Here is a 72,089-nt window from a genome sequence, read left to right as displayed (position 1 = left end):
AACTGTTGATGATATACGCAATCTAATTGCTTTAATTTTACAAATTTTATTTTCAACAAGATGTCAAATTAAAAAATTTTAAATTGGTTTTTATTTTTTTTTGCCTTATAATCAGTATGGGTGCTATAAAAAATATGATTTTTAACAGATTCAACATTGGAATAATGTAATGAATTGAAGGTTTATGATTAGATATTTTGGGTATACAAACAATAACATATTAGATATGAAATAGCAATTATGATATATGATGACCTATTACACTAAATTAGAGCGTTTCATTTGGAAAATGTTTTAAAAATAGAAGCTCACAATATCAAAATAGAATAAAATTTTTAAGAAAATTAAAAACGAATGTAATTGAGATTTACAATAATGTTAGTAAAGTCAAGCAAACTCTTTATGTTTCCTTCGCTTTCGATGAGACAATGAAGCAAGAGTTTTTGTAATGAAGCGATGATAGTTTTAGTAATTCTATAAGAAACTCGTGATGTCTTCTACCACAATTAAAACTGAATTAAAACGTGATATTTATTAAATATTTTATACTTTTAGAATTGCTGAAATTAACAAATTATTCTTAATTTTTGAGGCCATGAATCGGAAATTGTATTTGAAAATTACAATAATACAACATTTAATTTACATACTATTATAATATTCCTAAACAATAATTTCTGCTCATTATACTTACAATTATTTTTATTCAAACATAAAATTATTCTACTCTACTTTTCTGTTTTGTTAAAAAAATTTCTTTTTATAAAATTTTATTTTATTTAATTTTAATATGTTGATATTAAACAGAATAAGAATATTAAGAATGTAGTAATTTCTAAAAAAAAATAAAAATCAGATTAATACAGGTAATTTAATTGAAAAAAATATATACTAATAAAAATTAAGTATTTTCATTTTAAAATGAACTTACAATTGTTAAAAAATTTTGCAATTAACTAAAAATTTACTCATACTTTTAAACATGGCGTGCAATTCTATAGAGCTGAGCTAAATTCAGTTAAAAAATTTTTCATAATTTATTTATCAAATTTGTATAACTGTAAATAATAACACTCTTAACACTTAACTTAGACATATACAATTGATGTATAAAAATTCCAAAAATTAACCAGCCTACATTAAGAGTAGTTTAGAGGTGTAGATTCGAATGAAAAATTAACGTGAAATCCTCAAAGTTTAACTTTTACTTCTACATAACAAAAAAAATAATGTTTTCTTTACAAAATACACTCAACTATTCGGGATTAATTTGGAATGCTATAAATTTTTTCTAAGAGAATGCATCCATTTGTGTATCCTAAAGAAATAAATTAATTCAAATTAACAATATTAGAATCAAATAAATATTAATTTCCGAAAAATATTTTTAAAAATTATTTAATAATTTCCTATAACATACTTGGAACTGTTAAAAATTTTCTTTAATAATCTTTTTATAAGTCTATCCAAATATCTTATTAATTACAAGCATTTCTATAATCAACAAAATTCAATTTACAATAAACGACAGGATAAGTACTTTGTGCCTACCAATATGTAAAAAAAAAAATTATTTACTTTCTAAAAAATTAATACAAAAATAAATACAACCATGCATTCAGTTTTACTAAAGTAAACTGTTATACTAAAATTTTATTTCCTTAACTATTTTATTTACTTTATTCTTGTTTTATTCTTGTTTCTGTTCATTGACCGCTTTAATAAATGTTCATTGACCTCATTGAAAATAATTTTCTATATTGTAAACAAAATAATAAAAAGAATTTTTTTTTTTTTAACAATGGCCATAATTTTTGTTCACCGATTGGTTTTACTTTAGCGACTATATGTAACATATTCGAAAAGTACAAGTAAATATGTATGCACTTACGTGTATGTACATAGTAGTAACAACTTTAACAATATTGAACTTACTATGAACTTTTAAAAGTTATATTCTAGGTATAGTAACTTTATTTTTATATACACGTGTTTAAGACTTCTTATACCTTAACAAAAAATATTACACTTTAATAAGTTTTGTTTAGAAGTTTTCTTTTTGTTGTAAAACATAGAGCAAGTTCTATATAATTAAATAAATTTAATATATTATAAGGAATTAAAATAAAAACAAAATTATTTTATTTATCAATTGAGTTTTATTAAAAAAAAATCCATTCCTTATAAGTTTATTTGTCCGATAAAAAAATTGTAATTTAATATTTTTTCTGTACAATTCTTAAGTTTTAATGCTATTTAATTGATTAAAGCTAAATTTTATAAAAAAAATATCAGAGCCTCCTCTTCCTTTTTCCGTAAATCAAACTTACAGATGTTTTATACTCACTAGTCCTTAGAATCGCATATCTACAAAACTCTTTGTAAAATACAAGGTTTCTTGGCTAATGAAATAATTTTTTCTTGAACCGCTTCCGGTTACTATCATTTAAAATTTCCATAATTTTCAAGAGCCCCAGTTTTCGGTACCATTTCTTATAAATTCGCAAATACTATTTATACAATTCGATTTTATATTAAACGATTTCAAAATGCAAAGGAGTTTTTAAAAATTCATTAATTTTGCATATTTTTAGGTGCACATTTCCTTTTAACAACGTTATTTTCTTAAATATTTAATTACTTCTTGGAATAATATTCAAATAAATGAAAGGGGCAAAAAAAAACAAGTTCATTGTTAATTATTTATTAATTGATTTTTATTAACATATTTATTATATGATTGTGATTCACCATAACATAAATATTATCAAACATATACCCGATATTACAACTCGCTATGGCAAAAAACACATACTATTTTTGGAGTATTACTGTCTGTCTGACATGTTAATATTGTAAATACCTATACATTGAACACGCCATCCAAAAATATTTTATAATATTTTTTTTACTCATTTTATGTGTATACAAAAAAAAATGATTTGAATTGAGTTCATAAGTATTTAAAATTAATTTGAGTTTAAACGAAATAATTCATATTTTTTTTTTGTTTCCTCTTCTTCCAATGTGATTTATTCACAATATTCACATGTACCCCAAGTGTTAAAATTTAATAACTTTTATAAAACTTTACGATTTTCTTTTGAATCGTTTTTTTTTTTGTTAACGTTTTCCTTTTTGTATACCAGTTAGTATAGGAATTTATATAACATTAACAAATTCATAACATTCAATATGAAAATACACTCACTTAAATTTGTATAAAAATAAAAGGTGAAAAGTTTTTGAAAAATAAAAAAGAAAAAAATAATTTTTACAAACACCTTATGCATGGCCTCCAAGAAATCCTTATCGATTATTGATTAGTGTTAAAAAGAAAACAAAAAATACACTGACTTTGATTTTTTTTTTTTGATTTTCTCTTTTTTCTTTTTCATTTTGATATTTTTAAATTTGGTAAATTCGTTTTCACTTTAGCTTTTATTTTTGCACCTTTATTTCCTCCATAATGTAAAAAATCTTCCAATTTGAAATTTTTTTTATTTGATCATCTGCATAAAAATCTATACCGTTTTAAAATCGAAAATTTTTAATGGAAAAAAAAATGAACGTGAAAAAGCGTTTAAAACGAAAATGACAACAGAGAGTTGGACAGAGAAACAAAATTTACTTATAAAGAGAAAATGGACAACAAGAAAAAAATTTGACCTTTTAAAAAAATTAAAAAAGAAAAGCAAAACGAGATAGAAGGAAAAAAAAACTTTTTTATTTATGTACAAGTTTCGTGTGTCTTTTAAATTATTTTCTGTTTTTGTTTCTTTTTTACATTTCAATTAAAAATTTAAACCGCACATGAAAATGGACAACACCTCTATAATTTGCTTTCGTCATTTCATTCTATCATATAGGTTTGCCATATTGTATTTTCTTTATTATTGTAGCTGTGTATGTAATACCAAGAAGTCTATGCAATTTCTTTTTCAACCATACTAAGTGTCTCGTAATAATCAATTAGTTTTTGAATTCAGAATGACTTAAAATTGAATTTTTTTTTTCAATATGGTCCACATGTATTGAATAAATTTTTTATTAAATTAACTGTTGAACTTAAAATTAATGAACTTGGGGCTATTATTGAATTTTTTGAAAATTTAAAATTTCTAAGTTCTAAAGGAAATCGAGCCATATAATAACTTTACTAGAAAACTAAAACATAAGAGAAAATTTAAGATTTTAAAGCTTTCAGCAACCAAAAATTGTAAAACAAATCACGAGAGCAATTTTCAAGAAGATGTACTGAATCTAAAACCAATTATAGCCGAGCTGATTTAATTAAGAATAAAAAATTTTTTTAATATAAAAATAGATCATTTATTATAATAATATTAATAAATATCGTAATATTAAAGAAATATCGTAAATGTTCTAATAATTTGAAAACCATTTTTTCTTCAAAATATTGTAATAAATACAATAATAACTTTGGTTACCTTGTTCAATATAATGCCTACAGACAATATTTCATATAACATATCTGTATATATATATATATATATATATATATATATATATACATATATATGATGTGTTCTATATAATTGTGTATAACATTAAATATTTTGAATAGCTTTAAAAATAATACAATAGTTAGAATTAGTTATTATTATTCTTTTTTATGTCCTTACGTAAAACTCACATTGACTATACACAAAAATTTCATGTATTTAAATATCCATATATATCTGCTAATGTGTTGTATATGTACGTATACATGCATATCGGAATAAAAGTTTAGCAAAAACGGACAGAAAAAAAAAATAATTTTGAATTCGTTCCAACTTAATATTATGACGTACATATACATAATATGTGGGGAACAATTGTTATACATATATGTAATGATGTATGTATTTGACATACTTATCAATGCCTATGCCGAAGTGTATGAAAATACTCATAGTGTAATCAACTAAAATATGAAAGTTTGTGCGTTAACAACAAAAGTATCTAATAAAACGTTTATCCTTTTCGTTTATATTATATACATATCCTTATATATATGATATAGCCCTTATATAATATGCGATATCCGCATAAACTATAAGGCTGGTGCAATCTATATTAACAAAATGAATTGAAACGTGAACTTTATGAATAATCTATTAATAATTAATAAGAGGGTGGTTGTAGTGTATGATTGAATATTCGCCCTCTTTTATGAGGTAGAAACCACTAAATCGAGTAATTTTTTTTTTGTTATTTATGTAATTATTTTTTATTTTTTTTTTTTAATTCTAATTTTTGTGTGAAATATGTTGCATTTGTTTATCATAGTGTTTACACTCTTACATTAATGGCAACATATTAAAGTCGATTTTCCTTTTTCCTATACATAAATTTTTAACAAAAAAACATTTTTTCATATTCATATATAATATTTTTAAAACTTTTAAGTGTGAAGCTATATTGCGATAAATATCGCATATTCTACTACATATAATTATATAACAATTTTATGTTTAATCTAGTCTGTCACGAATGCTTAAAGTTCAATGTCTACTATAATTGATTTTAGTTGTATTGAAAATGTATTGAAAATATATTAAAAACGATATTGAGCAAATTTCAAATAACAAGTTGACCGTGTCAACTCTGTAAATTACGTACGGATGAATGGTTTTAAGTGGTATGTGTTGATTGTCAAACTGTTGCATAAGTATTTCTAGTTTAAACTATAGTTATTTTAAACTATTTACTTGTGCAAAACTTCAATACCACAGATTTTATAATTTTCGGAATCTAACCAGATAAATCTTGAAGTTGTATGGCACCTATCATGAGCACTCCACGCTATCTTAGTGGGCGTTATACCATATATGTCTTTGCAAAACTTCAGTACCGTAGCTTCAACAATTTTCAAGTTACGGCCAAGTAACTTTTGAAGTTATATGACAGCTACCACAAATGGTCAAGAAATTTCAACGAATCTTATCACACATAATACGGCCAATAATAAAATTTATTATGTAAAATTTCGATGTTATAGCTTTAATAACTTTTGATATATAGCCAAATAACTTTTGAAGTTGTAGGCAAGCTACCCAAACCTCTGCCTTTTTAACATCCATTTTAAATACGGTTCTGGATTTGCTATCATAAATTATTTGTGAACATTTGGTGCGTTTAGCTCAATCAGCTTTGAGTTATCGTTGGGACGGTCAGATAGACGGACAGACATGATTAAATCAACTCAAAATTCGAAATTGATCAAAAACATATACCGCAAACCATTATTTCTTATAGCATTAATAAAAAATAAAAAATTATTCAATTATGAATAAGCGTCTTAAATTCAATATTTTTACTTATAAAATTCAATTTTATGCGTCATAATAAAATATTTTCAGATCCTTATAATCTTTTTTGCAAAATAATTATACATAATTTTTCTAAATGAGATTTAAATCTTATTATGTCTAAACCAATATATTTTATTTTTATTCATTGCATTTCTAAAATTAGAGCTTACGTTAATCATAAAAAATATCAAAAAAAAAAATACAGCGTATTTTAATACTTTTTAGGTATATTGCAGGGGCTAACGAACGTTTATTGGCTTAATTTATGAATGAAAGAATTAAATCTTGATTTATCATCAAAATTTTAATTGAAAATAAAAATAATAAAAATTGCATAATTATAATAATAAAATATTGTTATGTAATAATACCTTAATTAAAAGAAAAATATTAAAATATCAATAAAAATCTATGTTCATGTGTCTGTGCTTCTAATCTCATTTACAATCAATTAAATTTGGCTGCTATAATATTATCATTACGGATCATTAAACAAATACGAAAATATAATTATAGAAGACATTGCTGTTATAAGACTTATATAATTTATAAAAATATAAATGAATGCTGTTAAATACTTAAAATACTTGTATATGGCACAACTTTTTACTTTTCTCCAAAATTTAAAGAATATTTTTAAAGAAATTTTACTTTTAATATACTAGCATAAGCCAAGCATTTCAGATTATAACATCTGGAAGGATTTAGGATTTATTTTATTATACTGGAAAATGTTTACGTACAATACCTTTTTAGTCTTATTGTTAGATCAAATACGTGGATTTTTTGGATACATCAATATATGTTCTTGAAAATATTTTAGTACAAGAATTTCAAAAATTAACAAAATTGCATATTTCAGGGGGCAAATTTGTGAAAAAGAGATAACTGTATTCGAGTTATTAAACCATGCGTAAAATTGAAATTTTTCCTTCACCAAATTTCATAAAACAGCTACAATAAATGTTTTAAATTGGACATATGGAAAAATCATTTTTGAAATTCCAATTGAAAAACGTATCACATTTAAAATAGGTTCCTTTTTGCAATACATTGCATATCAGTTTTAAATTTAATATTGTATGCCACACTAACTCTGGAAAATTGTATAATGTAAGGAGTAGAGGAATAGCAAATATTGGACGTTTTTACAATAAAATTTTAATCAAATTAAACAAAACTGATGAGTTTAAAGGTGTACGACTTGACTAATGAGTAAAAGGAGTCAGACATTTAAATTACAATTTTGTAATGATCGTATACATAAACGAGTACTTATTTAACAATTTCCAATCTTACAAGCGCATATTAAAATACTATATTATGACAAAATATTTAAGGACACTATATGTGACGTCATGCTTGTTATATTTTATTAGAAAAGTTTAATGTATAATAATTCATTCTCACATATAAATAGGTCATGGCATTCAAAAAACCAGAGTTTAATGTAAATGTCAATAACTTTTAAAATGTTTCTATATCATTTACTTTTTTTTTATTTCAACTTATTTAAAATTTAACAAAATTTATGTGATTCTACTATATTTACCTACTACATCTATACAAACATCTTAAGTATATTTTATTCTTAGAAATTAAAGTGTCAATCCCAAAGCGCAAATTTAACATTTTTTATACAATTTTTTCGTTTTCTTGCAAATTTTTTATGTAAAATATCTGTTTTTTTTTTTTTTTTTATTTTTACATTGTATCTTGAAAGGAATCGTCTATTCAAATAAAACACAAATGAACGAGCATAAAATAAAGTGCTAGATGGGATTAGATGATGGCAGAAAATACTGAACTAAAATAAATTTTTTTTTTTTGTTCGTCTTTTTTGTTGAATTAAAAAAGTTTCTGTTAAAGGTGAAAAATGTGAATTTTAAGGTGAAAAAATTCTATATAATATTATAATAGTTTCTTAAAGGTAAAAGACACTTTAAAAATTCTTTTTTTCGGAATTTTTCCCAAGTGGAGGATACCGATATATATATATTTATATATATATACATCACCAGAAAAAGTTAGAAAGTTTTTTAAAAAAAAATCGAAAAAAACCGGTTTTCCGATATAAAAAATTTCTTATCACTTTGATTTACATGTGGGAAATATTAGAGAAAATCAAAAAATACAAAAAAAAAAAACTTAAACAAAGTTAAAGACAAGTGGTACAAGAAAAATATTACAAAATGATTGAAAAAAAAAATTTCATGAAATTTTCCGAAATACGAATCTGTTGATTTTTTTTTGTCTCCTACTTTACTCGTGGGACGAGTATAAGGCTGTTTCATGATATCGTAAATAACCAAGTCCCAGTTTCTTACATCATTGGACTTTTAACTATGTGGGTGGCGAGCTTGCGTGGTATTTATTGTTTTATTTTTGCTGGTATTTTAATATTGGATATCATTGAAAAATGGTAATTATAGTAAACATTAATTTCTGACTGGGTCATCTGACTGGACTTTAAATCGAAGACCATTCAATTAAATCACCGATACATTAACCACTGTACCATTGCTCAGATTGATTTGAATTGTTGAATTGCTATTACCTAAAAATTCTATACCTAGTTATATATCCTTTCTTCTACATTCATTTTATATAAACCACTATATATTATTATATAACTGGTGCAATTTGAACAACTACTTATGAACAAAAATTAATTAGAATTATTATTAAGAATTATTTCAGAATTTAAAGGAGCATAACATTAACGCAATAAGAATGAAATAAGTTAAACAACCCGAATAAGAAGGATTTTTTGAAAATATTTACGTATAAGGAATTTTTTCGGAAACAATTAAACGCCAAATAATTCTATTTATTATGCTTACATACATATCACATATCAGGGATTTAAAAAATCAGGAATTTCACAAATTTTTAAAAATTCGTTTTGCAAAATTATCTGGTTTATAGCTTCTTTTATCTCTGAAAAAATGTCAATATTGCACAAAACAACTAATGGAGTTTTTCTGAATTTCTTTACAGTAAAATAAGAAATATTTTCCGATTGTTACCTTTACAATTTTTTGACAAAATCAAATGTCTAAAATTCTTATTATTCCAAATTTAAAAAAAAAAATTAATTTTATTTTCATATTGTCAATTTTAAGGTTTAATTGATATTATTTTTTCAAATCTTTTCATTAAATTAATAGGTTGTATAAGATTGCCACATTCTCTTGATATTATTAACAACAAATCCATTTATTTTAAATAAAAAAGGAAGCCCTTATAAAAGATGTTTATCATAATTTCCTTCATTCAATTTTCACTTGTTCAAATATTATCTTTACTAGGTATACAAAGCGTTCATTAAAATTTTTACGATTGCTAGAATTGATAAATAAGTAATGTAACCTATATCTCAATTTTTAAAAGAAATTTTTTTTGATTTTGTCAATATTGGAAAACAATGCAACATTATAAGCGTGTTTAATAATATCTTTACAATCTTATTATCGTAAAAATAGATTTATTTCTATGACTACATTAAAAGATTCCACAATACATTATTTTATTGCCCTTTAATTTCATCTATACCCTTTCAGAAATTTTCTTTATTTTTTTTTTAATATTAAGAAAAAGATGAATAACGTTGTCAATCTCATTCAATATTTGATATCTATACTTATAATATAATGAAGATTTTACGAATATGAATTTCTATTAAAAATTGAACTTTAGTTTTATGATTTCGACAATATTATTAAGTATTATTTAATTAAATAAAGAAAAATATTTTATGGAAATCGGAGTGGATTTCAATATTTGTATGTGTAGGAGCATTGAAAATTTTTTTTTTTTATAAATATTATCGATTATGTATACATATATAAATGTTCGTACGAGTATCAAGGGAATTGCAAAACTTTTTTTTTTCGGAAAATATCCCATATAATTCTGATATACAAATAAATGTGCCTACATGTAAATGAATTATGTGAAATCATTATAGAATTAGAAAAATATCGTTGTAATAGATATTTTGTCGGTCTTGCTAATTCCGATTTCTTTTCCATTTAATTTCTAAATCTTATAAAATTTGAAATATATTGAATTTGATCTTATTGAATTAAAATTTACTTGGGTTTTTAAGAACTAAATATTTAAAAACTTATTACAATTTCATTAAAAATTAAATTAAATCTATGATTAATATTAAAAATAAATGTCCTGCCTTAAAAGATCTTTATTTTATTGTAACTAGAATGTTTTTATTTCAGTTTTACCCATGATATCTTTCTATGTTATCCTTTTGAAAGAAATATTTTCATATTTTGCCCTTTTTTTTGTTTCTCTAACTTTTTTAAGGGTCATTTTTTAAATTTTTTCTTGTAGTAAATTATTAACATAACCTTATTATTATTGTTTTTTGGGAATTTATTTTAAAAATTAAAAGGAAAATACCTGAATAATATCAAACACTATCAGATGAATAATTTTGAATAGAATAAAAATTTCTCTTGTCTGTTATTGAAAAAAATAATTTATTTTGAATTTCATTGTGAATTTTATATTTTTCTTCAAAAAACAATAAAAACCTAAAATAGAATTTTATAAGTCAGGTTTTTGGGTTATTTAAATGATATTTATCTTACTAAAAGCTTAATTAAATTATTTTAATTTGGAAGGTTTTTTATAAAATATGAAGATTTCTTAGAAAATTATTGTGTTATAAATTTAAAATTTTATACTGCAGAATTTACAGTACACAATTAATACTTGAATACAATTGAAAAATTAATATATTTAATCCTGGATTTGACTGCTAAATGCGTCTATATAGTATTTAAGAAAAAAAAAATAAATATTGAAATAGTTTTAGAGATATTATAAATTTATTTTAGTTCTATATGAAATTGTTTCCTTCCATCATATTATTATTTCGTTAACACTAGCATGATTGTTTGTTGAATTTTTCTTAAAATATAGTCATTTAGAAATAAAGGTTCATTGTTCAAAGAAATCCTAGCACAATCACTTAATTATATAAAATTAATGATACTCGTATATACATACAAATATTTCAAATACATATCATACCATATATATTTTATTTTCAGAGAGAAATTTAAGTCTAATTTTAAAAATAAATTTAGAATACAAAATTTTAGAGAAAAACATTTAAGTTTTGGCAAATAATACACGTAATATTCGAGATTTGACAATAAAACTTCATCTTACTACATAATGATTAAAACCGCATTACCCAATATATATAAAGAGAAGGCAAATAACAAAACAGAGAACAAAATTATACTTTCTAAGCTTTTGAATTTCTCATAAATCTTAAAATCACTTCTTTTACAAATAAAAAACATGAATGTATATTCCAGGCACATCATCCTGTTTCAAATATACACAAAATTTTTTTGTATACGGGAAAATATATGAAAAATTTTTTCTCTAAATGAAAATTCTTCTCTTTTTTCATTTTCAGCATGCTCTTTTTTCCCCTATTTTATTTTTAAGGTTCATTTAAGCCAACTGATATGTACATACTTACATATTTGGAGGAAAAAAAAAGGCACAACATTAATATTTTTTTTTGTGTTCCCATATTTTCCACTTTTTTCTTTTTTCGTAAATGGATCGTAAGTACTAGGATTTTATTTTAACCAAAAATAGGATTTTCAATTTTTTTTTTATGTTTTTGCTTTTCTAACAAAAATCTATATACAGTATTTTTACGTTTCATTGCCTTTTTTGTTGTTGTTTATATGTGATAAAAAGAAAATGTCTGCCAAGGAACAGACTTTTATGTTATTTATAAAACAAAGATCTACTTATTTGTGTAATACATGCATGGTACAAAAAATATATAATTATATGTATATAATATTATATTTCCACATTATAACAGTAAAGTTTAAATAAAAATTATGTATTTCAGTCATATTAAATTTTAGATGCAAATAAAATTTAAACTTTACACAAACTTCGTAGTATTTAAAACAAGTTTTATAAAAATTTTTTTAATCTGTTCCTTGAGTTTCAGAAGGCCGTTCTTCCAGCTATCGCAGAAACTACTGAATTCATCTTAAACAGAATTTTCTGAATTTGTTTTAATCTTAGCAATCAATATCGCTTTGATTCTCTTTATCAAACTATGCAAGCATTCTAAGATGGAAACAAAGGTGTTTAAAGTTACTTTTGAATTTGAGCTCACAAATACTACTCTTTTTCGTTCAATATTGTATTATTATTATATTAATGCTAGAAGAAAGCATCATAATGAAAAATTCCCTTAACACATGTTAGATTAATTTTAGCTACATTGTATATAATGGTTACCGTTCCCCCCCAAAAAAAAAAAAAAACACAAAAAAGCGGAACCTAAATTCTTAAAATATCAGAAATGTTTAATTATTTAGTCGCATTATGTTTAATTTCTTATATATTTTACTGTATATAAGCAACCATAAACCATAATATTAATACTGTTATATAACAAAAATTGCTATATTTTATATTACAAGAGAAGTACATATACACATTTATTATGTATTAATGTGCCTATTTATCTATATAAAATTATATTAACAAACATACAAAAAAATATTTTTTTATAACACTTATTTATTTATTTTAAGTTCATGCAAAGCAAAAAAATATAAAAATATAAAATGGGCAATGAAATGATTTACGATTCATAAAACAATAAAAATTATATCGTTATAGTACAGAATAATGGCGATTATATAACAAAAAATTACGTTTATAACGATTATTATATACAAATATAATAAAAATAGTATAAAAGAAATTTATAATATGTAAATATATAAATATATATATATATATATATAAATGAAATGGAGAATTTATATAATTACGAATTTGCATGGTACCAAAAGCAAAATATTAGGAAAATTGTGTGTTAATCTAAATAATTATTATTAAAAACAATGTGAAAAAAAAATTATTAAGGTTGAAAATTATGAAAATATTTGATTATAAAAAGTGTTATACATATTTTTGCTACTGGCCTATATATTCGCTTTGTAATTAATTCATTTGAATATAAAATAACATTCGTATATGAATTTTTAGAACTCTATTGTGAAAATTACTCGCTCCATTCTCTATATTAATGGCAGAAACAAAAACTCTTGTAATTATTTGAGAAATTTTTATGAAAATGGTATTGAAATTTTTTTCAAATTTTTACAAATTCTTTAATGAATTCATTAATATTAATTCAAGTTTGAAGCACTGGGTATTTAAATTTTAAATAAATGAAATTTCCTTCCCGTATTACTTTTTTGCGTAAAACTTTGGTTAACTCTTACGGATTTTTATTCAAGATTATCGGGGCCTAACATATGCTATGCAGTTAAAGGGATTTTTCAAATTTTGAAAATTTTCTATTTTAACAAATTATTTGAATAGTGTATGACTCAATAACGCAACTTTTGAAAATTAATGGATTACTTTTAGACATTTAGTTAGTATTTTTTCATAGATGCATCAATTATCATCATCAATATCATTAATAATCAAAATAAATTTTATCAGAATAAATAAAGAAAGTCACAAGCGATTTAAGTTCACTGACATTATTTTGTATTATAAAAGTAACAAAAGTTCTTTATAATTGAACTGCTTAATATGCAAGGAAAATAAAATATTTAAAAACCATGTTTATTCAAAATTCTTTGAAATATTTTGGAAATATTTTTCAATTTTTTTATACTTTTATTTGTGTTCATAATTTTTACAATCTTAGAAGATTTACTTGAATCACTTAAAATTTAAATTTCATATAATCCTACTGAAGATCTTAGTTAAAATGTCATTATCAAAATGGAAAAGGAAAATTCTAAAAATTTTAATATTTGAACTCTTACATTTGAAATCCTATCATTTGACTCTCTAATTTTTTAATGAATTTATAATGAAATTATTCCATAGTAACACAATATTCTATATACACATAGTATTGATATAGATATTATATGAGTTTGTTTGTAATATAGGACGAGTAGGATATAATATGTATGGAAATGAAGGCAAAATTTAATACCTGTACATATATCAAAAATAATTTCTCATTTTTCATTTAAAATTCACTTTTTTTTCTTATAAAATTTCACATTGCTTCTAAGCAACTGAGCAGAATGATATTAATACTTTGCACATTATGTAGATTTTTCTTAATTAACTTCTTTTTTTTTTTAGAAAAAACAAGAAAATTATTTCTACCGTTTAAAAATTAAATCCTTTTTTTTTTGTTTTAAATTATGACATAAACATCACATTATGTACCATTTATGTTTATTATAAACTTTTCATTAAATTTTAAGTCAAAAACCATAGAAAAAATCAGAAAAACAAAATACCCTACATTATGTATATAAACTCTTTTATAAATGTTTAAATAATTCTGATTTGTCACGTTCATTTAATTAAGTCGACATGTTATATGGTTATGTTATACTATATACACATATAATATGTCCTAATACACACACACAACTTATGAGAAAAATTAATTTATATATCGTAAATATAAAATATACGTACTTATACATTTTGCGATATATGCAATCCTTTAACAAAATAGTCCCACGTATATAAAATGCTAAAAGAAAAAAAAAACAAAACAAAAAACGAAAACAAAAAATCAGCGTAAATTTCAGCAACAATGTCGAACATGCATAATATACTCATATATGAACAGAGTATAAGAGTACAAAGTCCTTAGAGTGAAATTCTATCAGAATTTTCAATTAATTTTAATTTCATGTGAATGAATTTGATCTATATGTACATATATTTACACAAAAAAAAAAAACATAAAAAAAAGGATAATTTGAACACATTTTTAACATTTTTATTTTGTATTTATTCATGCATACAAGTACTGAAAAAAAAAGAGGAAACAGGTATGAAGTTCTTTTTGCAAATGTACTAAAATTTTCAACAATTTTTGTAAAAAAATCAATTCAAAATTAAATTAAAAATATATTTTTAATCAATTCTATTTTTTTTAGAATTTTGCGATTTGAAATTATTAAATGAGCTATCAACAAGAATTATACTTTCAGCTAAATAATTCGAAAACTTGCAGTGGAATTAAATATTGAATTTTTGTTCAATTTTTGGTTAGACTTGTATTACCAAATTTTTTTTTTTTTCCTCCACGGGGACAGAGACCCCACTCTCGACGACCCATAGGATCTTTTGTGATTCCCATCCCCGCTACATTAGTTCTATTCCTAGGCCCCTGACAAACCGCAGTATGGCAGGCACATCAAGCTGCGAGATCCTCCCCGGGGTCACAAAGCCCCCCTCCCGCCCCAAGCACCTCAACCGCAGGCGAGCAACCGCTTAGCACTCACACAGTAAGTGCTCCATGGTTTCGTCCTCCTCCAGGCATAAACGGCAGACCTCATCCACCACCCTGCCCATCATTATCTTACTTACTTTATATTTTAAATTTTCTTTAAAATTTTGTTATAAATTTTGCTTACTCGTAATATTTGCTATGTTAATAATAACACTTATTAATCTTCTTATACAATATCCTTTCATATAGTATCCTTATAAATTTAGAAAATTATATTAAAGATTTTTCTTTAGAAATACAAATGACTTTTCTACATATTGCAGCAATATGAATGGCAAATACTGTAGAATGAATTTGCAGGTTAGAATTTTCTTCTTGAACTGAATTTAAATAAATTTCTTTAGAAAATCTGGGTTTTCTCAGATCGCTTTAAAAATAGTAAGTAATTGAGTTGAATTTCAAATCTTAAAAGGTAACTTGTACCAAATGTTATACAAACAATTATTACTAATTGTATACGTATCAGCTATGCTTACACACTATATTTCAAAAATATTTTATTTTTGGATTTTTATCTACTAACTACATTAGAGTCTTAAACATTGCTTACTAACAGTACTTTTGAAACGATTTCTCTAGAACTGCAAAATACCTAAATAATATACGTAAAAATGTAACAATTCCACACATATGTAAACATACAGTCTATTCAATCTTTTTTACTGTTATAAAGCAAAGCAAATTAAGAGAATCGTTATTCGTACAAATATAAAAAATTTTTATATTTGTATTGTTTTCTCTAAGGAGCATAAAATCAGTAATTATTTTTTTGTACTTTATTTTTCCGTATGTAAACATTGTAATATACGCACAAATTATAGGTTAAATTTTTGAAAGCATACATTGTATATGTATGTAGGTGCATAGAATGAAATAAGCGTAGCTATATTTTAAAGTTGTTTCTTATAATAAGCAATTTTATTTAAAATTAAAAGTAAAAACTTCCATTTTTACACAATTTTTTGCTTTCTTTCTCGTTTCTATCACCAAAGATGATACTTAATAAGTTTCATATAAAATTCGATCTAATATTGATCTAGAACTAATAATTTTTTTCATTTTAATATATTTTTTAATTAATTCCAATTATATACAAATAATTTTAGATACACCATTAACAAGTAGTATAAGACTTTAAAAGGCTTACAAATTTTGTTAAATAGATCAACCAGAAAAATAATAGAATATTATTAAAAATTATATTGAAAACACTATTTAAAAAGCATAACCACTTTTAATACGGTATCCCTGACTGTTCACTACCTTTCTTATAGAAAAATTAAGCAGTGCTTATTTGTAAAGCAAAAAAAGTGGATAGTGAGTAAATAGTTGTCACGATAGTGTAATTACATAATTGATTTATATAAATAAGGTGGAGATATTATAGAAAAGAATATTTCTATTTCATTCTTTGCTTAAATATTAAAAACGTGTTGAATGTGGAAGGCCTTTTAAAGCACAAAATTTCGTCTTCTATTTAAAGTAGCTATTGAAAAGTTGATGAAAATATTTTGGCATATTTATTTAGATTCAATAACACGTTTTTCTTATAAAAACAAACTAATGTCAAAATTAACAGCCTTTTAATTAAATATTGCGTGTTAACATTTATGAATAATGTAAAATATTGATATTTTTGTTAATCAATTACGAACTGTAGCTCTATATAACAAAAACAACTACTAATTTTTTTCCAAACAAAGTCATTACTACAAGAAGAAAAGTAGAAAAAAAGCCTTTACTATACTTAAGCAATAGTATGCTATCCACACAAAAAAATTCTTAAACGTTTTATAATTTGTAAATCGTAGAGGTAGAGTAACAGTGCACTGCAACCAACATAAAGGATGTACTAGGCGTAGGACATGCATCCTCAAGACTCACTCTCTTATGAATTCAAGCAACTTAAAAGGTTCAGCAGATCACAACCCCGCAGTAATGAGTATGTAGTTCCCCAGCATTTCCCTTCTTTTGCGGGTCTCTCCCAGAATGTACACTGAGATTTCCTCAGAAGGGCTCCGGCTCAAAAAGAAGTGTTTTAGCCCCTTTTCTCGCCAAAGCAACGGCTTTTCGAATTTTTTCTAAATTACTTCAAATATTTTTTTTATCTGACCATTGGTGCAGTGGTTATGGCACCGGCCTTTTAACCGAAGGGTCTCGGGTTCAAACCCCGGTCAGGTCACTATAAAAATTATATTCAATATTATATAACTTAATATGCAATACTAATAAATATTATACAAGTAATTTTCAAATATTCATAATATTCGATACTAGAGACTAAGAAAAATAAACAGTAAATATTAATAAACTGAAATATTTAATATAAATAAAAACTACGGTAGGCTAGTCACCTACCTAGCTAACTCTCTATGACTATTTATAGTCAATAAATTTTGTTTCATTCACAAAATTATTATGAATTTCAGATTCTAATATTAAAATTGAATGAATAGCTCATACAAAATTTATGAAGTCCTTTATAATGTAGTCGCGCATCACACTACAATATTTAATTCCATAAATTTTGTATTCCTATAAAATGCTATTTGTACATATTGCTCCCACTAAAAAGGAAAATATCCACGTATTAAGCATTTAATTTACTTTATATTCCTCTCAAAATGAAATTCTATCAAAAAATTAAAATTTTGATATTTTAATTATTATAAAATTTATTAAAAATATTAAAAAATACAAAATGCATCTCTTTGAATATTTTTCCTTTTCATTTTTAAAATTATAATCTTTTTTTATTTTAATTTCCTTTTCATTTTAATTATCCGGAATTTTAAAATGAACTTTTCAAAAACTGACATTATTATTTTTCATTATAATGCTTTTTGATTTTGCATACTTCTAGGGAAATATATATGAAAATTCATTTAGAAATTTTTTAATATTTTATACATCTAGCTATAAGTTATCATATTTATTTTTACTATTTCTAATTTACATATAAACTAGCATTGACAGATAAAACTTTTAATATAAAATGCATTTAAATTCAACAGTCCGGTTTTTTTTTGTTTGCAGATACCTACATACATATATATTATTAATATACCTACATATAAATTATGTTTGCATATATTTTAGAGTTTTTACTAAAATTAATTTAGGTATGTGGAAAATTTGCATTGAATGAAATTGATTTTAATTAAAAGTTAGCAGCATGAAAATTAAAAAAAAAATTTTTTTTTTTGTATATAGCTAGGCACTTTAAAAATTCGAAGATAGATAAAAATTTAGTAAAAAAATTGGATAAAGCGAGTGTGTTTGAAAAAATTGAAAAATGAAATTTTTAAAATAAAATTGTGATCTAGAATTTAACAGGAAATTTCCTTACACAAATGAACTTTTTGTTTCAAATGTTCAGTATTGAATAGGCATTGTTCGACAAATGACGATTATTACATGCACATTACGAAAATTGAGAATTTTAATCGGAAATATTCAATAATTTCGAATATAAATTAAATTATAAAATGAGTACTCCATTATGTTAACTTACAACTTTCCCAATTTTCATATTCCCTTAACATATAATATAAATTTTATATTCTATTCGTCGATCTGTTGGACTTTCTACAAAGTATAATAATAGATCCTTTTAGGTCACAATCATATCTGATTTTTTAAAAATATTTTGGCATAATATTTTGTATGGTAGTTTTTTACCACAAACATAATGTAGACAACAATATTAGAAAAACTTTCAGTAGAAATTTATCTAAATTTCAATTACTCATACATACTTACAAAACATAAAATCACTTGTCTTTCTAAAGAAAAAAACTATTATGAAAAGACAAAAATTGAAATTAATTTTTCAATATATTTTTTTAACTTCAATTTCTAATATCAATTCTTATTCTTAGAATTTTTCTATTCAAAAATTTCACTAAACATGCAGAACGTATTTAAAAATCTAAAATTGATTGTATGTTTAATTTATTCCGGTTAAAGAAAATTTTACAATCATTTTTAACCTATTGACCATTTTGTTTATGTTAAAAACTTTTCTCTCTCTCTATACAGAAAAAAAAGAAACAAGAAATTAACAACTCAGCAGTATCTGATATTGAATAACAATAAAATACAAGTAGTCTACATAATAATATACAAGTACAATTTAAAGAACTGGAAACAAAAATCCTTAGTGTTGTATAAAATATCCTTATAAATTGCTTAATTTTCTATTATAAAATTGTTATTCCACAATACACCTAGTCACTATTGTTTTTTTTATTCTCCTCTCTCTCTCTCTCTCTTTACATAGTTATAAATTTCCTCGATTAAAGGGAAATCAGAGTATTATGCTATCTTTTAAAAAAGAATTCATTTTTAAGTACACACAAATAGAGAATAACAAAAACAAAAAAAAAAAACAGAAGCAATAAAAATGTTATGAAAATTTTACCTGCTGTTAAATGCTATCCTTTTTATTTTTTTTTAATAAAGAAAAAACTTTTCCATAAAAACAAAAGAAAAGGGTTTTTATTATTTCTTTTTTATATTTCATTGGTTGTTGTTGTTTTTCACACAATTACAAATTGTTTTCCATTTATTTGAAAATGATATAAAAATGCATCCATTATTAACGTGGATATAAGAAGCAGTTGTACTAGAACACTTAAAGACAAAATTAGATATTTGGAGAAAAAAAAAACTAAAGGGAAAATATTTTTAATACACTTAAGTGTTACAGTTTACAGAGTTTATATTATTTTTACGTGCAGTGTATGTGTTTGTTAGTCACTATAAAAGATTCAAACCATATTAGTAGCAATTATATGCTACCATAATATGCAATATTATACTAAATAAAATTTTAATGCGATTTCGTCGTATTCTAAAAAACCCAATGATAATTTTTAAAATTTAAAAAATCTAAAATTAAATTTTTTTAGAAAAAAATTGTACTCAGATTTAAGCTCTTGCAACTTAATTGAAATTCACACTTTTAATTTAAATTTATGGGGGTTTAAAAATTATTATGAATATTATGGGACTATAAGAAATTCTTGTAAATTTCAACGAAAACTGATAAACCTATTTTGTAGAAAGTAGAAATGCTGTTTAACCTAGAATTTCTATAGAAACAATTGAAAACACAAGTCAATGAAGGTGTCATCTACAATTTTTACAAAAATTGGCTTATTGCATAAATAGAAATTTAACTTGTTTATCTTTTAGACGCAAAAACCAGTTTTTCAAAAAACGACCCATTTTAAGAGATAGCTTATAAGATGTTATGTCACACTTCTCAATTGTTTACTCGAAACTTCAAAACCTTTAGTTGACATCTTCATTCACTCGTCAATTTCAATTTTCAGACATGAATAATATTTTGCTCAAGAAACATGAATTTCTTATGAACATTTTTAAGGAAAAATTTTTTAATCGGGAATTTCCGAACTCAAAACTGTTGTCTAGAAAAGTATTATTGAAATTAACGAAAATAAATTACATTATTATTAAAAGTAGAAGAGTTACAAGTAAAGGGAGTATTAATTATTTAAATAAATTCGGAAATCAATATATATTTAGTGACGACTAAAAAACTATTTGAATTTTAATTTTGAAAAATTTGAATTTAATAAGATCAAATAATCTAAATTTTAAATATTGACAAAAAATTTTAAAAGTAATTTTCTATGTTTGCTAAATTTAATTATAAAATTTTCTCTTCCCTATATTTTTGTGTAGAAAATCTAAATCTAGTTTATTTGTAATTATTATAAGATTTTGTATACATAGCAAGAAGAAAAATTAAACTTATAAACTTAAACTTTGAAACTATGAAAACTGAAAATTTAATCTTATGTCTTTAATGCAATTTAAGACTCTTTGAGAACGTTTTTAAAGTTGTTAAAATATGTATAATATATTTATTTTTTTTTTAAGAACTGCAATAAAAGTACAATGAAAACAAAAAAGATAAAATATTCACGCTTTATTTTAAATTATGTATATGAACTCAAAGTTTTTATTTTAAGGCTTAAAATTTTTGTAAAAAGTTTAATAATTTTAATGCACATAGTCTCATACAAAAATTCTAATAATAAGCATTCCAATCTCAAAAATAATAACAAGGAGGAAATATTAAAATAGATTTTTTCTATTAATTAATCTTAAAACTTCAGCAAAATCATAAGCGAATTAAAACTGCTTTTCTACAAATATAAGTTTCTAACAAAAATTTATTTGCATATAAAATTTCAGCTTTTCATATTAAAGCGTATAGAAGTTTGACAAACATACACACGGACGGACAAAGTTAAATTAATAAACACCTTTTATTCTTATTTTTTTCTTCTTGGAAATGTGCTAAAAAGTGTCAACGGTTATTTAATTTGTATGCCATCCTACTATATATAATAAAATATCTCTGATACTAGAACATAAACTGCCCTTTGAAAACTTATGTAAAGAAAACAATAACTAATTTTCATATGTGTTAAATGCTTATATAAGGGGGTTACCCCCTTTTAAGTTTTTACGTAAAATACGAGTACGAGTATAAGCATATAAAGGGGTAAACCCCTTGAAAATATGATAGTCCTAAAATCTAAAATCATTTCAAATCAATAAATATAATTAATCAAAACTATTTCCTTTAATATGTATAAGTTTTATAACCTTCCATTATGTACGTTATATACCGGAAACTTATTATATAAAAATATTCTGCACAAATATTCTCCTGTAGGCATTGATAAAGTTATAGTTATTTACATCAATATAACAATAAATAACACTTTGTATTCGTTTGTAGACAATATTGTAGAAAAATGCTTTCTTCACAAGAATTGAATTTTAGGAATGCAATTTGTGTAGGTATATGGCATATAATTATATAAATGTAAGGCGGAAATATTAAAAAATATAATGTCAACTTTACGTAGTAATGACTGTATTTTAAATTTAATTTATTAGCAATATGCATAGATTAATATAAAACATTTAATTTATTGATGCAATTTATTATAAATTTATTAACTACATTTTACTTTAATGAAAAATCGAATTAATTTTATTAACATTTACAAATATATTAGAATTAATTTTTGCAATATATTGTATAGAGAATTACTAATAACTTAAAAATTTTACAAAATTTTTAATATTTTTGGCAAAATATTCATAAAATTTAAAAAATGTTGTAAAACACATGATATTATTTAAACTGTTTTCTATATCTAAGACTGTCAGAATCAGATTTACAAGTTTCGGGCAAATCAACTTCAAAAATTTAAAACCATTTAAGAAATAATTTGAAATATTTTATTTAAGAGCCGATTGCCAAGAATTTTAATTAATATTTTCTTTTAACAATAATTTCATTCTATGTTTAGTTAAGATGGCGTTTTAAAAATTTTTATTTTCTAAAAAAGCTACATAGAACTCATTTTATAAATTCAAATTTTATTAGAAAATTTTTAATTTAAAAGTGTTATTGACCCTAACAATCAAATCGGATCCAATTAAATGCTCTAATATACAAACTTATATACTATATTATACCTATAATACATAACTGGTATACTATTATACCTACTTTTGTATTTGTATATCATATCACTATGACGTATATGTACACATATTGAGAATATAGACAATCGATTTGCAAAATTTTTTAGAATTTGAATTAATCTCGATTATCAATGGTAAATTTTACACCTTGTTATTCTCTCTTAAAAATAGAATCCAATATATTTTCGTTTTCTTGTTTTTTTCTGTTTTTCTGTCCAAATCCAAAATTTTTATGGTAATGTAAACAGATTTTTTTCTATATATTGAGTGTGTATATTTGTCAGAACAAAATTTTTTTGTTCAAAGCCAGTTACAATAGAATAATTTTTTTTGTTTTTATTAAGTTTGATCATAGATTAATTTAAATAGATGTAAAATGCTTGACACACCTGTGTACTTTAAAAATTTTTGAACAAATTATTATTTTAATAACTTCTATTTCTCTAAATAGGTAATAATAATTTTTTAAGCAAATACAGTGATTGTAAAACAAGGCCCACAAAATTATAGAGGGAAATATTTTGCAATGCAAGAGAAAAAGTAAGATTTCGCTACACTCAAAAAACACTTTATAGATTAAAATTTTATAGTTTACTGCCTTAATTATGGATTATGAAAAATAAGTTTTAGGTGTAGTACTTTATCAGAAATATAAATTTAATAACAAGCTCATACAAACTAATATTTTTGACAAGTGAATGGTAACAAAATACCGTGCGGTTAAATAAAACTATCTTGGTGTATACGTACCAGCATACGAACATTTTTCTGACTATATTTATATTTACCCCTTTTCCATTACGAAATATTATTGCACGTCCACAACTATATATGGCAATTGTTTAATTTGAGCTTCAAAAATCAACCAATTATTTCTACTGAATATTATTGAATATGATCAGTCATTGTAAATCCATCATTATTCCAAAAAGAACTACCATCGCTGCTGATATTGATTTCCCAAAAATAAAATTATTCGCGTTTTATTTAAATTAAATTTATAAGAATTTTTTTGGGCATTGAAGAGAACAAATACAGATTTTTCTTTTAGATTTTTGTTCTTGTTTCCATTATTTTTATGTTTTCACTCACTTTTATGTCTGATTTGACCATCACTCTAAAAATATTATGAATAAAAACAAAAACTTAAAAGATATATTGGGGGAGAGCAAAAAAAAAAAAAAATTTCTTAATTGATGGCACCGTCACAGTCGCTGTTTTAATGTGATGTGATAAAAATTTATATTTTTTTATTTTTTCTCCTGCCATGCCATGTATATTTATAGATTTTCGTCCATAATAACGAATATATACATGGGTATACATTTACGTACATACCTACATTAAATAATACCCAATGCTCCATCAGTAGCGAATAATTCTTTAATAAAAATTTAAGGTATTAAAAAACAAGAAAAAAAGAAAAAGACCACAGTTAAAAACAGTAAAACGAGAAAAGAAAAAATAACAAAAATTTTATAAAACCCATGAGGGAAATAATACGAGATTCATATTGAATGACATAATAATATCTATACATTGTTTAGATATTAGATAATCAATTATGCCGACATACTCATAAAATAGTATGCATACATATATTTATAACATACTTATGTACTAGTTATACAGATGGGTTAGGTGAATAATAATTCGTAAACAAATAAATATAATTTTCACTCATACTAATACAAATAGCAATATATTCTATAGATATAAAATATATTCCGGCATGTGTATAGTAGATCTTATTAATTACACGTTGAATATATAAAAGTGGAATGAGAAGCTTCAAAAGTTTATTTTTAATGAATGAATGAATAGCCATGTAATTTATGTAATGTACGATATTTAAACTCTAAGATACTAATTTCATTCTATTAAAATTAAAATGAAAATTTGAATTTTTATTACCAGAAGTAGACTTCAAAATATGACTATGTACATATATTACTAAGAAGAGATTTGTTTGTAGTAGAAGCATTAACAATAAAATCAAATTTGTAAGAATATTCACAATTATGTAATTTTAAATGTTGTAAATGTCGCCATAGTATTTTATACATAATGTTAGCATGTAAAATTCAAAATTTAAGATTTATGAATTATTTTTTTTCCATAAAATATAGAAAAATTCAAATACATAATGTAACCGTGCACTATTAAAAATAATATTAAATTTAGTGCAAAAGACACTATTAGAGAAATCGTGATTAATCAAGCGATTGATTGACTTTAAGAAAAATATGAGAATAAATGTAAAATAAATATTCGAGTTTTACAGTTCTTTGGAGAAATACAAACAAGTGTTTGATTAAAAACTTCTCGAGATTTTCTAGAAATTTATCATACCTTATTATTAATAGATTGCCAAACTTATTGAAAATCAGTAGTGGTCAAATATTATTTGACATAAATTCTGTTCTTCATTACCCTAATTATATAAGTATTGATAGCCATATACATATACTTATGTATGTACGCCTATTAGACTACCAAGGACAAAGCTAAAATTGTTTTCCGAACTATTATAAACTAACAAAATTTACAATAACAATGTTTAATAAAGCAATTCCAAAGTATTTCGATTGAAAAATTTTTGTGTTTCGAGTACACTTACTCTTATTCTATTAAGAGTGTTTTTCAAAGTTTACTAAAAATATTTTAATTATTAGTCGTTCATTTTTTCTAATTAGGAAGAAAAGAGAAATAATTTTTTTTATTTGAAATTTTAACTTTAAGTATTCAAATATTAATATGTAGAATCAGCTAAGCTAAAAATATTGGTCAATTTCCCCAAACACAAATACATAATTTCAAACAGCACTTGTGATTTTCATGCAAATTATTAAATTATTTTTGATTTACTCTTTAAGTTTAATGACGTGATAGTAACGCACATATGGACTGAGTTAAAAATTATAATACTTGCAAGTTTTCATTTATAATACCTACACCAGCCAAGTAAAATTTAATTTGATTTACGCTTAAATATTTTATTATTACAATTATTATACATATTAACTGCAATTTAATATTAATGATTTTATGAAGTATGTATATTTTATGTATATATTACTATTCAAAGAAAATGTATAACTTTAATAGTACGTGCATAGCATAGTGTAGAATCTCATTTTGATATTAATTATTAATTTCAATCATAAAACCAAAATGTTATGATGATTAACACATACGGCGTTTTTATACTAATCTAACTATTTCATTAAGAATTTTATTATACAAGCATATACTAAGTTATGCATAAGTAAAGGCATATGTATCTATATACTATAATGTACATGTATAAAAAGTAAATTTATAGAATACTCATGGTAGATAATTGTATTGTATTCGCGCAAACACCCACTTAAAAAAAAAAAAAACGGGAATATGAATCATAAAAATACATACCTACATATTATAATTAGAGATATAAATAATAAATTTCAATATAGTATATATATATATACATTTGTATTCACATATTGTATCTTAAAATTTATATGAACACGTTTTCGATGACAAAATAAAAAACAAAATGAAAAAAAAAAAGAGTTCATGCTAAAAAATAATTGTATGTGAAATGTTATGTATGAAAACAATAAAAATAATTGAAAGTGATTTTATTTTTTGCATCGCGTGTTTAAAAAAAAATATTCAATTGCATTTATGAAAATTAACAATAGAACCGATTATTGTTAATATCATTATTTTAATAATTAATTATATGGTTGAAAATTTGACATTATAAGTTTTTATAAAATTAAAAAATAAGTGTTTTAGATGATTTGTATATGGAAAAATAATTGGATATGAATTCAAATATAATATGCACACATTTGAAATTTAAAGTGATTTTATACAATATATCAATTATAAGTTATTGTGCAGAACGTTATTAAAATATTTTAAATACATACATATATGAGAATTTTTCGATATTTTAAATTTTTTTTTTTAATAATAATCTAAAATAGGGGGAACCCCAAACTATTTTGTGGCTAATATTATTATTCATGTTAATTATATAATATTAATGATCTTGTACATAATGTGACAAAAGTGCAACATATAATCAAACTATATGTATAAGTATTTAAGGTACGTAAATATTCATGTAGGTATTCAGTTGATAATTCGATGATGATTACTTTTATAATTTTATATTTACATAAATTGTTTGAATTAAATCAGTTAATATTAGGTCTGAAATACAGTAATTCAGTATAATACATTTTAAGCGAGAAGAGTTTAAAAAGCAGTTGTAATTTAGGAAAATTGAGGTGGATATATCACGGGATGATTTCTCTCTTATAATTTCTCTGAAAATTTTTTTACGGGAGTTAAATATGTATATAGCTATTATATAAGAAATTATTGGCTAAGAAATATGGTAAGTATAAAGAGCTATACAGAAATGCAAAAATTTCTCAAATATTTTGCAAATCGTTATTTAGTGAACACGAATAACTCTCCTGATTTCCCTATTTTATATACAATATACATGCGTGTATACGCATAGATGTACTCGTATGTGTAAAATTATTAACTTATTTTAAGAAGCAATGTCATAAAATTCGCAATTTTATGTTTATTTTTTTTCTTCTTGGTATATTAAATTTTTTTTATTGTGATACAAAAAAAAATTTTTTTTTTTTGGTTTATACTAAAAATACTCAGCCTATTTCTATACATACATTTATTTGTACCTATACATTGATATTATGTTTAGGAGAATGTTTTTTTTTTGCAAAGTGATAAAATTTTCGAAAAGAGTTTTACGTTAATTCGACTTGCCAAAATTTTTATTACAACAACCAAGCAAATTTTCCTTAAAACCAAGAAAATTTTGTGCTAAGATTACATAAGTTGGTAAACGGTGGTTACACTTTATTCGTCATAACTGCTGATTACATAAATGTAATATTTGATTCATATTAAAATTCTAACACATCCTCATTGCAAAATTGTTAGTGTTAATAATGATTTTTTTTTCAATTTTGCCTTTGCACATAATTTTGCTTTCAAATCTATTAACAAGGTTAAATAAACTATTCAAATATCTTCAATAAATTACACAGAATTTAAATTTGTAATATAGCCATTTTAAACCTTATATAACATAAACTTATTTTAACGTAATACGAAAAAAACTAGTTCATTTAATTATTCAAATATTTGCACATCATAAACTAAAATTGGCACAATAAAATTTTGGAACAAAATTTATGGGTGATAAAATTTTTGAAAAATCATTAAATTTTTAAAGAATCTTAAAATTTTCGATTTAAATCATTAAAAACAAATGTATTTTCTCTTATAACAATATTATATATTTTAATTACTCACAAAATAAAATTCTTTAAAGTTCATAATATAAAACTTACCTGAAAAGAGAAAGAAAAAAAATTTTTTTTATTAGTTAAAATATAAAAATAAATTTAAAATAATTAAAAAATTAGAATTCGGAATTAATTAACAAAGCTTAAGAGTGCTTACTTAATTAAGAGAAACAAATTTAAAGTACGTCATATACAAGATTAAACGAAACAAATAGGGCTATTTAGATCATTTTCTAAAAAACGCTGGAAAACCGAATCATTTCGCACTCTACTAATCAAATACTAATATTTTTAAAGTAACTCTACTCTAAATATGGCATAAAGTTAGGAATAATAGAGGAGTAATACTTACAATCCGAATATAATAATAGGAGTAATAATTACAGGATACTTTATTTTATTTAGAATTTTAATTTCAATTCATTGATAAGGTAAACTGATCACGAAGTATATAGTAACCGATTCGGAACAATTTCTTACAAATCGTATTTTCAATTTTCTTCAAATCAAAAGTCTATAAGTACAGACATTACCGAACATTAGAAATTTATTTATACCCTACTAAAAATATGACAAATTAGAAAAAACAAACAACTAATACCTTAAAAATTATATCGGAAATATCCAAATATAGAATATTGTTCTAAATTTATTTGAATTTAAGTTTTTAGATATTTTGAATCTAACTTTATGCAAAGATACCCATTTAGAGGTACAATTACAAAATACCTATATATTTATATACAATCTATTAGTGATTGACATTATACTTTTGAAAGGTTTCTTTAAATAATTGCATAAACTGAATTTTGCAAAAAACAAAAAAAAAGTAAAGAAGGAAATTCAAAAATAATACCATATAAAACAATCTCCCAGTTCTTACTTAATATACCCAGAAAAATCAATAAGGTAACACGTATTTTGTTTATCCATTTTTTCAATATACTCTATATGTAGAAGGCAAAATATTTGTAATCGAGAATTTTAAAAGTGACCTTTAAAGTCACATTATAGTGTAGAAAATTTGTTTTGTTATTACTTACACCAGAAATAATATTGTAAGTGTAAAATAGTAATGGTAATAAAATTCATTGCAAAACTTAACCTTAAATTCAATGAAATATTTTGAAAATTGATACGAAAGGGTTTATTCTATTTTCAAAAGGGTTTATTGTAATAAATTTATAATATCAGACGAAATTCTCTTATTGTTAATTAATTAATTTCTGTTTCAAGTAAAAATTAAGTCAAATTTCGCATAAAGTAAACACTCAATTTTAAAAGTCCACTTTTTATACTGAAAATTGTAACTAAAGGGAATATTCAAATAAGATTTCATTCGATAATAATTTTTTCTGCCCTTGTCTGTCCAAAAAATTTTAGTGGCTGAACGATAGTATTAAAGGTATTAAAATATCAAATCCAATGGAGTTTCTGATTAGTATAATCAATTACTGAATAATCTAAATAATATAAAGTGGTCAGTATATTCTCAGAAATCACTTAAAAAATCGTTTTCTGAGAATAAATGTACATTTTCCATTTTTAAAATTCAAAAGATCCAAAAAAATCACACGTAACTGTTGAACTTACCATCCATAATCTTTACTATTTTTCACTTTGTAATTATTATTATGATTAATTGTGTGTATTACTAATATCAGTGTGTCTATGTGTGTAATAATATAAAAAATTTGCTAAAGTAATAACAATAATAATAGTAAAAAGAGTGTCAAAGATTACACTTACGCACTGACAACTTTTAAATTTTAAAATTTAATTAAATTAGATAGGTAATTTTTTTTTACTGTACGAATGAATTTTCTATTCAATCCCAAACCGTATTTTGTTATATAAATTTTACACCTTATTGTAAGCAAAAAAAAAATCCGAAAACAGAAAATGTTCAAGAATAAAAGTGTAAAAGATTAATTTAAATAAAAATTCAATAAAAGCTGTTCAAAGAACAAATCAAAACTGACCATCGCATCAAATTTTTTTTAGAATTAGTTAAAAAGATGTAGTATTTAATTATTGTATTAAATAGTTAATTATTTAATTACTATGTCAGCCTTCCAATGATTGTCATTAATTCTTAAATACGGATGAAATATAATACTCGTATCTAATATATTATACAGTGTGCTTCAAAAATCATATCCAATGTCATTTTCAGTGAAAGGTCTACATTTTTTTCCCCTCTTCACTTCTAGGAGAAGCATAGGGGTAGGCAGTCATGCCCCAGTTTCTTTGCGTCACAGAGCTTTCAAGTAGGTGACTAGCCTGCCGTAGTTTGTTTTCTTTATTCACATTATTAAGGTTTAAATATTAAAGATTATAATATAATATTCAATATTTTATAAATATATGAAAATTATTTCTACACTAATTTTTTTATTTTATAAATATTGCATATTTAGTTAAAATAATATTGAATATAATTTTTTTTAAAGTGACCTGAACAAGGTTTGAACCCAAGACCCCTTCGGTTAAAGGACCGTTGCCATAACTACTGCAAATGATCAGGTTAAAAAAGGTCTATCAAATAATATCCATAATAAAAATAATCTCTAGCAAAACAAAATTTTTAGGTTCTAAAAAATGCTATGTATTTTATAAATTTTTCATCATAAACTCCTTAACAATTTATTTTTATGTGACTAATTTAAATTATATTCAAAACTACAAATATTTATGTACCAGGATTGAAAAATATTTTAGAAAAATTTTAAATTATTTTAGAAATATTGGGTAGATCAAGATATAATAAAAATTTTGTGAACTTTATTGAATGATACGGTTCAATTTCAATAAGAAATTTAATTGTCTGTTAATATTATTAATTCCGATTTATACTTAAAAATTTTTAATTCTTCGAATTTCAAGTCATCGGTATTTGATTTTGTTGTAGTCGAATAAGAGATCGGTAAAACAATACTTTACTAATTGTATGCAAATAAAGGATAATAACTGAATTATATAATTATTAAAAAATTTCTTTCAATAATTTACTGATTATTAAGTATTTATAATTTTTAATAACAAACATACACATATATATATACATATATATATACAGTTATTAAAAAATTTCAAAATTTTCATAAAAATTGATGATATTAACAAAGCAATTAACATTAATTATTTATTAACCTTACAATTTCATTATAGAATTTTCTCAATATAATGTAAGTATGTATATATAAGCATGTAACTAGATGACTATATTACGTATGGATTCATTTGCTCATATACACTCATACTAAATAATTTCATACAAATACACATTCACAAATTACACAGTACTTATATTCAAAAATCGCAATGAAAAATAAATTATATAACTGTAAATACTATATAATTATAATCAAGTATTCTTATTTAGTCAAAAGTTCTTGTATAACGGAACTTGAACAACATAAAAAAAAAATAAATAAATTACAGTTATTAACGACATATTAAGATATTAACAAGAAAAATTTTTCTCTTTCCAATTTTTCATACATTCACACACACTATACGCATGTACATTATAAATACATGTATATGTTATGTGTGTTTGCATGTCTTATTAAAAATTTATACCTTGTTATTGAGTGTTTTTAATAAGTATAATTTTGTGGTCTTTATATTGTCATTTATGTTTAAAATGTTTCGCTTTATAGAAATTGTGAGATTAATTAGAAATTAAACATTAAATGATGATCTTTGAAAAGTTAATGGAAATATTTTAAAATTATTTAGAAAAATATATGAATTTACACATTGTTCTGATATTAACTCGATCGTTACGATTTTCAAATGAGAATTAATCGTGGAAAATTCATCAGATTTAGATTTTTCACTCATATATCAGATTATTTAGAGTTTCCCTCTCATGAACGGTATTTAGTTCCCATAAAGCATACTGCTGACAATACTTATAAGAGCAATAAATTTTTCAACAAGCTTCATTTATATTGAACAATACCATTTCCAAGCTCAAGTAATTAAGTGTCTTAACTAATAAGCATTGCAAAAAAGGATACTATAAGGATATTCTGCTTATTTTCATTAAATCAAAAATTTTTTTGAAAAATAACATGTTTTAATTGTGGAATGAAAGATGGTTAAATATACAAAATAATAAACTAAGAGATATTAAATCAAATATAAAGGGATGAAAAATAATAAATTATTTACCGATGCAAAAATCACTTAAATTAACAAGGCTAATAAGAGAACATTCCAATTATATACATAAATTTCTTTTTGAAAAAATTTCTTTATCTGAATGTAGTAATAACTTAACCATCCAACACATTTTTGATAATAATTATTACAAAATTTCAAGTATCAGAGCCAATTATTAAAATACACAATATTCAAGTCTTCAGAAGTAAAGGCGCAATATGTAAAAACAATATTTTGAACTTCTTTAAAGAAATCAACTTTTTTAAAAAAGTGTGATATGTTAATAAATTATTTACTTTTGCATTGTATAACTTTAACAAATTTGCATATTGAAAACTTATTTATGTAAATTAATGAGCAGGACAGGATAAAATCTAATAATTTTATAAAGGCCAGTAAAAGAACTTTTAATAAATTAATAAATAATTTAGAAATTATGTTTTCTCTTTAAAAAAATTTTAACAATTCGGTCGACTGTTTAAAATATTTTAAATATTCTTAACATTATTTAAAATTATTAACCATTTTTGTTAGTAACAGGAATATTTAAAAATCAAATAATTACTAATTATTATTTAGCCAAAATATCGATAAAATTAATCTGAAACAAATAATGAATACCTGCTCATAAATTCAGTAAAAAATAATTTCAAATCTTCAAGGTAATAAAATCTATCTTTAATTAATTAAAAATATATTTTTTTAATAGTTTATAATAAAATAATTTCTTCTCCCTTTTTTAAGCACTTTCCAAAAATTTTTTGAAAAATAGTGCTTATTAATTTCACTCTATTCTTCCGGCCATCCGTCTATGGACCCGTTTGCAAGTCTTTAACAAAATTTGAAAATATTATTTTAAATCTTCTTAAAACAGGAAAGTCGTGTCGAGCGTTTTCTACCGCGGCACAGCATAATTAAATATGAAAAACGCAAAAAAGCTCATTCTTCTTCTAAACTGTACGTTATAGGAATCTGAAATTTTAAATGCTTTTGTACATTTTTAAATATTTTTTTTGTTAACAGAAGATTTTTTTTCCACCTCCACCCCTTCTTAAGCTATCGCGTCTTGAAAGTTGGAAAATTTGAAATTTTTGACACCTTATATTTTCCGAAACTGCAAGCTTTATTACAAATTTCTATAAACGCAAAAAGCTAACAGTGAATTCCATGCCAACAAAAAATATAATCATTATTCTTAACACGCGCAATTAACCCATAAATTCAAGCATTATGCTTACAACTCTATCAATTATATTTTTTACCTCATCCGAAATATATGCAATCTTTGAAATAATTGAATGAAATTGACATAAATAGCGTAAAAGCTAGATGGTTTTTAAGTAGAATGTTGTTAGTTTAATTTTACTTTCACTTGTTTGAAGTGAAAAGTGCTACTTTGTAAACCATTGGCTTGACCCAACCTTATTTAATTTTCAATACATATTCAATACACAATTCCGTTATATTGAAAAATTCTGAAATTTCAATTGTAAAATTTTACTAAAATAATATAAGCATACACAGACACACTTGCTTTTTTTTTAATTTCGAATATTGACGTCATAACCACAAACATATATTATTTTCCAAAAAAATAAACTTTTAATTTATGTTTAAAAATATATATGTATGTACATATGTATGTAAGTAAAATTAAAAGAAAATGAACGAAAGAATAATAAGGCCAAGTCATCAGACTATACAAAAAAAATCTTTTTAATTTTCGTTTAAAATTAAAAAGCAAAAAAAACACACAAACACACAAACCGAAAACTTAACATTTCGCTACAATGCCATTAAATATTTTTATACTTTAGTTCAATGTATTTTTTGTTGTTGTTCTGTTTTTTCGGGAATTTTAAATATGAAATAGTGACGGTGCGTTTGAAAAGAATTTCAAAATCTTTTTTTTTTATTTCAAATGAAAAAATTTTAATTTAAAGGCAAAAGAAAAGTGATGACATTTTTTACCAATACTTTCAACAAAAATCCATGTGTTATAGAATTTTTTTTTTTTTTTGAATTTACGATAAACATAATTTTAACCTTTTAACAAATTTGCGTAAGAATATTTATAAAAATTCAATGCCTTTTTTTAAATTTTTTCAAAATTTTCTTAAAAATAAATTGAATTTCTATTGAATACTTTGTAACTTGAATTTTGTTAGTATAGTTATCAAAATAATTTGTCATGCATATGTTTAATTCCGTCCTGAGTCGAACTGTATATTTACTTGACTTATTTAATATTTAAAATCAGATTTATCTGTGTAAGTTTAAAACCATGTAGAAATTTTTTAATCTACGATAATTTATAAAAAATGAATCATCTTCAAAAAGTTTATAAGGGTCACTATTTATATTTCGGGTCTAGCAATAAAAAAACAAACATTTATCATTGGAAATGGTTTTATTGTTTTTCAAAATATTCCCCATGAAGATCAATACACTTTTGCATGCGCTGAAACCAATTTTCGTAGCACTTTTTCCACTCCGATTGAGACACCTCCAAAACATGGTTTTTGAACGCATCGACTGCTTCTTCAGGTGTTGAAAATCGTTGTCCACGCATTTTTTTTTTGATGTGAGGGAATAAGAAGAAGTCATTGGGTGCTAAATCAGGACTGTACGGCGGATGACCCATCAATTCGACATTTTGAGTGCTCAAATAGTCCATTGTTTCAGCTGATTTGTGAGAGCTTGCATTGTCATGATGAAGAATGATTCGCCGGCGCTTGTTTGTTTTCCTTATTTCTTCGAAAACTTTCGGCAAACAGATGGTGGTGTACCATTCAGAATTGACCGTCCTACGTTCCACTAAAGGTACTGTGGCCACATGACCGGTTATACAAAAAAAAAACGCGATCATTTGCTTCGATATGCTTCTTCCACGAACAACTTTTGTTGGATTTGGCTCGTCTTGGAACACCCGTACGGTCGATTGCTGTTTCGTTTCGGGCTCATATGCATAGATCCATGATTCATCACCTGTGACTATCTTATAAACGTCTTTTGACGCACCGCGATTGAATTTTTTCAACATTTCTTTGCTCCAATCGACACGAGCCTTCTTTTGTGCAATCGTCAAATTTTTTGGGATCCATCGACTACATACCCTTTTTCACGGCAAGATGTTCATGCAATATCTTATGTACGCTGGTGGAACTAATGCCCAAGGATGCCTCAATCTCACAGTATGTCACATGCCGGTCCATCATTATCATTTCGCGCACAGCATCGATGGTTTCCGGCAAAACGACCGAAATTGGCCGACCTTCACGAAATTCATCCTGGAGCGAACGGCGTCCGAAACCAAACTCTTGGTACCAGCGATTTACAGTGGTTTTTGATGGTGCTTCATCACCAAAAGTCGAAACAAGTTCATCGAGACACTCTTGTCTCGATAATCCGCGCCGAAAATCGTAAAAAATCATCGCACGAAAATTTTCACGGGACAATTCCATTTTTTGACCGAGATGAATTTTTCAAGTCACTGTAAACAAAACAATTCGCGCTCGAATGACAAAACGTTCTGAGTGAAGTTGTCCTAAAAAATGTCAATAAGCACATATTTAATATTGATATACAAAAATTTTAAATATAAGTTGGAAATATACCATAAATTTCATTATACAAGATCTGATGTATATAACTGAGAAATTGACCTTTAATTGAGCTTCATTCCTTGATAATGATTATAGTCATATTACTAAATTAAAAGATACTTAAGCTTAAGTTTTATAAAAATGAGCGCATCATTATAATAGAATAGTTTTTTAATCTTAACTATTGCAACACTAAATAAATGTGACATTATTGAATATGAAATGAAAATTGTATATGAAAACGAATGTATGAAAGAGCCATTAAATTTGCTTCTTCAATTCCAAAATATAAAAGAAGAAATTTTATTCTCTTATAAATTAGAAATTGAATTTGGAGAGATGATTTTTATCAATTATTAAAATTTTTATTCGAAAAATCACATACTTTCCGTCCTTATTATGTTCAATATTTAAAATAAGACTGTAGATGGCTAAGGGTTAACACAAAAAAAATCTGCATTTACTATATTATTATGCTCAACATTATTTCTTATTAGTACAATTAGAATTTGTTATACACTAATTCTAATTTAATAACATTATGGGACACATGTATCTAATATAATATTATATTAATATATTTATTAACCTATACACTCATATCTATTGTATATATGTCTATGAACATACACATATATGAGAGAATAAAAATAAAAATAACTAAGAATAGATAGAGATTTATTATAGGTTAGTGTAGCTATAGTTCAAATTTTTAAAAATAACTTTTAGCTTTTGTTCGCCAAATTTTACAAAAAAAAAAAAATAAAATAAGAAGAAAACAACAGGAAAAATAAAAAAAATAATAATATTTTACGATATTTTACAAACACAAATTTATTTTTTTTTTTTATTTCTGCAACAATTTTATTAAAGATAAATTGTACACATTTTTTAATAAAATTAATATAAAAGTTTTTTTTTCGTAATTAATTAATTGTAAAGGGATATCGTAAGTTTACTATAAAGAGATATCGTAAGTTAAATAATATACCCTTATTTGAACATTTACGATACGTAAAGTCAAAAAGTATCCGAAAATAAGTATTTCTTAATAAAAATATTTTAAAGGTTTTAATAATTTGGCAATTTTGACAAAATGACCAAATTTGGCAAAAAACTAACCGACTCTGGACTGCTATATGAGCTTTTTTACCTTTTTCTCTATCCATAATTTCTTCAGTTTTTCGATTAATACTTGGACTTTAACTCTACCAAAGAAAAATTCTTAAAACTCTGGAACGACCATTGAAATACTTTAATGGTAACCAAATTCCAACTTTACAAATGTTCGAATTAAAATTACAAAAATATCGTTCTTTTCTACTTACTATAACTATACCATATTCGTCTAATAGTGTCACGGCTCTGATTTTTATATTCGAAAGTAAAAATTTATTAACCAATGTGACCTACATATTTATTTTTCGTCTTTGTTATTTTTCAGTTTTCTTTTATTTTTGTTATAAATTTTTCACGGGCATTAACTATAACTAAATATTTTCACCATTATAAAGGAAGAAAAATATTTAAAAATTTTTATTTTATTTAAGCAGAAATTTGTATGTTAAACACAAAAAAAAAATTAAGATTTTTTATTTTTGTCTATTGTTTTAATAGATTTAAAATAATTTTTGGAAATCGAATAAATTTGGCTTTGACCAACATAAGCAATAATGGAAACCTTTTTCCAACTTTTTTGTTCAAATAACCACATAAACCTGAAAGTTTATAAAGTTTTATATGTTTCAATAAATAAGAGGGGCCCACTTCACTTATAACACAAAAAAATATGAATTACAAGCCATTAAAAGGGCAATAAAATGAAAAACTGGTAGGCAGGGGTTTTGATTTAAAAAAAAAAAAGAGTTTTTTATTTGATTTCATAACATAATGGAAGAATTACAAAATTAAGTTAAGCGTGTTGCAATATTCCCTAAAATGATACAACTATCAATCATAAGAAGTACAAACAAATTGAATAAGGTCAACTTATTTTAATATTGACAAATCAACCGTCATTTTCCGATAAAAACAACACATATGAAAGCATGTGAAAATTAATAAATAAGGTGAGCACCACTTACAGAACTTTAATGTTCATATATATAATAATTATGCATAATATATGATGTGATTGGATTATATAATATAAGAACAATGGTGCGGAAAATATTTCTAGTAAATTAAAAATTTTTGGTAAACATGAGAAAATAAAATTGTTATAACAATAGAGCAACAAACTTTTAACGCTTAGCTGATTTACCAAATGCATGATTGCATGTACATGAATTTGTTTGGATAATAAACGTTTTTCATGGAATAATTAAAAACAGAAACAACAATTAGACACGTAAATAAATACATATATATAAATACATTTATATGTATACCCGTATATATTAAAAAAAAAATTTCATGAACCAAATATAACATGCAAATGGTTCAAAACAAATTTTCAATTTTTGGTAAATATTCAAAATTTAATTTTTAAAATTGCAAGCATTTCGAAAATGATTTTACCCCTGTATTTAATTTGTAATTATTTTATTTAGTTTTCGGTCGGGAACTAGGGAAACCTCACGCTAAAAATGGCAAAAAGCAAAAATGGCGCGAAAAAGCAATGATTCCTTAATTATTACATAAACTTAGCGATTGCACCCATCATGCACTTAATATTTAATATTTAAATAAAATTTTTGTCTAGAATAATTATGATACGATATTGCAAAATTAATAGTATTTTTACTAAATCCTAATTGTTGTTCAAATCATTGTCTTAAGCCCATGATTAGTGGTAGCAAAATGGCACATTTGTGCTAATTAGGGTGCGGTGGACCTGCTACACAGGCCATGTAAGCCAAACAAGCCCATGGTTATTTCCATTTTTATCGATATTTTGTCAATTACAATTACAGCCGTGAATAATATTTTTGTATAAATAGAATAAAAAATTTATACATAAGAATACAGACTGCATTTCTAAAAAAAAGTACGTGCATCCGTATACAAAATATTTTTTAGAATTTAAAGAAAAAGCAATAAAAATTCAAAATTATTGACATTTACATAAGTGTCCACATGAAAAAAAAAAATCAACAAAATTTTTGTCCGGGACGGTAATAAACGATTGAAAATTTTGTGTTTTATTTTTTTTTAACTCTAATGTTTCTCTTTTAATTAAAGCATTCCAATGTTGATTAATTTTTTTATCAATAGTTTGTTTTAGGCATTTTTTTTCAGTTTTTTACAAGTTTCTATTTCCGATGTAAAATATTACATAAGTTGGAAGAATATTGTCTGTACTCAAAATATTAAATTTTTTAGGTTATACAACAAAATTTTCAGAACGCTGACCTATAAGATTTTGTTTGTCCGTTTATATACGTTTATATATTAAATAAGACGTATTTTTACTCTGTCATAACGTACATAACGTAAGGATGGAAACAATTGCGATCCCATAAAGTAAATATTTATATATTTTTGCTCAGAATCTAATTCCAAGTCGATTTACTTAAGTTCGCTTCTCCGCCCATACATCTGGAGCGATTGGTACTAATGCCTCAAATACACGATCCCAGATAGGGCTTTGACAAAATTCACCAAATATTGGCATGTAACATGTCGTTGAAAAGGTCTCTAAAATCTTTAGAGATTTTGATGGTACACTATTTTGGAAATTGGCCCACAAAGGTACCAGGGCTGAAGAAAGCATTTTTTTTTTTAAATTAGGATAATTGACTTCTCATATCGGATATTGTTGAAAAGGTTTTGAAAACTTGTAAGCCAAAGTATTTTGTATGATGAAAATTTTGAATTAAGCTAAAGTTAAAATAGACGGGTATAAAATTTGAACAAAAATAATTTTTTTACTCGTTTTTTTTTTGTGCAAAAATAACATTCATTTTAATTTTGTCATTTTTATAAAGATCCTTTTTTTCGTACAGAATTTCCTTTTTTTATTGTCAAAATGTGTCCATAAAACTATTTCTATACATACATGTATCTTTATGTATTGGCATGCAGGTAAAAAAAATTAATCAAATACAAAAAATTCTTTTTTTTTTTTTGTTTTTTTGTCAATAGATCAAATGAATATTTTTTTATTGAATTTAAAAAAGTAAAAAAAAAAAATATTCACTATGCCCACATATAAGAATTTTTTAATAGAGAAATGTTTTTCTTTGGCATCTAGAACAGCGCTATTCGTAATATAAATAATTTTAAAAATTTATTGGAAAAAACAATCCGAATTAAAAATAATTTATGTGTGTACATATTTACATTAAATGGTGTATCCATATTATACATGTTTACATACATAGTACACCCGGGCCTCAATTAAAATCAATTCATTTTACATTTTTTTTTTTTCAATTTTCCGATTAATTGTTCGGTTTTTCATCCTCTTTCCTGATTTACAATTAAAAAAAAAATTTATTTTCAAAATTTGACATTGCTCTATGTCGTGTCAAAAATTTGTGTTGAATATAAATTGCGTTTAGCTTATAAGCAATTAAAATCTTTAAATTATATTTTCCAGTGAGATGAGGGGCTTTTAAACAAAATTCTTTGAATTAAAATGTTAAATTACATAATATAATGAAAATGATTCTGATTTTGAAAGAAAATGGGAAATATACGAATCATATGACCGTATGACCAACTGTATACAGAAAATAAACAAACAAACACAAAAGATAATCATCGTGTAACGTTGTGCAATTAAGAACTCTTACCAAAGTACAAACTACATTAGTAAAAAGAGTGTATGTATATTAATGAAATATATATGTATATATACATATGTTTTAATATCGTTCTCATACATTATAAAAGAATATAATATGTAAGTATATTAGTATATTATTCAAATATCTAAATATATAATTATTATATTAAAAAATTTCATCGAATATCAATTAAAATTTATTTTTACATTATTTCATTTGTTGTCTTACTGTTGTGGACAAGGGTTAATATTGTTGTTAATCTACAACTTAATAGCCGTCGAATAATGCTATATTTTACATTTCATTTTTAATTCACATTTTTTTTTTCACCATTCCTCCATTTTGGGTTGCAACTTGGATGTAAATCAATACCTAAGTGTACTTATATAGACAAACCAAACACACATACTTTAACATATATGAGAATATTTATTATAAACCTTTGATAAAATTTAATGATAGTATGATAATAACCACACCATGGTATCTCATTTGGAATATCCGGTATTAAAAATGGTTATTTTTTTAATGTTTGTCTGTTGGGAAAATTATTTTTCTTGTTTTTTTTTCATTTGTATTTTTTGTTTCACTTTTCACTTTTTTTTTTTCTGCTCCCAAAATGCTACAAATTTTATTTATTTATTTATATTTTGTTTATACTAATGTTTGCCGATTGTATTTTTATTTTTTTTTTTTTTTGAAGTATTTTTTGTTTCATTTTTTATTTTTCAAAGCTACATTTAATGTGTAACATGTAGCTAATATTGTGCCGGGTTTTGTTATGATATGGGAAAAAAAATTACATGGAAATGATCAAATAAATTTTTCTTTTTTGTGTTTTTTAATTATTTGTTTTTCATTATTTTTAATGTATTTTTCTTTTCATTTTGGTTTTTGGATTTTTTTTTTAAATTTTCTATTTTCCTATTTACCACAAATTATATTTTATTAAAAGGAAATTCTTATTTATATAAGCGTTGTGCAAAAAAAAATAGAAAACAAAAACAAAATGTTCAAGGGCATCAGTAAATAATGTTTTCTTAATTTTCCTAAAAAGAAAACAAAAACACAAAGACCACAAAATCAATAAATTTATTCCCAACGTACGGATGTACATACATACACTTTAAATGTATACGTAAACTGTAAAAATATGATATTTTCTGTAATGAAAATTTATTAATTTTAATAGCATAGTAGGTGTTATAAATATGTACGAGTATATACTCATAAATTGCTGAATTTTATTAAAATATGGTTTAAATTAATAAGTGTGCACCTCAACAGTTTTTAATAAATAAAAAATATTTCTGTTCATTTAGTAACTGACTTGCTATGAACGAGATTTTTAATTATATAGGCAATCTAAGCTGTATAACAAATGCAAATATGAATTTTTCACAAGTCTCCAGGCTAAATAGAAAATTGTGTCTTCATGTTACTAAACTAATTTTTTAAAACAATAACATTACCCCCACATCTCTACGTCAACATTAGTATTAAGCCACTTAGAATGTAAGTGGTTTAATTTTCTAATTAGGAAAAGTTTCTATTTGGAAATTTGTAATCATAATTTTTTTATTTTTGTTCAAAAATATGGCAAATAAGTATTCGTACATAAAATTGTCGAAATGGGTCTTTTGCCGCAAATCTTGTTATCGAAATATTCATTTTCTAACTTACGAATATTTTGATCATAATCTAAGGAGCAGGTGTAAATTGAGTTTTTATACTTGTTCTTGCTCTGCTATGTCTATAAATTCACGAAATTTTTCAGAGAAATCTGCAAAAATTGACTTAAAATTAGAATTTTGAAGCAGAAACATAATACGTTTAGAAATGTCACATATACGACATTCAATTTATGTAATTTTTTATTTAAATTCATACATAGGAAAAAAAGAAAAAAAAGACAATGTTCTTATTTTCAAGTCTGAAATTTTGAATTTCAATTTTTCAAGCTTGAGGCATCTTAAAAACCAATAATTTGAATTCTAATATTTATTTTTTAATAAATTTAAAACATAATCCTATACAAAATGTTTTTATTTTAAATTAAAATAATGATTGGATTTTATATTTTTGATTGTGTATACAAAAATTATTTTATTGCATTGAAAATTTTTAATTTTTTTTCGGCACCTACCTAAATCATTTTCTGTTTCAAATATAATATTATTCTGCAAATAATATTATTTTAAATGTAAAAGGGCAATATAATTTTATAAATACATAAATTATTTAAAAATGATGTTGTAAGTTCTAAAAATAAAACAAAAAGAAAATATTATTTCATATTATATATGTATATGAATACTTAAATGTAAAATAATTTATTATAAAATTTACAATACTCGTACTGTACAACAATATACATTAATGTTAAAAATTTTCTTAAAATAATTTTCTATCTGTGTATGCATAATATGCATATAAATAATATTATAATAAATAATAATGAATGTAGGTATAAAAAATATAAATTGCCTCCCAATTTTTTTTCTACATTTCTAAGTTACAAAATTCTGCATTTTTAAGTTACTATGAACAGAAGCTGGTTCGTATGGAAAAAATGTAATGTTGCTTTAAAAAATTCTGTGATGCCTTAATAGCAAAATCTTTTTAAAAGCCATTAAGTTAATAAACAATTCACAGTACAAAAAAGAAAGTGATAAATTAAATGTGCTAGCAAGTAAATCGAGACTGCTTTTCGTATAAATTTGAGGTGTGAAATGTTTGAACAGTGAACAGTCTGGAGTCAAATTGTATTAATAAAGCCATAGCACTCTTGTTTTAAAATAAGAATGACCTATATAAGGCACAATTTTAAACACTCACTTTTATAATTAATTCTGTTATTCGTTCACAGTTACTAAATCAGCTTTAGTGCGAACACATTGTAATTTCTGCAATTTTAAGTTTTATTATTCCATGTTTTTCGTAATCAAAATCTTGTACAAGAAACTAATAATGTTAAGAATTTAATTGACATTTTAGAAAATTTCTAGCCAGAATATTTTTTCAACCTATTTGAGCAATAAATTTTTGGAAACCTTAAATTTGAATATTTAATACAATCAATTGAGTTTTTCTTAACTGTAAGTATAAAATTAAATTTCTTGTTAAAAATTTTTTCTTGTATTAAAATATTAAATTTAAATATTAGATTTAACAAAAAAAAAATTATCTATTGAAATTATTTAGAAAGAAAAATATTTTAAATAGAAACGTAACGCTTATTTTGCACAAGATTTTCTCATCAGTATAACATTAACCACCTTTTATTTTTTAGTACTAAACACTTTTTTTTCCGAAATGTTTGCACATTATTAATGTAGAACTTAGAAGTAATAAAATCAAAAATAGACAAATAACTGTCATAACATAAACCAGTTATTTATAATATCAAATAATATTCTACAGTATATTCGTGCAACCGATAAACTTTTCAAATTATTACCATGAAAATCTCCTGTATGTCAATTATAAAGAGTAAAACGAAAAGAAAACATTGAAATTTCTACACATTGAAAAATAAAAATATGTACGAATTATATGTGTGTATGTATGTATATTTAAAAAAAAGAGACGTTAAAGCCGAAATACACAATATACATAAAAATAAAAGGATCAAGAATTTTCTATGCAAATCCCTACCAATATAAAGCTTTATGACATTGACAGAGCTCAATTGTTTTTCTTTTACAAAAAAAATTCGCAAAAAAAAACTTGGTATTAGTTTGACATATAAAACGTTCTAATACCGATGGAAAATAGTGGCGTCTACACTTTAGCATTAAATTTCTTGAGAAAAAAATAAATTAAATTTGTAAAAAAAAAAATTGTTCTAAGAAAAAGCCTTAAAATACAATAAAAAATATTGCTCGAGAGTATAAAAATTTCATTTTCAAATTATATTTTAATAATATAAAAAACAAGAATCCTTCTGAAAAATATTTGAGTCTATAGAAAAAATATTAAAGAAAAATAACTTGAAAACCGAGAACAACTTATAGAATGTATATTTAGGCCTCTATATTTGTGAACCTACAAAAATATCGTGATACAAACTAAAAAATTTTACACTTGTTCTATATATACACATAGTTGCTCAAACATATAGACAATATTATATTTTCACTAAAAAAATTGTTCAAGGATTCAAAAATTAGGTTTCTTTTTTATGTGTTATTCTATTATATGTGTATGCTTTTATAAAATATAGATATACGTATAAAAATATAACAAATTGCAATGAATTTACTCCCATATTAAACAAATATAAAAAAATAAACAAAAACAATATTATGTTTTTTTTTTGTATATATAAAACGCAAAGGAATGCTCTCTGCTCATCCTTTACCGTTTAACATAAGAATATTTATATTTATTTTAAGTAAATTGTTTGTTTTAGCTATATCATAGTAACCTTAAAAAATGGGACATGTATATACATATATAAAAAATATAAAATAATAAAATGATAACGTATTACAGGTTGTCTATATGAATGGAACATACTGTTTGCTTATTTTTAATTCATAAAAATTTAGCCCTTATAGAATAGAAACTTACTAACTTACTTGAAATATTTTTATATTTCAATTCAATTTTATAATATTCTGTCTTATATGGTGGATGTTATAGGTATGTGCATTTGTAGAATATTTTAATATAATACAGTAAACATATAACACAAATACCATTCACTTTGACTAAATATTCTTGTGACATTGTCTCATTTCTTTGATATGAAATTTTGCGATTTATTAAGTTGCTTAAAGGATTGAAATATTTTTGAACAATTTTACAAAATATTTTTAAATACCAACTTATTTTGAAGGCGTAAAATTAATAAAGTTATAATAAATTTCATATTTCTCACAATATTTTAGATGATCAAAAACTATGATTTGTTTAAATAGCTGCGTTACGAATTTTACATCTTTCTTGCTGACCAAACTAAATTCGTTCAAGAAGGAATTGTGGTTGCAATAAATTTCCCATGTGTTCCGCTGAAATCTGCTTTTCTATACAAGGAAAATCTAAATAAACTATTTTAAGAAAAATATCTGTCTGTCTGTGTATACATTTCTTTATCTCAGTTATAATAAAAACGGTTTGATCTTAATCCGTCCGAACCGAGCAATTGGAAGTAAGGTATCAACTGTAATAAATTAACATATTGGTTAATATTTAGAAAATGTTTAATGGATTTTCATAAACTTTTGTATAATACTATATAGAAGCCCTTTTATAGTTTGGGCCATAATTTATTACAAATTAAAATTTCACTTGCGTTGGACAAAGGAAAATTTACTTATGTAGGAAAAAAAAACCTCCAGCAATTTTCGTAAAATATTAGATAGTAGGCAAATTTTTAAATAGAAGGTAGTTACTTCTTTCTATATAAATACAAACAAATACAAAGGAACTGCAATATGTAGTACACTATATTTTGATAATATATTTTTCATAATATATTTTGATTTTTTGTATACTTAAACGTATGTTGTTCAATGGTCATAATATTCAACGCGCGAAATTTTTTTTATACATTTGTATACATGTATATAAAGTCCACCTGTTTTATTATATTAAATTTATTCCCCGGGTATATAGTTTTATTCAATATAAAATCATCCTCCTGGGGAACTATAATAATTAAAACAAAAAAGGAATTCCAATACACATATTTGCACATATTCAATCTAACCATCTAACAACTAGAACAGAACCCACACATTTTTCTCAAAATGATTCGATTTTATTGTTATAAATTCCCTTTTCACGTCATTAATTCCTACAATACTACCTACTAAAAAAAAACAATACTCATGATTAAAAATTTAAAAAAAATAAATATCTTTTCATATGTACATATTTGTGTAGTTCTTATGGCAATACACAAAATTAGAAATTTAGGAATAAAAGGTTTATACGTCAAATATATAGTACTATATTCTGTATTGGTACATTTGTATATCAAAGTAAGCTAATAATAAAAATTTAATTTTCCTTTAAGTAAAAAAATTTTTTTTTTGCAAAACCTTGGCATTATTTCTTTAAAATTAGCAAATCTCCTCTTGCCCTTTGCAAAAATTCAATACATAAAAAATCTCATAAAAATAATAGAATTCTAAGAAATCGCAAGTGAAATAAGTGAATTAAAGATTTTTAAGAAAATTTTCAAGTGTTCAAGGATAATTTCATTTAATTATTATGTATGTATGCGTGTATACATAAAATGATAATAAAACCAATTGTCACATAATTATAATTATTTTTTAGGGTGAAATTATTTTAAAAGTTTTTGATGATTAAATTCTTAATTTGCGAATAAAAGATTAAAACTTATTAAAAAAGTAATGACATAGAAATAGTAATTCCACTAAACAATTTTATTTTGCATACTTTTAATTAACTTTTACTTGCTTTATTTGTTCAATTATATATATACATATATCTGCTTTATATATATATATAGAGCAAATTATAAAATAAAAAATTAAGAAAAAATTTTTGCACATTCAAATTTTTTAAGTGGTTGTTAAATAAAAATATTGCAGAAGTATATATATATATATATATATATATATATATGTATATATACATATATATATATATATATATATATATATATATACATGTATATGTATGTATATAAATTTTAAGAAATTTCTATTTATAAAACTAATAAATCTTAAATTTTTTTTTTTAAAATTTCAATAAAAAATAAATATTTCGATAATTTTTTGAGCATTTCCGAATTTAATAAACTCTACATAATATATTTATTAATCATAACAATTAATATTTACATTGGAGGCGCTCAGTATTATTGCAAAAATGTGTTATTATGTTCAACAGAGCTGTAATGGCCTCAAAAATTGTTATATATTTTCAAAATACTTAGTTTACTCTTCTTTTCACTTTATTTCTACATAAGTATATTTTGTCGTTTTAAAAATTTTCTTAACAATTAAATATTTAAATATTTCAATCGCAATTAACTCGAAATATCATTTTTGCAAGTAGGCCACTAATGTACTAAGCGCCTCATTTATTAGAAACATCAGTAAAAAATTTATAAAATTCATAAATTTTTTGTCATTTATATTATTTAAAATTTATACGAGTACAAGAATCTGATTTATAATTTTGATTATTAATAAATCTAACTTTCATTCGTAAAATGCTTTTATACGTGGTAATATATGGGACATAATCAGAAATCTATTACAATAAAAAGAACACCTTTCTCACTAACAATTACTCATACTAAAACAAAAATTTTAAATTTAAAATAGCCAATGATCGGGTTAAAAGCAAATAAAAAGTGTTATACTTAATTATTGATCTCTCGTCTTCGCATTCAGTAGAGAGTGCATTTATTTACATTCCTTTAATTTTATTATATGCATATGAAATGACCTATATTTAGACCTATATTTTTTCTAAATTTGATCCTTATATTCCTCTTATTTAAACTAAAAAGATAATTATTTATTTATTAATTTACTTATAATGAATTTTAATAAAAAGAATAAATTTAAATAAAGAATAATTTAAAGTGAACATAAAAAGGAGTAATATGCAAGCAAATTTTCTTGAAATCATTTTATCTAACATGAACTTTTTGAGATTATTTACTAAAAATACTGTTAAATAATAAAAGTAATTCGTGCCCCAAAATTTATGCAATATTTTATTAAATTATGTAATAGGAAAACACTCTAAAAATGATGCTTTATAACACAATCAGAATATTATGTCATTCTTTTAAAAATTGAAAAGAATTATTTAATTAGTTCCCTGAATAAAACTAGTATTTTATCACTCCCAACAAGCATAACAACTCCAAAACAAAAAAAAAAATATTAAACTTTCTGATTCATTTTCCAAAAAAGTTGTTTATTTTATTGTGAATATTTTGTTTTAGTAACTCTTTGCATACATCTAAACATATTGCGTGTTTCAAAATATTAAAATATACATATACATAGTTCTAAAATTGTTTCACTAAAGTATTTTACACATATATATATGCACATATGTTGTACTAAACATCAGAAAGAAAAATCAATAAAAATTCTATTTCACTGCTATTGAACAACCAAGTATACATTATGTACATTATAGAAATATATTATATATATAATATAATCATGTAGTTTAAGAATGTTGACATTATTGTAAAACAAGATTTATAATCACAATATGTACATACATGTACAATGTAAAACTTTTTACATTTTTGGTTTGTTGATTAATTTTTCAACATTGTGTTCTAATGAAATTTTCTTTTTTTTGTTTTCGAAGAATAGCAAAATTGTCGCAGGATATTAGACCAATTTATTGAGAAATTAATTTATATAATATGACATAATTTTGAGTTTTACGATACGTGAGTTAAAAAAATTCAATGTTAATATCGAATGTTTTGTTAAATGATCTCGCCAATGAGAAATTGACTTGCTTAATTTAATAATATTTTTGAAATATCTCACTTAGTTGAAAATATCTTTTTAAAAACGGCCTAATAAAGTTTCATATGGGAAATTTCAATGGTAAAGTGGCACTAAATACGAGTACAATGTTGTTTTATATATACTATCATATTGTATAGGCAAGCCCGGTTCTGATTTGTTTGGCGCCGTACACGGTTTTCAACAACTATGACCTCCCGCTCTCAAAGCAATGAACAATATATAATAAATACGAGTATTGCACATTGTGCATAGTATTTGCGCCCTGTTTTCTAGCTTTTGTTGCATATGCTTGCTTTTAGAATGTAAGAGTAAAAAAAAATTATGTAATGAGATGTACTTAAGCATCCAATATGCAAGATCATCGCCAGAAAATTTTGTTATTTTACGCAGAAATTATTTTAGAGTTGCTGTTCTAAAACAATTGAAGTTAAAACTAAAACTGTTTTTGTGTTGGAACATTAAAACTAGTGAACTTCCTAATAAAATTTCATTTTAGATATTAATACTAACAGAAGCATTAGGTTTCTTAGAATTTTACCATTTTTCTGAAATTTTAATAACATTAAAATAAAACGCAAATATACAAAACAAAATAAATTTACTTTGTAAATTGTATTTCGACGCTGAAAACAAAAAAAAATTGGAAATTTTTAAAATCTGAATTCTAAATTTAAGTACTTTTAGAAACCACAGTGTACAATCAACCATATGCGTGAAGTATTATATTCGACAAAACACATATAATACCTAGATATATCTACATACATTTATGCGTGATAAATTTTTGTATTTTTTGCTACTTCATCACTAAATTTCAATTATATACAAAACATTGTGTTAATTTAAATCCCATTTAATCCAATTTAACATGTAACCCTATTTATATATTTTTTTAAACATTTATTTCAGGTCATTTATTGTCCTTAATCTATATCACCTTAATTACAATGTTTATATATACATAACATCACACTAAATGAGGCAAATAATAATACAAAATTTTTGCTTCAAAAATGTTCATTCACATTAATTCTACTCACAACCGCCCTTAAAAATATTAACGAAATTAAAATATTTTATCATGTTATATAAAAATTTTAAAGGGTAGCATATGATAGATTTGAATATGAAAAATGTTGGCTTAGATATCATAATTATTTGAAAATGACAAATTTTTTTTTATCCATGAGCTTAATTACAAACATTTACTAAATTTTATAAATAAAGGTAGGTTTTACTAATTAAATAATCCACGTTAACAATATTTTATAAATTCAAATTGTGTGTATTGAAATTATTGTATAATTATGTTACTCTATAAATAGAATAGGATGTACGTGATAGAGAATAAGTGGCTTCAAATGAGTTAACGAAGACAATATGTCAATTCTGAAGTTTTTTGTAGTATATAAAAGGTCTATTTGTAATTTATGTAGTGAGGATGATAATGAAATGTATGGTACTTTTTCGCAAATAATGTGTTTAAACAAAATGAATTAATTACTTGAAAATTATTTTTTAACCTCTACATTCTCTGCTATCATTGATATTATTATTCGTCAAGTAATTCGTACTTCGCCGAAAGCAATCTAATCTATTCATTCGTTTGTCATTCCATATTTATTTTCAAATATTTTGAATGTTCCTGTTGTGATTCAATAAAACTGAAATATCCCACTCCAAAAGATAATGTCAATTGGTATGACAGTAAACCATAGCTATCACTGGATAGAAACTTTAAATTAATTTCCAAAAATAGCTAAATTAATTGGCAAAAATAAATAAGAAGAAATAATCCAATATCAGTCAATTTACATAATACATATATGTACACTTTAAATATTTGCTTCAAATTTTCAAGTAACATCTTCTTTATTTCTAAAACTTAATATAATAATGACAATAATCTGAATTCACATCTACCATTAATGCATACTATTTTGTGATTATAAGAAATTACTTTCGTTATTCAAGTAAATTTTTAATAAAATTCAATTGCAAAATATTATTTAATTTAAGAATTTGTAGGACTTGTTACCATAATACATTTTCAATAAAAATAAACTATTTATATACATAGCCACATATGTAGGTATTAAGTACAATCAAAATATTGTTAAACCTAAGCCTACTTATATTGATAAGATAAAAGAATTATTTTCAAATAAAAATGAAAGAAGAACACGTTGAATGAAAAATTAATATTGCTCTTTGTATAATCACTTAATAATTTGTGATAATTTGAGTATTAAATAAGTTTTCAGTTTCAATAATACGTTGGTCAATATCAAACAATAGGGTTATAAAGTTATAAACTTCTTTAGCTCCCTTTAATTCAAATCGGAAATTATTATTTTTATATTCTAAGTTGAAAAGCTTCTTCTCCATATTGACCCTGAAAATGTTCATTTGAAAATTGAAAAATTTGTGAATTTACTACTGTTAATTAAGTAAACCAGTAAAAATAAATAATATTTTAAATTTAAACTTAAAAATCATCCAAGTAAAATATTTTGTACATAAATAAATCTGGATTTTGTTAATTATGATGTTCGTACTTTGACTAAATATTTAATATTTTACTTTTGAATTGAAACAGCCTAATTAAATTAGGTTAAAAAATTAATTTCAAATTGTGCGTATCAAAATATTACAAATATTTAAAATGTTAAACGAATATGATTGAAAAATATTAGGGGAATAACGTAATTATAGTATAGTGCCTAGTGTCGCCCAAGTGGACGAAATGCGGCATATTTTTCTTGAATAAAATCATTTTGGTCTCACGTTTCATTTTCTTTTTTTCGTAATTAGCCGTATTTGACCCATTTTCTATAAATCTTCCCGAAACATTATCGAAAGTTTCCATGTCAAAATTATTTCGTTATTTTTCTATATGTATGTATTCTATATGAAATTTGATAATAATTATATATAGTACATAATATATCATGAAAATATTTTATGCTAAATTTCAAATAAAAAACTTCAAATTTTTATTATTAATTATAGCAACGTGCGTAGTTATATATAATTTGTTTTTATTATAAAAGAAACTAATGGAAATTTCTTCATAAGACTACAGAACATATGAATGATGTAAGCAAATTAAAAAGTTAAGTTAGAAGAATTGATTAAAGAAATTGTTTTCCTCGAACTGGACTCGAACCAGTGACATACCGCTTCCTAGGCAGACACTCTACATATCGAGCTACATAGGTCTTTAAATGAAATATCAAATTAGACTACTACAAATAAGTATTTAATTTCCAAAATTAAGCATATTATCAATTTTTGTTCTTTGAACTTCAATTTGGTTCTTCTTTTCGAAGATTTGATCCAATAATTTTTTCAGGAGTGGCAATCCTTATAGTGTCAATTAACTATCACTTTACTATACTATATATGGATGGTGATTTGTAATATATTTTAAAGGTATATGTGCTAAATCTGTATCTTTATTAAAATAAAACAATAAAAAATTCAAATCACTCAAAAATTAACTTTAACTTTTCAAAACTTTTGTAAATCATTTCATTATGGTAAAAATATTTGACTTATAATTGCCATTCATAAAATATAACAAGGATAAATAAAATTTTTCAACCTTATTTAAATCTTGTTAATGATAATTTTACTAATTTAACTGTTATACAATAAGGTATAGAAATTAATTTCACTTGAAATTTAATTTTCCTAATGAGGTTTGTTTGAAGGGAAAATGTAATTAAAATTTTTTAACTACCTTTTTAACTTTTCTCTGTTTTTTTGTTTTTTTTTTTTTGTTTTCTTTTCTAGTTGTTTGTCACTTCATTAACTTTTCTGAACTAATTTAAAATTTATATTCTTAAAAAATATACTTTGTGAAAATTTCGTACTTTAGCATAGAAGATCGATTGAAATTATGGTGTTTTTGTATATTTATAATAATAAAAAATATATATATAATAATTAATATGTATGCAAATCTTAATACACATACAAACATACAATATACGAGTATATGTGAAATATATGGTAAAATAATTATGTGAACTGATTTTGTTTGTGTTTGTTGTCATGTAAGATAAATGATATCACATTGTTTTGGCAAACATCCAATGAGTTTATTGTGCTAATTTGTAAGAATATAATTGCAAAATTTTTTGAAAATATAAAATAAAAAAATTTTCGGAAAATTTTTTTTTGTATACTAGTATTATGCACATAAAATACATATTTTTGCTAATCAGGGTATGTAATATGGTAATATGAAAAATTATGAAAAAAAAAATTTCATTTAATTTATTGAATGACTTTAATTACTTTTGAAAATATAAAAATACAAACAGGGGGGGGGGGGGGGCACAACAATCTTACAAACTATAATTATTGTTAAATATATATATACATATGTACACATTGTGTATGTACATATTTCGAATATTAAATATTTTATTATTAGTAGATGCACTTATTTATTTTATATAATTTTTTTAAGTTTATAAATTTTAAAATTTTAAAAATATACGAGTACATATATTTTTTTGAAAAAAAAAAGAATAAATTTTGAAAATGAATAATAACAACGTAGGTAATATTTGAATATCGCAGAACAAGCTCTTAATATATTTTTCTTTTAAGTTAATTAATACCTATTATAAATTGAAAAATATCCCATTACACGAACAATTCATTTTGCATAGCGTAAACATTTAAACAAGCAAAATTTTGTAGTAATTTAATTTAGTAGTAGAAAAAATTACTTATGCATAAATTAAATTCTAATCAAAAATTTTATAAAATATCCTTTTTATCATTCGATTTGTGAAAAATCGCAACAATTCTAAATTTTTATTGCAGTTTGTCGAATTTTTTTGAGGTGGCAAATTCGGTAAAATTTGTTATTATGTACAGCATATATGCTCATTTAAAACATATATTGCATATTTATTACAAACACCGTTATATTTTTGCAGTATGTATTACAGTTTTGCAGTAACTGTTTTGCAGCAATTGTTTTGCAGTATTGCGTTTACGAAAATATCTAATATTTACAATATTTTTATCAAATCACAAATTTGATAAAAGAACTTAGAAAAATTTAGAAAAGGAAATTTGACAAAGAATATTTGTAATTTCTTTTAAATTCTTCCTTAGCTTTCTTCAAATTAATTTTCAAAAATTTACGAAAAATTATGAAAATTAATTTATTCTTAAAAAAATCTTCATAGATAACTTTTTGCTTAACCAAAAACAGCATGCCAACCTGTACATCTATAAATACTCACACAATTTTGTTTCATAAATTTAATAAAACAACATAAAATTGTGAGGGAACGAAAATTTTTCTTAAGTTATAAAAAAAATTTTTAAATCTTGCAATTATTTTTCAATTCTTTTAATAAAAAATAATTAATATAGTCTGATGGCCATTAAAATTTCAAAGATTTGTTTTTGTATTATTAATTTTAAACGAACAAATTTTGACGAAAAAAAAAAAAAAATTTTAATACTTCAACATTTAATTGGTTCAAGTTCATAATGTCTCAATTCGAATTGTTTTTCTTAATTAAGTATAATATTCATATAACTACATGTATATACGCATGTACATAATGTATATATGTACAATATGCTTAAGTAATTAATGTTATTTAAATTTTTATGCATGTCGCCAAAAATTTTTAGTTCTTTTTTCTTCTCAAAAATCTCATAAAATTCTGACGAACTATATTTAGAATAACATATTTCCATAAAAATGTATGACTATAAGTAAAGAAATTTTAATACTTTTTGAGTTAACAAAAAAAATTTTGTGTAAACTATAAAGAAATTTTAACAACTACAATAATATTTCTTAATTTTTAAATTGAACAATATGAGGACATTGAAGTAAATAATATTTAATTTTAAACATTTTAATTTAATAAATTTTATTTTATTAAAAATTATGAACTTACAATGTGAATGACCATTAATTAAATGGTTTAATAATAATATAGACAGAGAAAGCATTTACAATTTTCAAAAAAGGAAAAAAATTTGAAAATAATTATTATGTTGGAAAAATTCTCATAGTAAACGTGTGTATATAAAAAATTATTTTGCATAATATTTGATTTCTCTAAAGGAAATTCGAACTTTGTTCAATTTTCATTCCAAAATTTCTCACCAAATTCAAAAATTAAAAAAAATTTATTTTCTAATAATTACACTTCTTGTTATTAATTTCTATATATAATGCAGAATATATTTTGAGTGATAAAGCTTAGCTATTTCCAAAAATAACTTTGAAAATTATAACACTATTTTATGTATAGATATATCTTGTTGTGATCGCAAACTATTACTCAATATTTACAAGTACATACATGTATAAGTAGACACAAAATATTGATTAAAAATTAAAATTGAAAACTTCACATTTTTATAAAAAAAAACTCCAAGAAAATTTAAAGACCGCGTTTATTAATTTTCATAAGTGCCATATAGATAAAATTAATCTCAACAATAATATTATAAAAATAAAAATTGCTTTATTAAAATTATTAAATTAAAAATAAAAATATTATAATTAATTTTCGATCGCCTACTTATCTGAACAATATCTCTGTAAATCAAAAATCTAGTAGTTAAATAAATGTTTTTAACGTCACCTTATGTAAAATGTATAATGTTTATTAATAACCAATTTTTTACAGTAATTTTTTATTTATTAATTCCAAGTGCATAAATCAGATGATTTGCTGCCCGATAACCGGTATATATACAGATAAGATTAAAGAATAATTTTAAAATATCAATAAGAAATTCATACGTACATATGTAAAAATTAATTTTATTTTTGGTATTCTTGAATTCTAAAAACAAATTTCATGGTTATGATGATAACAATTTAATGAGTGACGTCTTTGGCAACCGTAATGACGTACATTTTTACTTACAATTTTATTTATCTATATACTACTCAAATAGTATATAAACTTATTGCTCAATTCGATCGATATTTTATTTATGATTAAATATTTATAGTAGAAAATTAATCTAGTAAGACAAAATATTGTGATAAGCTAAATAAATTTTCCAAGAGCTACATACATACAATAAAAATGCTTATCTGAATATAAAATATATAGAATATCAACAATAATTAGAAAAATAATTAATTTAATATTATACAAATTGAAATAAACTATATATGCAGTTAGAAGAGTTACTGCAGTAAAATAATGGTAAATAAATTAAAAATTTTTTTTAAGAAAAATGAGTTTTTATATAAAATGAGAATAGATATAATAAATAAATGATTTTAAATGTCGGAAATTATTGGCATACAGTTTCATACAATTCATACAATTTCATACAGTTTTACTGAAAATGATAGGCACATTTCCAAATTTCTTTATTCAACATTTCAAGCTTCAATATACCCAATAAACACCTTTATAGCTTTAACAGTTTCTGGGCTATGAATAAACAGCTTATGAAATTGTGTGGCAGCTATCAGAAGCAGTTTAAAACCGCCTTAACAATATATTTGCTTGAGCAAATTTTCAAAACTATACGCTGAATAATTTCTGAGATATAATCAAATAAATTTTGAAGTTGTATGATAGATGCCCGTCAATCATTTGCGAAAATTTGGTGAGTTTAGTTCAATTATTTTTTGAATTATCACTGGGAAGGACAGACAGACATTAACAAGTCAATTTTTTAACTAAATTCTTCATTATATGGAAGATTTTCACAACGGCTTACTTTTAAAATTTTTTCGTATTTCAACGTTCCAATGATTATTGTTTCTCTACGTTGTTAAATTTTTCAAGTATAATTTTGTTAAATTAAATTTTTTTTTTTGTTAAATTTATGTCAATATGCTTGAACACAATCTCATTTACATATAAGACAACTTATGTTGCAATCACATCAGAAGAAGGATTATAAGATTTTGTCAAAATATTATAATGTCTTTCACTTTGTTTCCATCTTTATAGTAAAATTAAAGTGCAGTCAAATTCTTTGACTATATTTAAGCTTGTATAGAATATTTTAATAAATTTTTGTATTCGACAGAACTATCGTCTATTTAAACGTTCATATTCATGTCTATATATACATACACACGTATGAGTACATATAATTCAATAATATCATTCAGTTTTTTCAAAAATTGTACATTTTATGCAATATGTTAACACGTTTTCATTTCAAATTTAAATTCTTCATTCTTTTTAAGAATAAAAAATAAAAAACATGTGAATTTCTTTTCCTTTTTCACTTTTTTTACATTTTAATTCGATTATTTCAAATCAATAGTCTCAAAGAAAATGTGTTGGGAAAACAAAGAAAAACTAAAAATAAAAGTTTTAGAAGTTCATTATTTTGAAGTTCGGTTTTATTTTTCCTTGCTTTGTGAATGCAACTGGTGAAAATTTTACAATTCATTTATTCCCCTTTTTTCAATTTAACCTTATACGCCTTTACCTTACCGTATACTTTTGTAAAATGGCAATTTCATTTCAAAATTGCATGCAATAATTTAATCACGGAACTGTTAAAAAATAATAAAATTAAGTAGAATTTGCGAAAACAAACCTAAATGAATAAATATGAAAAGAAAACTGTACTAAATTTTGTAAAATGCAATCTGATTTTAATAAAAACTTTACAAAAGTTTTATCATCTGAACACCTACTTTAAAACAAATTCAAAAATTTCTTTCTATCATCCTTTCGATCGAAATTTCATTTGTTGTTTTTATGTTTTTAATTTTCCTCTAGCATGAAATAAGCGTACATATAACAACAATATATCGAAGAAGACAAGACTATAACAAGACATCAATAATAATAACTTGAACAAATAATATATTTTATTCATTCCCGCGTTTTTCACTCTCTACTTTCCTTATTTTTTTGCTACTCTTTATTTCTCCCCTTTTTTCCTGTTTTTTGCTGTTATAACTATTATGGTTTTTCTAACCAATAACTGTTGATATTTCCGTGTTCCTCTCTCTCTATATAGCAGTAAATTTAAATTAAATAAATGATCAACAATTATTTTTATTTTCCACAGCACAATAAAAAAAATCACTTGTCAATGTCACTTTTAAGTTAGTTATTAAAATAGCTGAAAGAAGAAAAACAACAACATTAAATTTTTGATATCGGCCTAACCATAATGACATTTTGTACAACAAAAAGAAAAGAAGAAATTGATGAATGATAACAATGGCGATGACATTTTTGAATGAGGTATTCAATAACGTGAGTAGGATGTAGAAAATTATAAACACGCCTATTTACACACATTTATATTTACATACAATCTGAGTATATAATGAATAATAATATATGTTTGATGTAGGTAAAAATATTTCATCGTACTCGAGAAAATTACAGTAAAATTGAACCAGAGGCGTAGTTTGAGTAGTAATTAGTCCTTTCTCAAAAAAAAAAGTTCATATACATGCGTAAGAAAAATTCATACCTCACAAATAAGAGTTTTCTGTTACAAACGCATCCAATGCCAAAAATTTAAAATTTTAAAAGTTTAATACTTCTGCTGGAGAAGTTATCGATGAGAAATAAGAATTCGTAATTTATTTAGAAGGAATAATAATTTTGTTCTTAAACAATAAACATGTACTTACTCGCTTTCGTTATTTTCAAAAACTAATTCTCCTTGTTGTGCCTCGTAATCCTTTCCAGCTTTTGCAGTACCATCTTCAGTCCAAAATGGTATTATTACTTTGCCTCTGGCACCGCTATAACGTTGCACTTTTAATTCATAAGTACCAACCGATTCGACTAGTTCATGATCTTTTGCTGCAAAAGCAAATATACCACCATGATCATCATCTAATATCATGACGGTTGCAACTTTCGGGGTAGCTAATATAGCCGGTTCCAAAACATTACTTAATCTAACATAAAAATGTTCATCTTGTTCAAACACTTCATCATCAATAACTTCAATTTTAAAACGTTGTTCATCCACACCAGGTGGAAAATTTAATGTACCCTTTTTACCAATATAATCTGAGCCAGCTTCAGCAGAACCATCTTCAGTTTCAAAATCAACAGTTATAAATTGTGATATATCACCACGTCTAACGACTCTTACTTCAAATTCACCACAACTTTCCATTACAGTATAATGACCTGGTTCAAAAAATACTTTACAAATTGTATCATCTTCATCAGCATGAACATCTTCACGTTTTTGTAATTCAGCTTTTACTTCACTTAAATCACTTTGAGCACGTTCTTGAATTTTTTTCATTATATTACCACTACCCATCATACGACGTGTAGCTTGAATTCGATAGAAAGCACGAGATTTAGGGCCTTTATTGATTAATTGTTCATGCGCCATCATTTCCAATTGCTCCAAATCACTTTGTGGATACTTTTTTCTTAAATCTTTTAACGTTGAAATGTATTCACGTCGAGCTTCTTCAAAATCTTTGACTTCTTCACTTGGTATTCCACCATTTTCTTCAAGTGCCTTTAATCCATCATCACGATTATTTAGTTCTAATACACCAATATCAGCACCTTCAGCACTAACAATAACACCACGTTTATTCATTCGATAATTTTTATCTAAATATTTATAAATTAATAAACGTCTATCAGCAATATATGCTGTTAATACTGTTGCTGGAAAAAACATAAATGTTAACATTCCTTCCCATACTTCAACACGTCCTGGTGAAATTTGTGATAAAATTAAATACAACCAAATATACGCAAACACAGACCATGTTGCTGTTACAAAAAATACACGTAAATGTTTTATTTTACGTACTTCACCATTTGGTATGACAACAATGCAAATAGCTATTATAACAAATAAATTATATGCAGCTGATCCAACAATTGTACCAGGTCCTAAATCACCAGCTTTAAAATTTTTTGCAAACATTTCAATAACTGATAATAAAATTTCAGGTGCACTAGATCCAAGTGCCATTAATGTTAAATTTGCCACAGTTTCATTCCATACACGTACAACAACAATTTGTGTTTCACCATTTGCTTTTTTAATAACAACTTCTTTTTCTTTTGACGTGATCACTTCAATCGCGGCCATAAAGCGATCGGATACAATTGAAACACCTATAAACAAATATATCATTGCAAAAAAATAAACAAGACCCCTTGATACACGATCGCCAACAGTTAAATTCTCTTGTGGCATCCATACTTGTAATAATAGACCCGGTTCACATTTTGCTTCTTTATCATGACGACTTTTAGCAGGACGACTACTACTTGATGAATCATCAATTGGTGATGATGGTGGATCATCATTATGTTCATTTGATAATTCACTATTTAATTCATTTGGTGAATTTGGTGAAGCGATAGGGACTGTGTTATTATTTGTTATAGCATTTGCAAATGTTGGTTGTATTAAATATAAATTTGATGGTAATAAGATGTGTAATAAACATGTTAGCAAAATTAATGTTGTCATGCTTGTAAAATTTTTTATAACTAATAATCTACAATGTGTTCCCATTGTGCTTTCGAATTTGATTTTCGATTTTTTTTTTATTGACAATTTCTAATCTAAAAATTCTTTTATAAAACTGTAATTTTTTCTTGTTTGGTATTTTTTTTTTTGTATTTTTTTTTTTTTTGGTTTTGGTTATTTTTAACTCTTAGGTTTTAATAATTATTCAAAGCTTTCTTTACAATTTTTTTTTGTTTTTTTTTTTTAAATCCAATATAGGCTTGAAGGTGCAATTTTAGGTTTCTATTTTCTAAATACAATCTCCTATAAAAAATAAGCAAAAAATCTGCAAAAATTTCTTTTTTTTTTGTTTTGTTTTTTGATGAATTCACAAAATTATTTCAATCAAAAATTTTTGTGAATTTCAGATTTTCAAAATTTCTTTTTGATCAATTGTGATGCAGGCAATTTCCAAAATTAAGTGATTAATATAAGTGTTTTCATTCGCTTTACCAGTTTGTTGTTATTTTGTTTGCGAATTACTGGCGTTTATACCCAAAATTTTTATATTTAATATTTTCAAAAATTCCAATTTAAAAACAAAAATTTGAAAAAAAAAAAAAATTTAAATTAAAAATAGTTTTTGTATTTGTTTTGGAATAAAATCAGCCCCTAGAGAAATACTAACATTTAAAAAAAAAGCATTTACTAAACAAAGAAATTTGAAAAAAAAAATTCGAATTCAAAATAAAAGGAAATTAAAGCAGAATTTCGAAATTTAATTAAATTCCAAAAAGTTCAAAAAAAAAAAAGAAAAAGTTATGTAAAGAAATGAAAATTTTACAAATTTATTTGTGGGATTCAGAAAAAATTTTCACTAGTTTTACCAAAATTTTCAAATTTGTTGTTTTTAGTTTTATAATAGTGAAAATGTTGATTTATTTTTGAAGCGTGTGTTATACAATAAAAATCAATTTTCGAAAGTAAGCATATGTGTTGTTTAACTATATTGTTTAAGTTTTTTTTTTTTTCCAAAAATTTCGTATATTCTTTTTTAATCTGCTTATAGTATTGATTTTAAATTGAATATAATGAATTTTTTATTATTTATATTATAAAGCATATACACATAATAATTATGTAAAATGTGCGAAATATTATTTAATGTTCTGCAATTTTAAACATTTAAGTAATAATTTTAAATATTTGTTTTGTTTTTTTTTCAATATTTACTTTAGAGTAATTTTATAATTTCGAAAAATCAAAGCAATATATATATACACACACACAAATATGTATATATATATGTATATAAAGCGTTTAAATAATGTGTATGCTTAAATTTTTTCTTTTAGATTATATAATATATATATATACAAAACAATGTTTGTAAAGTGTTTGTAAAGAAATGGCATAGGGATATAAAAGAGATATGCACCTAATGTTTGAACCCTCCAAAATTATACAAAAATATACGCAAAATGAATTTTGAAAAATAAAATTAAATAAAAATGAAAATTTAAAATAAAAATTTAAAATAAATAAGAATTAATTAAAAGTTATTCAAATCTCCTTGTGTTTTCTATCGAACTCCATATAATGAAATTTTTTTTTTTTATTTTCAATACAAGAAGTATATATAAGTTCGTGGTTTTTATGAAACTGTAGGTTATAGAATATAATTTGTTAGTGCTTTAAATTTTGATCTTCAGATTTCTGCTCAATTTTTATTCTTTAATAATTTTGATATGCATATAGATTTAAGGGAAAATTTATCCAATTTTTTTTTCTTTCTATCTGTTAAAATTATTATATAGTTTATTAAATTAAGATTTAATATTGCATTAAATTGTTAATTGCATGTAATTTTGTTTGAATTTTTTTAACTTTCTAAACATTTATTATAAATTAATTTGAAATTTATTTCGAATACAATATTTCGAATATAGAATAATATAGAATCTGTTTTTCTATTTTAAATTGTATATAAATAAATAATTTTTTTAATATTTATTTTATAAATATAGTCAATGTTGATACCTAATTTCTGTTTTTTTTATTATTTAAATTTTAATAATACAATTTATAAATTAAATGATGTTACTGTTAAAAGTATTAATGATGCTGAATTTGATTTTAATATTTTTAAAATATTTTAATGAAAAATTTTTTTATTATTTTTTTTTTTCATTAATTCTATAATATTTTTTGCAATTATTATTATTTTTATCCCAAGAATAAAGGTTCAAATATTCCATATTAAATTTCCAATACAATGTAAAAAAAAAATGCAACCCCTTTACTCTTTTCTCATTTACTACAATAATTTTATAAATTTTTTACTCCACAATTAATATGTTTTTAAAAATGTTATAAAATAATTATTTGACAAAAAAAAAATGCAACGATGCACAATAATTTTTATTGTTTTTTTTTTTTTTTTTAGTTTTTGTTTTTTAAATAGGGTAATATACAACAATGTAGCATAATATTAAAGAAAATAATAATAAATTTTCTTTTAATGAAGTTCGTCCAAATAATATGGTCAAAAATTTTGAAATTTTCCGGTGAGAAGAGAGATAATGAAAATTATTTTTTATTTCGTTGAAAAAGAGAATTCTTTTAAAAATTAGAAGATTCTTTTCTCTCCCGTGCTATTTATTTCTTGAATTTATTTTGTTAATGATTTAATTTTTTTTTTCTCTTTTATTTTTCTCTCTCTCTCTCTCTCTCCTTCTTACTCTCTTTTATATGAAAATAAATTTTAATGTGGTGTTGTGGTGGCAAGAAAAATAAAATTTTCCCATTTAATTTTCAACTCAAAATTGAATTTTTTTTGTTCTGTTCTCTTTTGATTTTTCTTATTTTTTGGTTAATTTTTTTATTTCTTAGTTTTTCATTTTCTTCAAGAGATTTTTTTTCCCCCAAAAATTTTTATAATAATAGAGTGAAGATGTATATGTACTATATGTAATTTGTATTCGGGTGGTGAATATAAGATTCCTTGCGTTTTTAGTTTGGCTAGACAGAGATATTTTAAGTTAATTTTAATATTAATTTTTTTCTTTCTTAATTTTTTATTAGCTTTTATTTTGCTGTTTTTTGCTGATGTCTCTTACGTTGGAATTGTCTGTAAAAAGTTCTATATTTTTTAATTTTTTATTATTATGTTTGTATTGTTTGTTTTTTGTTTTTTTATAGCTGACTTTTTAGTTTTACAGATTTCAATTATAAATTTTTAAATATAATTTTGTTTGAATCTTTTCGGTTCTGGTGTGTGTATAGAGTAAAACGAAGAGATTTTTCTGAAATTTATTTTTAATATAAATGTTTTTGTTTTTGTTTTTTTTTTTCTTTTTATATAAACTATAATATACACAATGTAGAATTATATGTTTGTATAGATAGTTTAGCTAGTACCCCGAAACACGAAACACACTTTACACAGTATTTTTGAAAAAAAAAAAAATTTTTTTTTTTTATTTCTTTTTTAACTTTTGTTATATTAATAAATTTTCATTTAAAATATTCGCTTATATTTTATTTTTATACACAGATACTTTTTTGTTTTTATATTTTTTTCGACAAGGTAAATTTTATGAGAGCTAGAGAAAATTTCAATAATCACTTTTTTTTTTCTTCAATTTATCTTATGTTATATATTTAGGAACACAGAAAAAAAAAATAATTTTTTTTTTTCATAACAAACAAAAAATAGAATAAGTAGGTATTTTTGAAAATTAGGATATTATTATATATATACTTTAAATATATTTGTATTTATTGTATATAATAAATTAAACTGAAATATTTTTAATATTTAGAAGACAAAAAATTTTTTTTTTTTTATTTTTTTTTAGTTAACAATATAAAGGAAATAATAAAATTAATGAAATTAATTACGAACTTTTATTGCAAAATTCTTTATTTTATTTTTTTTTTTTGATAAATTATCTAATTTTGCAATTTATATTTGCATATTTAAACACTATTTTCCACATATTTTTTCCCGTTTTGAACATTATACAAAAAATTATTAATAATTTTATTATATATACGAGTATATATATATATATATTTATATATGGGAAGAAGAAAATTTTTATTTTAATTTTCTTTTAAAATTTTAATTCTTTTGAAAACACTATAAAATTTTAAAAATAAAAATTCTAATATATTTAAGTTAAAAATAAATTAATTGAAAACCTTAATTATTTTATATTATATGTATGTATATATATTATATATTTTTGAATTTTATTTATAATTATTATAAAATTCACTTATGTTTTTAATATGAACTTATTTTTAATATTTTATGAACATTTATATCTGTATATATACTTATGTATGTAAGTATATATCATATATATATAATTATATTTTATACGTATTTAAATATATATATATATAAAAAGATCTTAGCACATATAAACACACTTATGTATGTATATATATATATATACTTTTTTAAATATTTAATGGTACATTTCAAAAAAAAAAAAAACAATAAAGGAATAAAAGAAAAAAAAAAATTTTTTTCTTTTTTATTTTAAATTTTTATTTTTTGAATTTTCTAATATTTTGTATATTTTCGGATTCTGTCACTTTTTGTTTTATGCTAAATATATGTATATGTTAGGTATGTAGGTATTTTCATTAGAATTTTTTTTTTTTAATTTATATAATTTCGATAATTAAATAATATGATTTTGAAAAACAAACAAAAAAAAAATAATAAATTTATTTTTTACAAAATTTATGAATTTAGAAAACTTTTCTTTTTTGTGAAATTTTCATAAACTGTGTGATACAACATTTTATTTTTATATACTAAAATCGTTATATTTTTATTTTTTCCTTGAATTCTACAAAAATATAAAAAAAATATAAAAATTTAATATTAATTTTAATCAGTAAAAATATTTAAATTAAAGTATAATATTATGTATATATATATGTATATATATATAGTTGTAAGTACATAGTACAAATTATTTTAATTTTATTTCCCTTAAAAATGAAAAACAAAATTAAAATTAAAATCAAAATCTTGAAAATAATTGAGAGGTTTTACGGTAAGCGACGAGGAATCAAGAAAAAAAAAAATATCTTTTTTTTCACAATTTTTATTTATTGGAAAATTTTCATTTTAATTTTTTTTTTATCATATTTTAATGTTATATTATTATATATCCGTATAAATATCTAGATAGTTTTTTGTTTCATTTTTAATTTTGAAATTAAAATTTTTTTAATAATAAATTATATAAAGATATATATTCTTATATACAATGTATTTTCCTATATTTATATATATATGTATATATATATATATATATATATATATACGTTATGTATGTACAAAAGTTATTCTAATAAATAGGCTATTGTATATATATATATATATATATATATATATATAGGTATACTATATAGAAAACCCAAAAAAAAAAAATATGAAAAAGAGAACCGAAATCGAATTTTAGACTCCCTTGTATATAAAAATAACGCTAGCACCGCGGCAATGTTGGATCACAACTGATTATTTTATACACACGAAAAATATTACTTCTTTCACATTTTCAAAATATAATAAGAATATTTTTTTTTTTTATTATAAAAGAATACTAGAAGAAGAAGAGAAAATTCAAAAACATAAAATAAAAAAAATAAATGTAGGGAAATAAAAAAAAAAATTATAAAAAAAGAAAAAAATGAAATGAAAATCAGAGAAAAATTAAAGAATTAAAAATAATGTGCAAAGAAAAAATAAAAATTAAAATATTATAAAAATTATAAGATAGTATAGGCATTTTTAATTTTTATTTATATTTTATATCATGCGAGATCTTGTATATATATATGTATACCGGAATATTAAAATTAAAGAATAAAACTAAATTCATTGTTCTTATACCTAAATATTTTCTTTTTGAAAAATTTCAAATAAAAGTAAATAATAAATTTAATTAAATAATAATTAAAATAAAAAAAAATTAAAAGTATGCACATGAATAAAATTTTAATTATCATTTATTTTGAACATATTATAAAATTATAAATAAATTTAATTTTTTTTTTAATTTATTTTTAATTTAAATATTGCTTTAATGTGTATATATGAAATTTAACATATAATTTAAAGTATATGATTTAGGAGAATTATAACACAATTGGAATATATAAATTATGAAACAACAATATTAATAATATTAAAGAGTAATTAAATTAAATTTGAATTTTATATGGGTTTTTAAATGTATTTTATATGAATAAGAATTGAATTATTTATATTTCGTCAAAAAATTCATATATAAGAATAATATTTGATCTAATCAAAGAGCATGAAAATTTAATTTAATTTTAAGAATGCATGAAGCTACTAAATTGTTAAATTTAATCCGAATTTAATAAAAATTGTATATATGTATGGAGTACGGTTTGACACTTGGATAACAAATAATAGAAATCAGTGTTCCAAATTGGTGACAATTAATTTCTTAAAGGAAATTTTTAACAGCGATAGATTGATTATAATGTTTGTTCCGAATTTTGACAAAAGATTTTGTTGACAGAAGATAGACAGCCCAAATCTAATTTTTTTGTGGATTTAATTTAAGATATTGTTGAGCCTATATTAAAAAATACCTAACATAAAACTCGTATATAATGCAGATTACTTAAAATTTTATTTTTATATACATATAGGTATATATGTATACCATTTTGAAGCTGATTAATAGGTAAAATATGTAGGTATATACATGTATGTGTGAATGAAATGCCGCTAGATATACTAGATAATTAATCAGCTGTGTTTTTTTTTTATTTATATTTTATTTATTTTTTACTATTAAATTTTAAATACGATATTAAAAAGACTGGTTTGAATTATTTGTGCATAAATTAAAGAGAATATTATTAATAATGATGTATAGATTAATGAAATACACAATAATTATAATTGTTAATATATAATAATTATTTTATTCATTATATATTCTGTATTTCATTATTTAATTCTTTAAAAATATAATAAATTGTTTCTAAAATATTTTACAAAATTTTCTATAAACAAATTGTTTTTTTTTTTTTTTTTATATTATGTCTCGTTTTATTTGTTTTTACTTATGTTCTATTATAACATAATCATATATATAAATTCTAAACCGGATTTTTTAATAGTGATCTAAACAAATACACATATACATGTATATTATATGTTATAATACAGAATAATATAATTTAAGGTAGATGGAACATGCAAGTGTTATATATGAAACTGATATAAAATGAAGAACTAGTTTTATTTCTTGTATATTATTTATTTTTAATTTTTATGTTAAAAGTATGTATACGTATAAATGTATACCATTCATATATATATTATTGTAAATATGATTACACTATTTCAATTGTTCATGTATATTTATGTATGTGTTCATTATACAAAATATTATTCATTCTTTTCTTCAGGATTTCTCAATTAATTGATATTTTAGCTTGTTTTTAAAAATTTCTTTTTTTTTTTTACATTATACACAATTTTAAAAAATTCATTTAACTCGAAATATATACATACATTATTTATATATAGGTATACCTAATTTTATTATGTACTTCTTGTACCTATACTTTTCACATATTATTTTCATAACTTTTTATTTTCAATTATTTTTGATTTTATTTCATTTTGCACTTTTACTATGACATACATGACAGATAAATTGTATTTTTTTACATTTACACACATGTGTATATCATTATTATGTGTATAAATGAATACTTCACTTTCAAATATAAACTATATACATATATATTTATGTATATAATAGAAAATATATTATTTGTTTTACAAGGAAATAAATAAACAACACATTTTAAAAAAAAATATATATTGCCTTTTACTTAAAATTATGACAACTTCAAAAAGGAAGTTTAAGAATTTATATACATGTATACATACATAAGTATATTATGATCATAAGTAAATATGTATATTACTATTTTAGTATATACACATAATTGCATATGTATATAAATACATACTTATAATATTATTATTTAGTATATATGTATAGTAGAATAGAAATAAAAAAAAAGAAACTTTATTGCAAGTTCTTAAATTTATTTCACATAGAAAGCGAAATTGTTCATTACTACACGATTAACAACGCAAAACTAACTAACAAATACAAAAATCATATTCTAACGGTTTACTTTTGTTCAATATCGAAATTTTTTAATCTGAAAAAAAAAATGAAATATATTTATAATAGAAAAGAAAATAAAAACACATACATATATATACATTTCTGTACTCTACTATAAAATCATTTTCGAAAGCTTTTTTTACAGACACATAATGTGGATATGTGTAAATATTATTAATTCTAATATCGTATTCGCATATTATGTGTGTATATTAAATTCGAAATTAAATATAAAAAAAAAAATTCGAATTCAAATACATAAGTAAAATATGATAAAAGAAATCAAAAAAAAATAACTGTTTAATAAAATTGAAAATATAAAAGTTTATTTTTTGTATATAGTATATAGTTTATAATATATTTGAAAAAGTGTTATACTTGCAGAAAAAATCGTAAAACCAATTTAATTTTTAAATTTAAAAATTAAAGATCTTAATTAAGAACTGTTAAAAATAATAAAGATTTTATAAGAACAGTTAAACTGTTAACCAAACTCTATTTAAATTTGTACAAAAATTAAGAAGAATATCATAAAAAATTAAAATTAATATTAATTTTTTATTTAACTTAAATATAGCACATTTATTAATTTCGAATATTTTTCTCATTTAACATGAATTTCTTCGGACAAATTTTTTTTTTAAAAACTAATTAAACTATTTGCATACTTTATACATAGTTGTAAAGGCGCATTTCGTACCCAATATCATAAAACAAGTCCAAATTTCCAATATCTGCATTTTGTTTTTAACCGAATAAAATCTATTCCAAATAATGTACAAAACATTTTTTAGCTGAAAGAGTTGGGTGTACTAGCTGCACACATTCATTGCAGTGGGTGGTTTCATATTTAAATAAATCATAGATTTTTTCAATATGTATTTTAGTTTTTATATCTAACGTATGTATAACAGAATTCCTCTTTATAATTTTTACAATTTCTGAAAATTCAACTCATTGAACCTATGTGATATATCAAACTTTAAATATATTTTTCATATTATCAACTTCTTGTTATTATACTTAAAACTGGATTAATAAATCCAATAATACCAGTGATTCTTTTAATTTTTCTCTTGTTCCAAAAAGTATGCAATTTCTTGATTACATGTTCATGTACAAAGGAAATAATATGTACTCGTATTAAGAAGACTTTATTTTTTTCTAAAAAGAAAAAACATACATTTTTTTCTTGTTTAATAGGTTAATGTGCTACTTCCGAAATTATAATGGTTTGATTCGAGTTCATTGTTTTTTGAAGAGTTTTTTTTTTTATTAATAAAAATAAAAAACAAATTACGATATTTTCTGTAAAGATTTATTATATATAAAAATTCTAAATTTGAAAATTTAGTTTTTTTTTTCAAAAAAATCTAATTTTTTACTATATCCTATTAAAATAAATAAGAAAAATTTAATATATTCAATGTTTATTACATATATTTTATGGTTAACAATATGGAATATTTTTGTTATATGTATATAAATATTCTGATATACTCTTATACTTTACACAAATTTGGCATTTAAATTTTCTTTTTATTATTTAGATCTAGTTATACAAATATTTTGAATATGTATTATATGCACACAAAAATCATTATTGATATATATGCATTAAAAATATATTCTTATATAAGATATAAAATATAAGATAATAAAGGATCAGATATGACATAGTAAACGGCATATGTATACTATTCTAAAAGGATATCAATATTAAAATATAAAATTATTTTATTTCTTTATATTCTCATAAAGTATATATATAAAGATATATACTTATGTATATATATATATATACAGAACATATATATATGTATATATATATATATATATATATATACAGATATATAATTATGAATTTATGTCAAATAAAAACAACCAAAAATTTTTATTTTTATTTCTAGAACCAAGAAAAAAAAAGCAATAGCTTATAATATAAATAATATTAATACAATTTCTATATATACAAACAATTTATATGAACAAATATACATATATACGCATAGTAATATAGTATCCTTTTTTTTTTCTTATGTTCATCACTTATTATACACATATGACACAATCGTTAAAAGCATTTATTCATACTAATAATGGGCATAAAGATAAAAAAAAAACAAGAAGAATAAATAAATTGAGTAAATAAATAGCCAGATTTAAATAAAAAAAAATAATAATAAAAAATATTTGAACAAAAAAGGACGAAAATACTTACTCACGAATATTTCTTTCCCGATATTTTTAACGGTTCACATATAGTATTTTGTACAATAAAATAAAACAAATGAAATGAAAAAATGGCAAAAACAAAAAAAAGTTGCAATATAATAAAAAAAATTTTTTTTGAATAATTTTGGAAATAGATAAAAACGCCGAAAAAAAACAAAAGCTTTTATATTTATAAACAGTAATAAAATTGTAACAACGGTTTAAATGCATTGGTATTGGTCTTACTTGCAAATCTATACACAGACAATACAAATCTATAAACATATTGAGTAAGAATATGAAAATGTGAAATATCGTTTGTATCGTTTCTGTTTTTTTTTGTTTTCGAAAATTCAATTTCGAATCATATGTTTTTTAAAGATTAATTTGTGTTAGTAGCACTACTATAGTATAACAATTTTGTATAATGCAAATTTTATACAATATACTTTCATATTTTTGATGTGCAGATGTTTGTATGTATGTATAGGTAAAGGAATACAAAAAAGAAAAGAAATGCTTGAATAAAATTTTTTTTTTAATATAAAGATTCGAATAGAAATGACTTTGTAGTAAAATTGAACTTTAAAAAAAAAAAAATTGTATTTTTGCAAAAAAATTCTTTTAACTTTTTCTTTAA

The 72,089-nt window shown here is 22.9% G+C and overlaps 1 protein-coding gene across 3 annotated transcripts; it reads right to left on the bottom strand.

Annotated features, from left to right (window-relative positions):
- Nucleotides 1–28,473: 28,473 nt before the first annotated feature.
- Nucleotides 28,474–66,683, bottom strand: LOC129618470 (sodium/calcium exchanger 3). 3 transcript variants are annotated; one of them, XM_055533250.1, is made up of 4 exons: nt 66,493–66,683; nt 65,774–65,887; nt 59,209–61,343; nt 28,474–28,616 (listed from the first exon to the last, which is right to left on the bottom strand). In XM_055533250.1, the coding sequence occupies exons 3-4, from the start codon at nt 61,083–61,085 to the stop codon at nt 28,613–28,615; spliced, it is 1,881 nt and encodes a 626-aa protein (XP_055389225.1). In that variant the 5' UTR covers nt 61,086–61,343; nt 65,774–65,887; nt 66,493–66,683; the 3' UTR covers nt 28,474–28,612. The 3 variants fall into 3 exon arrangements, with proteins under 3 accessions (XP_055389225.1, XP_055389227.1, XP_055389226.1); XM_055533252.1 differs by lacking the exons at nt 65,774–65,887; nt 66,493–66,683 and adding an exon at nt 64,927–64,941; XM_055533251.1 differs by lacking the exons at nt 65,774–65,887; nt 66,493–66,683 and adding an exon at nt 62,458–62,844.
- Between the last annotated feature and the right edge of the window lie 5,406 nt (nt 66,684–72,089).

Source organism: Condylostylus longicornis, unplaced genomic scaffold, assembly GCF_029603195.1.
Source record: "Condylostylus longicornis isolate FDR11 unplaced genomic scaffold, ASM2960319v2 ptg000007l, whole genome shotgun sequence".
Taxonomy (NCBI): domain Eukaryota; kingdom Metazoa; phylum Arthropoda; class Insecta; order Diptera; family Dolichopodidae; genus Condylostylus; species Condylostylus longicornis.
This window is presented reverse-complemented; position numbering and strand designations above follow the sequence as displayed.

Excerpts from the sequence above, each read along its gene's own strand:
- LOC129618470 (XM_055533250.1), bottom strand. The coding sequence starts at position 61,085 with ATGGGAACACATTGTAGATTATTAGTTATAAAAAATTTTACAAGCATG.